We start from the raw sequence: 72,089 nt of genomic DNA on the forward strand, positions 1-72,089 counted from the left end.
GAGTGAGAGGGTAGATTAGATTGAGATTAGCTCCTTCCCCTTGTTCAGTAGACCTCCATCTCTTGGACCTTGGAGTGGAGATCAAAGTGCAGGATGATACGCTCTAATGAAATGAATGGGATGAAATTTTCTCAGTCACAACCCTTGAGAGCAATTCGCCATTGCCAGGAGGTTCTGAAACAACAAAGGATACAGAGAACACTGCGGACTGCTCTGTTCCTGGTTCCTTGGACAGCAAGCATCTGATGATGATCTCTTTTATATCTGACCTCGGTGAAATTTGGTAGTAATAAGATAAAAATGTTGTCTCTTGAAAACATTACTTCTAACAGCATAGAGTATAGCATTTGCTATCTTGATTCCATAATTTCAAATTCTATTTGTCAATTAGGATCTGCCAAAAATATCCCACATTTTTAGTCTCTCTTTGGGACTTGGATGAGCTTATTTTCTAGGATGGCATTTCCTGCAGATTGCTGAATGACTTTAGAATGCCTGTGTTGGCCCACTTTGTAAGGATATGGTGCTGATGAGACCCTGTTAGTGGGTTTGGCAAGTTTTTGCCTCCACGTGGGGCAGTAGAAGGTGATTTTTCCCCCCATAGCCACAGGCTGTGGACCCAGCTTGGTGATTACTTCCCAGATGCTTTGGCTCATGAAGGAATGAGGTAAGAAAGTTGGGGCTAACCCTGAAACCTCATCACCACTCTGGGGAAGCCAGTAAGAATTCCTAGTATGGGTCAACACATGTATATGACCAGCAGTGCATTTGAAATCCCCAACCTGGGGCTACTCCAAGTTCACTGGGTTCATTGTTGCTGATGGGGTCCAGAGTCTGTGAAAACGTAAAAAGCATGTGGTTTGTATTTTACAGACAGAAGACAATGTAGTTAGTGTGCTTATTGGAACATGTTCTCTTTTTTTTCTTAGAGATTTTCTCTGTTAAATGGGGCTTTTGCAATAGTCAGATAGCATGTGCAAGAAAGGTATGTATAGAGCTTCATTTTTCTGAATTAGCTGCAGCAAAGCATTGATTCTTTTTAGGCTTTCCATCATGATTCCTTCCAAGTTTTGGGTCCAGAAAAGGATATATTATGCCTGAAGGCTATCATCATCTTAGTTAATTGAGTTCAGTAAAAAACTTAGTAACTTTGGTGTTAAATAGACAGTAGGCTGTAGACACTGTGGAAAACAGAAAGGCAAGTAGGAACACTTTCATGGTTTCTAGAGGTTTTTATTATAGTGAGGGAGGTGGACATGGATGAATTAAAGAGGACAGAAAGCAGACCTTGAAGACAAAAGAAAGAGAGTACAAGGGAGGTGAGATCACAGGGAAGGTGTGATTGGTTCCAGATGGGGAAACCACGGAAGGCTTCCTGGAGAAGGTATACAGCTTTAAAGAATGGGTGAACTTAAATATGTTTAGTTTCTTTCCTTGTTTAAATTTTTACTTCTCTTTTTTTCATTTCTTTACTTCCTCCCTCCCTCCTTACTGCCTTTCCTTTTTTCTCCTTTCCTTTCCTTCCTTCCTTCCCTCCTTTCCTCCCTCCCTCATTTATTCAACAAGTATTTCAGACTTCCTACTATGTTATGGTGGTAGGTGTTATACTAATGGATAATGCAGTCATATGGTGGAGACAGATTTTTAAGCAAAGTACCATATTCATATAAATTGATGTATGTTCTGAGGAAAAGAATTCGTCATGTGAGCTGCACCTGAGGAAACAGATGTGGGAGTTGGGGGATGCCGGACCTGAAACTTGACCTGAGATCCAAAAGTGGGCAGAGCCTGATGAACCCTAAAGGACGAGAGGGAGGCACATTTCAGGTAGAGGCAATAGCTCAAATATGGATGAGAACATGATGCAGACTGTGGAGTATCACACTTTTTACAACCCCAGTCGTAACACATACTAGTTCTGTGACCTTAGGCACTTTGCTTACGGCTTCTAGACCGCATTCTTCCCTTTGTAAATGGGGGTAATCATAGCACTTACCTTCGAGACTTACATTAAGGAATATATATATGTGTGTGTATATGTATTAGTTTATATAAATATTAAATAAATACATTAATATATAATGCTACTATAAAAATATTAAGGATTAGTATACGCTAATTTATTAAACCCATAAAATTACTTTATATATATTATTATATATATTATAAATATATTAGAATATAGTAGATATTATAGATAGTAGAATATATATATTCTATATCTATATAGATATCTATATATATCAATATAGATATCTCTCTCTCTATATAGATAGATAGTAGAATATATATATATATATCCTATATATATATATATATAGGATATATATATTAGGACCTAATATATATATTGGAATAGCATGTGGTACATATCATTATTGTTTTTATACCCTTGAGTCCAAATTAAAAACCTGACTTGTCCAATTTAATAAATCTGCATTCAGCCCTAGATGCCTTTGCCTTATATGATACCTTTTCCATTCTTGAAATGATTTGAATCTCCAAGTTTACTTTCTATTTTTTTCTGAAAGAAATCATTTATAGGACAAAAATTGCTTCTCAAGTATTCAAGCTAAGTTGCTGGAATATATTCCTACTCGGCGGGAACAGTGGGAGTCTTTTCAGAAAAGTCACACATTTTCAGTGTGTTTTATGAGACAGGGTCACAGGATAATTAAAGTAATGTGTGCTTGTATAATTTTTCTTCTACAATAATCTTTTCACCTTAAAAGATCTCATCCCTTTTTCCAACTGATCTCAAGACCAGCAGCACATGATTTTCCTGCACTTACAACTTCATTCATACCTGTCGATATGTCAAGTTTATCCTGGTGGCGCATTCTTGATTTCTGGAGACTCTGTGCCATTTTCTTGGCTTTCGTTGGTTTGGTTTTGATCTCATCTGTTACAATTTTGAATGATAGAGCATCTTACTTGATGCTTTGTCGTTTCAATACTCATAACTCACCTTTCTCCTTCTATTACGAGTTCCCCCAGATTGAAATAAATTCCTGTCTCTTAAACTTCTGTTCAGGCACGCCATTACATTAATTTCTGTTACAGCCCCACACCTGGTACTCCACGCATAAACACGTATAAAACTGAATCATCCATATAAATGCTCCATCTTTCCAATTAGATAACAAACCTTCGAAGGTAGGACCATGCGTATAATTCCCTTGTATTTTCCTGACATATCCAACCCCGGGATCAGCACACAGCAGTCGTTCAGGAAATCCTCGTTGAATGGATTTGAAATACTTCTGTAGCAGGGCTTTGGGAACTTGTTTGGGGCAGCTTTCTGAGCTTATAAGTATAAATGAGAACTTAAGTGACTGTGGAAGAAATTATCCTAAATTTAGAAGTCAGTAGCTTTTTCATTTTGTGCAGTGGTTTTGAGGGAAAAATAGACTTGCCCACCCTCAGCTGCTAGGTTGTCATACAGAAATAAATCTGAATTAAATAATGAAATTTTGTGGTTAATATATATTTTGAATAAAATCTAGTAAGTTGGGTTCTAGACATGGTTTACATGGGATAGAAAGATGTAAAATGGGGAGGGACCACATTTCCATAGCGGCTGAGCTCAGTGCATGAATATGGTTATAAAACCATGTCAACCTGCCATATCGTTTTCCTGACACAATTCGTGCCATATTCTCCGTTTCTGAAGCCATTACCTGAAGATAAAAGCCTGAGATCAAAAGCTGTCAGCTCACTCATTTGGTCTCCTAATACCTCAGTCTAACAGTTTACTAGAAATCCCTACAGGAAAATCCAGTCCTCTCCTCTGAGTGGCATCATTTATGCTGAACGTGGCCAACTTATTTAGTGACGGCATGCTGTGAACATTGCATCGTGCACCCAGATTTCCAGCTGGTAAAAAGACTAAAGGTTTGCACGTGAAAAAAATCACTTGCAGTGTATACAACCTTACGTACATTCTATGATTGTTTGGTTTACTAGGGGCCAAAGCCTTCTGATTAATTAAATTCACATGAAATAAAATGTGCTCAAATCAAGCTAAACTCCTTTGGGTTCTCCTGTTTGGTCTCTAACTTAAGCACATGCTAATTCTTCCACCACCTGGGTTTCTGCTTCCTAATTTCTTGCACTTCCATCCCAGCTCTTTTCCTCCTTGGGAAACACCTCTTCTGCTTAATGGAAATAACTCCAATTTTGAGCGGGGCAGTAGAAGGCAGCGCCGTCGTGAAAGGGGCGGGACACGTATGAGGGGATTGAGTGTTTTGTGCCCCTGGAGGAGGGAACACCTGGAGAAATGTTGGTCAGAAGAAAGAAAGGCAGATATGCCATGATGAGGAGGGCAGATGTCATCGTATATGCAACTGGGAGCCAAAGAAGTGGAAATAACTCTGCATGAACTTTAAAAGCGTTTGCTAACACAGGCATTGTTTAAATGGCCACATTTTGGCCACATGTTGGATATTTTCAGTTTGAGTCTCGTAAAACTGTGTAATTTTTTTTTTCAACGTTTATTTATTTTTGGGACAGAGAGAGACAGAGCATGAACGGGGGAGGGGCAGAGAGAGAGGGAGACACAGAATTGGAAACAGGCTCCAGGCTCCGAGCCATCAGCCCAGAGCCCGACGCGGGGCTCGAACTCACGGACCGCGAGATCGTGACCTGGCTGAAGTCGGACGCTTAACCGACTGCGCCACCCAGGCGCCCCAGTGTGTAATATTTTAATTATTCTTCCATCTACATTTCTCCCTTTTTCTATTTTTTGAAAAACTAAGAGAGTAAGTCTTTTTCTCCTGTAATTTATAGGTAAGCGTTTTCAAAACAACGTGGTTTCTGGTGCATGCCACAATGTAAAAGAAATTGCTCTCTATCTAAATAACATAAACAACCCAAAACTCTGGTCTTCCTCGAACGTCACACAGCACACAACATGGGTGTAGAATGAAGCTTAATGAGTAAAAACTGTAATACATTCTATCTTGTTGCACTAATTGTTTTGTCATGGGAGGTAAATGAATATACCTTTCCTTCATCGCGCCTGCAAAACAAATGATATGACTGTTTCTCGCCAGGTTTGATCTCAAAATGAGATAATAGATCGCTGAATCCAAGCCAGAAAGTCAATCAGGCTAATCTCAACACCAGACCTGAAATAATTAAATCTCTCCATTGTATAGGAGCTCATATTTGGCTGATGAATTGATTTTAATCTTTTTCATACTTTATTTGTATTATGCCTTTGATTATGGCTATCTGGGCAGTAATAAATGGCTTCATTAAATACGTAGCTAATTAAATAACTACCTAGATACCAATAAACAGCCAAACATAGAAACCAAAGATGTTGAACAGAATTTAAATAAAGGTACAGCTGAGCATCATTGTTTCCAGTTTCTTGCCAAACATTAATTGCCTCTTTTATATAAACAACTGAGATTATAATTCAGCCACTTTAAAATTGGGGGAAAAATGAACAGAAATGTTGAATGGTTAACATATTGGCATAGCTATCAGAGGTGACCAACATTTATACAGAGTCTATCCTGAAACCACATTCTAGTTTCTTGTTTAACTTGAATGCCAACTTACTTTTTGAAATCACCCATAAATTTTCAATTCCATTCACTGGGCTACTGGTTACTAACATTTTACTATGTTTTTAGGAACTGAGATGCCTTGATAAGTAAGTTTCTTCCTACAATTATTTCCCACCTCCCACTCCCACCCCTGGTCCCCTGCAGACTCCTTCTCACCTGGAACAACGGAGTGTGTATTTCTGACTGAAGTCTCAAGGTGAAACCCTTAGCTTGGTTTCTGCCTCAAGTAGGATGCACATTGATTCCTTATTTTCTCATTTACTTAGTAGTTAAGTTCATGTTCAAATATATGAAGTAGGAGTGGGAGAGGAGGGATTACAGATAAGTGACTATGTCCCCAAAGACCTTCTGATTTGTGGGAAGCCATTAATAGTGAAAAGGCATTATAGTGCAGTGCTAGCGACAAGTGTTCAAACTCATATCTTATGTCTAAACTCAGTCCACTGGAGCGTGATTGCAGGTCTAGGTCTCAGAAAAAGTAGCACCCTAAGATGGACTTCAAAAGGAGGTAATACTCAGCCCAGGGAGGGTGTGTAGGGGGGTGGAAGTTGTTTCTGCCACTGGAGAAGTAAGGAGAGACCAATTAATGGAAGAACTTTCATGCCGACCTCCTGTGGGTGAATTTTATACTGAAAACTAGTTCAGAGATTGGGAGGCATAGTCTAAAGGATTTTCAATAACAGCACGATCAGGTTGGAATTTTAGAATGATTTGAAAACCTGTTAAATGAATATAAGTTGATGAATTCTAAGAGTAATTGGTTCGTGGATTTGCCCGCTTACTGATTGCTTTGACTGGACCCTCGTGCTGGCATTCTGGTTAGCTACCTCTTGCCTCCCGTCAAGATCGCCTCTCTCCCTGTCCCACCTCACACGTTTCCAGGTCACCTCCAAAGACCTGAACCCTAGTGAGTCTTTGATTCATCAGCTCTCTACTCTGTTGATTCTACCAGCTTTTCATCGTCCCTTCCTCACCTTGCTGATCTTCTCTCGTTGCCCAGTTTATGTTATATTCTAGAGCCATTCCCTCCCCCTCCTCATCTGAAATCATTCCAAACCTGCCAAAACCCACCTCTCTTTTGTATTTGCATCCAGGCCATTAAAGAGAAACGTGCAGTTCTGCTGGCTGGTCTCGCTTTATATTGATGATCTTAGTGCTGCCTGGTAATTCTACTCCGTTTCCTTTCTATTTTACTGAAAGATCGAAACAATCAGAAAAGAACCTCTTTGGTCCCATCCTCACGTACCAACTTACTTGCTCTGCAGCCCTGTGCTGTCACTCCTATTTTGAAGGCCAGGTCGTCTCCTGTATCTAAGGACAACCCCTTCTTTGTGCCCTGCATGGCATCCCTTTGTTCAATATCCACATCATGCTCCAGACATCCCCAGCGTAATAGGATTTCCCTCTGCAGGATCGTTTCCACAAGCACACACATCCCATACCGTCCTCCATGTTAAGAAGTAATTCTTCATTGATCTTCCCTTCAACTGCAGCTCAGCTCCCTTTTATTGAAAGGTTCCCCCCAAAAGTTGTCTGTATTTGTTGTCTGCTTTTTCTTTCCTCCTTTTGTCTTTAGAACCCACTCCAATTACTGTTTGTATTTTTTCATTTGTTAAAAAGATTTTTTAACATTTATTTTTGGGAGAGAGACAGAGCATGAGCGGGGAAGGGGCAGACAGAGACGGAGACACAGATCCGGAAGCAGGCTCTAGGCTCTGAGCCGTCAGCACAGAGCCTGATGCGAGGCTTGAACTCATGAGCTGTGAGATCGTGACCTGAGCTGAACACAGTGCTTAAGCAACTAAGCCACAAGGTGCCCTGCCAACTACCATCTTTAATTGCCATTAAGTTACCATTTACCGTGTCATTATCCTTTGCACCTGCTCTGTATTCCTTCTTATATTTCCTTGTTTGCGAGTGTGGACTTACTCTTCTGATCAAGTCCCTTGAATATTTCTTTAGTACTTCTGCTGGTGGTAAATTGTTTTTATTTATATGAACGTGTCTTTCTTTCATGCTCATTCTTGAAGAACATCTTCACTGGCAAAATTATAGGTTGGCATAATTTTATTTTAGCACTACCTTTTCCTTGGCTTCCATTGTATCTTCTGAGAGGTCAGCTTTTCCTTCAGTTTTTGCTCCTTTGAAGAAAAGTTGCATTTCCCCCCCCCCCCCCCCCCGCCCCTCTGGCTGCTTTTCATGTTTTATCTTTGTCTTGTTTTGAAAAATGTTAGCATGATTCTCCCATGTGTACCTTCAAAAACATTTGTCCTACCTGTGGATCCTGCTTCAATTTATGTTTATGCTTCAAAGGTTTTAGAATTTTTAGCCTGGTTTCAAATTTGATTCTGCCTGATTTTCTCACTCTGTTTATTAGACTTGCTCTCTGTGTTTTCGGAGCCCGCCACCTTCTCGTCTACGTTTCAACCTCACATGTCTTTGTCCTTCTGGATACTGCTTCTGACCTGTCTTTCAGTTCACTGATTCTCGCTGTAATTAATCTGCCATTAAACCCACCTATTTGTTTTGCTATAATTGGTCTTTTTTCTTTTTTTTTTTTTTTTTTTTAATTTTTTTTTTTTCAACGTTTATTTATTTTTGGGACAGAGAGAGACAGAGCATGAACGGGGGAGGGGCAGAGAGAGAAGAAGACACAGAATCTGAAACAGGCTCCAGGCTCTGAGCCATCAGCCCAGAGCCTGACGCGGGGCTCGAACTCACGGACCGCGAGATCGTGACCTGGCTGAAGTCGGACGCTTAACCGACTGCGCCACCCAGGCGCCCCTGGTCTTTTTTTCAACTTTGCTTTTTTATTTTATTATTTTTATTTTAAAAACTTTTTTTAATGCTTACTTTTGAGAAAGAGAGAGAGAGAGAGTGAGCAGGGGAGGGGCAGAGAGAGAGAACAGAGGATCCAAAGCTGACTCCGGGCTCTGAGCTGTCAGTGATGAGCCCGATGTGGGGCTTGAACTCAGGGACTGCAAAATCATGACCTGAGCCAAAGTCACATGCTTAACTGAGCCACCCAGGCACCCCTCAACTCTGCCTTATCTTCCTTTATGTTTTCCACTCATATGCCCTGTTTCTCTATCCTGTCCTTTATTTAATGGAATGTCAGAAGCATAATTATTTTATATTCACTCTCACAGCCCCTGTGGATCTATTTCTACTGTCACTTAATCCTGCTGTTAAAAAGAAATGTTGTCTTCTTGTGCACGAGGCTATTTTTTATTGTGTGCCAAATATGGTGTTAATGATTATAGCAACAAATTGACTACAGCCCTAGAAATTGAGAGGATTCCTTGTGGGAATCATAACTTGGTACCTAGCTCATTAGTGCTCCGAGCTACGCACACAGAGTTCGCCTGTACTCGGCTTCCTCTTGGAGGGCCTTGGGCTTTGGTTTGGGCTTCGGATACTATTCTGCCTCCCAACCTCTCAGCTACCTTCTCCGGAGTCAGGCCTTGCCCATGGTAAAAGGGGTCGTAGATTCTGGGCTCATCATTTGGAGTTTATTCTCTTTCCAGATCGTGGCTTAGTAATTAAAAAAAAAAAAAAAAAATCAAACGTTCATAAGTAGAAGAGAAAAGTGTCTCTGCAGATTAAACAATTTCCACTTTCTTTTTAGCTCTCTAATGCTTGTAAGAAGATAGTTTTTATCTTTGGCCTAGCTTTCAGAGTTTCTCTCAAAGGTAGGGTTGGCCTAATGTAAGACATTTCATCTTCCCTTACTGGAGCTGGAGATCCTTGCGCCTTGGGCCTCTCCTTCGACTGGATTCCAGAGTAGCACTTGCCCCTTTGAAGGCCTCTTCCTCACACCTTCCTCTCCCTCCTCTCTGCTGCTTCTCCTTATCTTGCCAGTTTGCAAATAACTAAGTGCCCTGAGCTCATCCCTTGGTGCTCTCCTTTTCTCTTTTCTTTCTTTCTTTCTTTCTTTCTTTCTTTCTTTCTTTCTTTCTTTTCTTTCTTTTCTTTCTTTTCTTTCTTTCTTTCTTTCTTTCTTTCTTTCTTTCTTTCTTTTCCTCTTTCTCTTCTTTATTTCTTTTTTCTTTCTCTTCTTTCTTTTTTCTTTCTCTTCTTTCTTTTTTCTCTCTTCTTTCTCTCTTCTTTCTTTCTTTCTTTCTTTCGACAGTGACAGTGTGAATGTGAGTGGCGGAGGGAGGCAGAGAGAGAGAATCCCAAGCAGGCTCTGTGCCCAGTGCAGAGCCAGATGTGGGGTTCAATCCCAAGACCCTGGGATCATGACCTGAGCTGAAACAAGAGTCAGACACTTAACCCACTGAGCCACCCATGCACTCCTCCCCCCCACCCTTGTGTATCCACACCACTACTTAGAGGTGTTGGCATCCAGCCTCACAGCTTCCAAGAGCTCCCATATGCTGACAGCTTCTACATGTACGCGTCCAGCTTGGGTTTCTCTCCTGGCCTCCCAGTTTATGAACCATATCAACTATTCAGCATATTTACTTGGATGTCAAACAAACATTTCATACTTAAGATGCCCCCAAACTCTCTGTCTAAATTCTCTGTCCCAAATGTGTCTCTTTTGACATCTTTCCTTTCTGAGGAACTGATAGCTCTATTCCTTTAGCTGACTGAGTTAACCTGCTATCACCCTTGACTTCTCATTGTCTCTTAGACTCTACATCATCAGTAATTTTACGGGTATTATCTTCAAACTATACTCTGAATACTCAGGCCGTTTCTTCAAACATCTTTTATAATACTCTGGATTGTTGTAACAAACCCCTCACTCTTCCTTGATTTCACATTGCACCACCCCTGCACCCCTAATTGGTTCCATACTCAGCAGCCAGAAGGATCATTTAAACAGTCAATAATAGAACTGGTAACTTCTTTTCAGTACTTATAGGCACTATTCTAAGTACTTTAAATATGTTAGCTTTTAAAACTTCGCACAACCCTATCAAGTAATATCGTCAAATCTCCTCACATTACAGGGTGAGAGAATTTAAGTACAGAGATTAAGTAACTTCCCAAGGTCATAAGCTGGAGGTAGCAGAGCTGGGATTTGAACTTGACAATCACCTTTCCATCTTAGAGTAAATCAACGTCACCCCCTGTCTCTCTGGTCTAGATTATCTGCCTCTGGCTGCTGTCCAGTCCATCTCCTACCACTCCCTTCTCTCTGTTCCAGACATGCTGGTCTCCTTACCAGTTCTTGACTATGCTGAGCACATGACTGTCTCAGAGCCTGTGTGGACTTGCTTTTCCTATTCCTGGAATGTTCGCCTCTCAGATATGCTGATGGATGGCATAGAATAGAATGGAATGGAATGGAATGGAATGGAATGGAATAGAATAGAATAGAATAGAATAGAATAGAATAGAATAGAATAGAATAGAATAGAATAGAGTAGAATAGAAAGCCCTTCATGGTTCCCAATCTCTCTTTATAGATTTTTTTTCTTTTTTTCTTTTTAGAGAGAGAGCGTGGATGAGTGGCAGAAAGGGACAGAGGGACAGAGAGAGAATCTTAAGTAGGCTCCATGCCCAGTGCAAAGCCTGAAATGGGGCTCGATCCCACAACCCTGGGACCATGACCTGAGCTGAAATCAAAAGTCGGGCACTCAGCCGACTGAGCCACCCAGGCACCCCTCTCGCAATTGACTTCTATTTCTCTCCACCTGCCCCACTTGATGGAGGGCAGAGACAGACTTCTATTTCTCTCCACCTGCCCTATTTTATGGAGGACAGAGACAGACTGGTTGCTCATTACTATATCTCCTGAACCTCCAACAGTATCTGGTTCAAAGAAGCCATTCAAATATTTGTTGAATGCATGAGTGAATGGATAACTAATTAGCTACTTAATGATGGTTGCTTGAACAGCACAGAGCAGAAGATGTAGTACCTCTTTGCTGACAGCTCTCTGTGATAGAGTCAATGGGAGCAGGGCCAGGTTAGAAGAAGCACTGTAATAAAAGAAGGCCTGACCCTGGCCTTGTCATCAGTGAGCTGTGTCATCCTGGTTAATCGAATTCATTACCTTGGACCACCATTTCCTTATCTTTAAAATGATGTATTGAAAGGAATGCTCACTTAGGAACAAACTACATTAGAAAATAGGGCAGGATTTATGTGATCATGGCGACCACTGTAGTAAAATCAACTTACTATTTAGTGTTAAGTTCCCAATCAGGGGTAATTTTGCACCCTTCACCCCCCACCCCCACCAGGGGAACTTTGGCAATATGTGTAGTCACTTTTTTTTTTTAAACTTTTTAATGTTTGTTTATTTTTGGGAGAGAGACAGAGACAGAATATGAGATGGGGAGGGGCAGAGAGAAAGGGAGACTCAGAGTCTGAAGCAGTCTCCAGGCTGTGAGCTGTCAGCACAGAGCCTGATGCAGGGCTTGAACTCATGAACCCTAAGATGGGGATCCGAGCTGAAGTTGGACATTCAACCAACTGAGCCACCCAGGCGCCCCTGTGTCGTCACTTTTGATTGTCACAACTGGCAGATTGGGGATGGGCTAGGCATTTAGCGGTTAGAGGCCAGGGGTGCTGATAAACGTTCTACAATGCATGGGATAACCACCGCTCCTCCTAGCAGAATTATCCAGCTCAAAATGTCAAAAATGATGCAGTTGAGAAACTCTCACTTGGAGCAAATAGAGCTAGTTAGATGTTGGGGTGAAGCCAGGAAAGCAAAGCAGAGCTGACACAGAACGTGAAGGCAGGGGCCACCAGTAGAAAGTAGAAATACGTTCTGTTCACATACTGAAACAGAGATTACTATCTTCAGGAGCACTGGTAACGGGAGTAGCAACACAGCACGGGGTGGAGGGGGGTGCACCGGTGGTGGGGGGTGGGGCGCGGGGCGGCATCATGTGTGAACTTGGAAGATAATGACCACAGATGGGCGAGAGCTTATCTGAGTGTGCCTCGGACCAGTTTCCCGAGGGCATTTAGTGATTACGCACATCCCGGTGCATTTGTTTCTAATTTCAGTAAAGACCGTGCTCTGTTAGATCACTAAGGTGAATATCATCAAGTTTTAGAGGAAATAAATTCACAAGATGCTCCATAAAAGTAATCTCTAGTTTTTGGCACCTAGGTCTATCAAGCATTGATGAGGCAAGCAGGAAACCTAATGAAAATAATACAAGGAAATCTTTTCATCAACACCCACCCCTTAATGTCTCAGCTATCAGGTCATTGTGTTTGCTTCTCTCCATGGAATACTCATCTGCAGCCAACGTCGGAAGCTCTGATTTTAAACAAGGGTGAGTAGTGGTTTTTACATGACCCGAGACAGTCAAGTGGTGCCAATCCAGACGCAATTCAGATGTAATGATTTGTACGTGTGTTTACATTATAGCTTCTCTCACAAACGCGCGCGCGCGCACACACACACACACACACACACACACACACACGGAGACACTGGGGCAGGGGCCTTCAGTGTTTGTGATGTGACCATCTACATTTCCCCCCACAAAGGAACATGCACAGAAGATGTATATTGGTTTAAATATCCTTGCTTTATTGGCAGAGATAGGAATGGAATTAATTTATTTTGCCATGGCTCCCCCTTTCTCTTGAGTAAAAATGACCATTTTATAGCATCATGATAATGTTATTTTATCTATAAAAAGAGTTAAAGGTGAGATTGACTTTTTACTCTTTCCTCTACACTATCCTGGTGAAGAGGTTTATAAAACCAAGATAAAAGATGAACCTTGGGGACCTAAGTCCCATCAGGGTGTATTTATTGAGGTAAGCAGAATTGCGTGATAGGCATGTAGAGGCGGGGATGGGGATAGGGCAGGGACAGGATATCCTTTTCATCAAACAGACATCGCTTTCCTCGTCATTAACGTAGCAGAGTTATACAAATTGTCCTGGCTCGCTTAGAGGGCCAGAAACTGAACCCACCCTTCCATTAGGTTCAAAGTGAAATGATCATCAAGGAAACTTGTAATGTCCTGTCTAGGGAATGTGGCCAGATAATGAGGATTCAAAAAATGGCTATGAAGAGCTTAAGCTACTTCTGCAAGGTGCAAAGGAAACATAAATGACCCAAATGCTGGAACAAAATAAAGCTTAGCAGCAGGGTTGTTTATATTAGAATAGGCTCATTATTTCTTAACTCTTCAGGTGGCCTTTCCATCTTGCCTCGTTGAGTAAAAAAGCACGAGTAGGCAGCGATTACCTCAGGATATGCGTTTTATTGGTGCTGTGGTGCTTGGTAGGAGTTCAATAAATAATTATTTTTTTAAGAAGACCACCAAGTAAGCACTTATTTTATGCCAGGCACTGGGTAGAGATATAAAAATACAAACAAAATAAGGACACAGTTTCTCAACTCCAGGAATTTAAAATGGAGTTGGAGGTGACAGACCGACTGAACTATAGTTTACAAATTACGGTTGGCAAATTACAGCCTATGGCCAAGCCTGGCCCGCTGCTGATTTTTGTAAAGAACATTTTATTAGAAAACAGCCACGCCCATTCACTTATATATTACTGAGGACTGCTTTCACAATGCAGTAGCAGAAACAAATAATTGCAACTGAGACCATCTGGTTGTCGAAGGTTAAGATATTTATTCTCCGTTCCTTTATATTAAAAACTTATAATACCTAATTATCAGGAATATGAAAAGAAGAGAGAAAATCCATCCCAGAAAGATGAGAGACAGTTTCAAATGGAAAAACTCAAAATGCCAAAAAAAATATGGATACGTTCAAGAACTAATATTTGCCCCTCAATACACCCCCTATGAAGTAAGTAGGTAATACGATTATCACAGTATCACAGATGCGAAAAGAAGGCATGGAGATGCTAAATAACCTTAGAAAACACTATATATGTAGACACTCATTTAATCCTAAGAACAACCCTTTGAAGTGGGTACTATGATTACCCAAAGTTAATAGTGGGACACTAGGGAAGAGAAAAATTAAAAAACTTACCCAAGGTCATAAGCGTCACAAATGAGTCTTCAACTAAGGTGCTCTGTCTCAGAAGGGATGTGCTCACTGATGCCGTAGCTGCCGTAGATAGCTGACTAGTTGAAGATTCACAACCAAACACCGGTGGAACTTTCAAATCTTGTGGTAACACAGAAAAAAAAGGTAGTCATGAAGCAGTATCTTCAAATTTCAGGCTGTACAGTATTATGCTGGACTACTAGATTGGTTTTACTTAGCCAGAACGTAACTCAATCATGCACTTAAGACTTTGGCCTCCGACCTTTCCAGTGGAGCTACTGCTACAGGACTTGCCCTCTCACCATAAACAAGTAGAAAAATGGAAAAAAATGCAGAAAAAAATCAAAACCCTGTTTTTAGATAGTGGACAGTGGGCAACACAGGGCTGTGAGCCCTGAGAAAAGAGGAACACGCGAGGCGAGCCCCACTACCGTGGCTTTCCGCTGAAGAGCATTTGTCTGCTCGTAAAACAGAGGCAACACACATTAAAGGAAGACAAAAATATTCCAGTCATCCGTATCATTTTATTAAGAATATCTACCACCCAATCACATTCTTTTTGACGTGGAAAGCAGGAGGACAATATGAACCATAAGCAGGAGAAAAATCAATCAATAGAAATAGGTCCAGAGACGACAGATAGTAGATGTAGAGGTCAAGGGATTTAAAGTAGTTATTGTACACATGCTCCAGGATTTAGAGAAAATCATGATCAAATAATAAGAGAAATGGAAGATGGGTTTTTTAAAAAATAAGTGGAATTACTAGAGAAGAAAAATATAATGTCCGACATGAAAAATCAACTGGATGGACTGACTAGACGATTAGACATTGCAGAGGAAAACAAGTCCAGTGAGACCGAAGATATGAAAAGAGAAAAAGTTCCAAAAGGAAGCACAGGGAGAACGAGACTAAAAAATTTTAGCTGAGCCAAAATTACTTGTGTCTAAATATAAAGTGATATAATATAGAGATCTAGAAGAGGGGAAATGAAAAAAAAAATTGAAGAAATAATGATCAAAAGTTTCCACATGCAAGAAGCTAAATAATCCCAAATATGATAAACAACGTCAAGTCATATCATAATCAAATAACTGGAAACTCAGGAGAAGGGAAACTCATATAGAAGCCAGAAAGAGACATGCTACTTATAGGGAAGCAAAGATAAAAATGTTTAGGAGAAACAGTGGAAGCCAGAATCTGATGAATTAATCATTTTAGGTTTTGAAATAAAAAGAGTCCATGTAGAATTCTATATCTGATGAAAATGTCTCTCACAAATTAAGGAGAAAGAAATAAATTATTTTTTAGACCAAAAAAGCTGACAGAGGGTGTTGTTCATAAATGTGTGCTATAAGAAATAGTAAAGGATTTCTCTCAGGAGAAAGAAGGATGATAAACAGAAATTTGGAAAACCAACACAAGAAGTTAATATGTAGGTAAGTATTTAAATGTCTTCAGGGGCACTTGGGTGTCTCAGTCGGTTAAGAGTTTGACTCTTGGTTTCAGCTCAGTTCATGATCTCATGGTTCGTGAGTTTGAGCCCCTCATCAGGCTCTGTGCTGACAGCATGGAGCCTGCTTGTGATTCTTTCTCTCCCTTTCTCTTTGGTCCCCACCCCCTGCTCATGTTCTCTCTCTGTCTCTCTCAAAATAAATAAACTTAAACATTTTTTTAAATAAATAGGTAAATAAATACATATCTTCAAAACTGATTGTTTAAATCAAACAAAGTATGTTGAATTTTATCGTGGAGGTAGAAGTGAGCCATGACAACTCTAGCAAAAGGATGGAATATGGACAATGGATGCGTATTGCTATAAAGCTTTTTTTATTAGATATAAAATAGTGTGATGTTATTTGGATATAGACAGTTGTAAGTTAAAGCTGGTTACTATAGACTTTGGAACAACTATTACAAAATTTAGAGTAAGTAACAATTCAACAGAGAAGAAAAAGTGTGATATCCAGAAACAATCCCCCCCAAAAAAATAAGAGGCAGGAAAAAAAAAAAAGAAACAAACAAAAAACATGACAAACAGAATATAAGTAAATAGCAAGATGGTAGACTTCATTCCAACCACAATGAAAATTAATTAAACTTAAATGTAACATTCATGTTATACTTAAAAAGCTGACAGGGAGTTGCCTCAGGCAGTTTACTTTCCTCAGTCTCCCCTCATGTTCCCGAGATGCTGTGGTTTCGTCTCCTGTGAACGCGTTTGGCTGAGGCAGCACTGGGAGAAACAGCAGTCAGTAGCCTAACTTGAGAGAATTGCAGGAACAGACAGCAGCGTCGTGCCCACCTTGAGGGAGGCGTTGGGGGGCCGCCGCCCCGCACCCGGACCCGCGGCAGCACAGTGGCAGGGGACAAAAGCACGGTGAGGACAAAGAGAACGGCAGGGGGGGACCTGGAGGCTGTTGCGTGTCTGCAGGGTACGGATGGGGCAGATAACTCCAGCGAGTCTCTCTATGATGGAGAAGAGATGAAATGGGCATGAAAAGCCAGAACTCGGACCCGGACCATGGAATATTCTAGGGCAGGGATCAGCAAACTCGGTTCGATGGGCCAAATCCAGCCCCTAGACTCTAAAATCCTTACTGTGTGACCCTTTACAGAAAATGGTGCGGCATCCTGGATTAGGGCGATCAGGCAGAAGTTGCGTCAAGGAGACCCCTGGCAGGCTCCACACTTCCGCAAGCCCCTGCAGAATGGCTGGTGGCCCAGCATCTGAAATCACAGTCTGAGCCCCCCCCCGCCACCCCCCCCCCCCCCGAGCTGTTGCAAGGTCCTGACCTCCTTGACTCCTCTCAGCAGACCATCAGCTGCCCTCACATCCCTCGGGCCTGATCTACCTTTTCGGTTGGTAATTTGCCCCTTGTTTGCCAAGTCTGGCCCAGGTATCCCTCTTTAACGAAGACATGCTACTAATAGAAGCAAAATGCAGAAGGCAGACTGGAGGAAAAGAACCTATTTTTCTGTCTGAAGAAACCTACTTAAATATGAAGAAATACAAGGGTTACAATATAAAAAGGTATAAAAAAATACAGCAGGCTAATACTATTCACGAAGAAGGAGTGGGGAGTGGCTGTATTAGTAGGAGAAAAGTAAGTATTACAGGCAAGCAGTATTACAGGATATAAAGAAGGACACTTCCTAATGATCAGGGGGCGCCTGGATGCCTCAGTTGATTAAGCATCTGACTCTTGATTTTGGCTCAGGTCATGATCTCACGGTCATGAGATAGAACCCTGCATCGGGCTCTGTGCTGAGTGTGGAGCCTCCTTGGGATTGTCTCCTTCCCTCCCTACCCTCCGCCCCATACTTGCTTGCTCTCTCAAAAAATAAAAATTAAAAAAAAAATAAATAAGAAATAACAAACCCAAATGGTCATGCACCTAAAAACAGAGTTTCAAACAAAACACATAATCTAAAGAAAGAAGAAAAAAAATCGTAACTAGAGATTTCGATAATTCTTTCAGTAAATCACAGAACAGTAGACAAAAAAAAAAATCATTAAGAATATAGAACACTTAACCAACCAACGTAACATAATTGATATTTCTAGAGCAACTCATTCAATGGTAGCAGAACACGTTCTTTTCAGGTGCACGTGGTAAATTATCCGTAAACCAAGACACCATAAAGTTAAAAAGTTTAAGTACTACAGAATATATTCACTGAGCATGATGAAATTAATTAGAAATTAATAGCAGAAGGATATTAGTAAAATCCCCAAATACTTGAAGATTAAGCAACACGTTTTAACATAGTGAATGGCTTGAAGAAGTACTCACAAGAGAAGTCAGAAAATATTTTAAAGTGAATGAAAATAAAGACATCAGATGACAAAACTTGGAGGCTATGGCTAAAATAGTGCTTAAAAGGAAATTTAGTTTTAAATGTGTGTATTTGAAGAGGATTGTAAAATCAGTGGTGGAAGCGTTCACCTCAAAAAGTGAGATGAAGGACATAAACTCAAAGAAAGTAAAAGGAAGAAAATAAACAGAAATCGGTGAAATGGAAAGCAGATGAATAATCAAGAGACTTAAAGCCAAAAAGTGGTTCTTTGAAAATATCAATAAAATTAAAGAAACCTTTAGCTAACCCAATTAAGAGAAAAATAATAAAAAGAATTAGAGGGCAGAAATTACAAATACCAGGGTTGACACATCTTGAATGATAGATCTCAGCCAGCCTCAAAGATGACTGCAACCACCCCCACATCCTGGTATTCATACTTTTGGGTATTTCCATTTTACATTAATAGAGACAACAAGCATGACCAAAAAATACTGTGGAACTTACCAAGTGGGACTCCCAAGGCCAAGTCTTGAAGACGTGTCTTCTGCCTTGTTTGCCATTGGCTCGCTCACCCTGGGAGCAGCCAGCTGTCATGTCGTGACCACAAATAAGAGGCGTGGTGACAAGGTTCATGTGACAAGGAACTCCTGCCAACAACCAGTCCTAATCTGTCAGAATCAGGGTGTGTGAGCCTCCCTGAAGGCCAATCGTGCATGTCCAGTCCGCCTTTCCAACAGCCGCGCCTTGGCTGGCATCTTGACTGCCAATTCGTGAGAGTTCCTGAGCCACAAGCACCCAGCTAACACACTTCCAAATTCCTGACCCAGAATCCAGGGACCCGTGAGATCTCAAAGATTTCTTTTAAACTTCTAAGCGTTTGTCTATGCGGCAAGTAGATCATGCCGATTCTATACAAGGTAATTATCGTAAGCAACTTCACATCAACAAATTTGACAACTTCGAAGAAATGGACAAATTCTTTGAAACGCAAAGGTTGCCAAAATTGTGGCAGGAAGAAATGGGAAGTCAAAAGCATCCTATCCCATTAGGTAAATTGAATTCATTAATAAAGACATTTCCACAATGAAACTTCAAGCCATGATGGCTTCACTGGTGAATTCTGTCAAACATGTTAGGGGGAAACAGTACCCATCCTACACAGACTCTTAGAGGAAATGGAGGGAAAGGGAATATTTACTAATCCATTTCATGAAGCCAGCATACTTATGATATCAAAACCTGATTAAGAGGGCCCCTGGGTGGCTCAGTCGGCTAAGCATCTGACTTCGGCTCAGATCACCATCCTGTAGTCATGGGTTTGAGCCCCGCATCAGGCTCTGGGCTGACAGCTCAGAGCCTGGAGCCTGCTTCAGATTCTATGTCTCTTTCTCTTTCTCTGCCCCTTCTCTACTCATGCTCTGTCTCTCTCTCAAAAATAAATTAACATTAAAAAAATTATTTTAAAAACCTAATTAAGTCATTACAAGAAAAAAAAATCCAGTATTCTTCATTAACGTAGATGCAAGAATCCATAACAAAAAATACATTGAATCCTAGCTTGATATGATTTTATATAGAGGTATCTATCTATCTATCTATCTATCTCCACCCATCCCCAAGTAAGAGAAAATAATGAACAGAAGTCAGTGAAGTAGAAAGCAGATGAATAATCTGATTATATAAACATGAATCCAAATTATAACAGATATCTGACACTCAGAAACTTTTTCCATAGAGCCTTGGGATACCATCTCACCATTGGGATTAATTTAACTAGTGAGGTTGTGTCAGGACAGCAGGTAAACATCAGATCAGCTCTTCAGTATTTTCCATCACACTTTGGATCAATTCTGATCTGCCACTGTTAAAGTATATGGCTTTAGAATTCCTCTCTCTCTGTCTCTCTCTCATGCTGAAGTTTAAAAATTTGTCTTTGTATGATGATATATTACATCTATATACATATTTCTAGAGTTTCAATCACAGTATTTAATATGATACAATCAAAACAACTTCCCTAAAGAAACTTTTGAGAACAAAAAGTCTAAACGTAAATTCAATTGAAATGAAATAAATAAGCAAAATTGCATGTTAATAATAAGACTTGGCTTTATGCGGGATTAAATTTGCGTGAGTTGATTATTAAGTTGATTCAAAGGATACATTACTGAGCTAGGAGCTGGGACATCTTACCTCTGGGTTCTGATCATGATGGAGGTTAAAGTTATTCCTTTGTTAGCATGAGAGTGATAACAGGGGGCTGCCTTCTGTGTCCCAAGAGAAATAGTCACCCTCATTTAATATTCATGCCTATTACAGTTTAAAATGCAATGTTCCAACAAGACATTTTTTTAAATCTATGAGAAAGGAATTGAGATAACTCCATTAATTTTTCAAAGGATGGTATGTTAATATTCACTTTAAATATTTTAACTATTTGATTTTCAACAAAAACACGTTGTGTTAATTGCCTGAGCCCTACACATTCATAAGCTAAGGGGTTGACCAGACGCAGGCAAGATGTGAAATGTGCGATGTACTTTATCCCGCCAGCCTGCAGCCTGCCCCTCACACAGGGCCTCCAGTCCTTCCAGTAGATTGGCCTTAATGGACGAAGGCACCATCTTCAGAAGGCCAGATAAAAAGCAAATGTAGAACTTGAGAGATGGAACATATTAATAATCGTCTACAATTCTCTGAGTACAGAGTCCTAATGTTCCCAGAGGAGGAAAGAGGAAAGTGATCGCAGCTTCCTCATCCTCTCCCAATAGCCAGGCGGTGGAGTGCACGTGCCCACGGGCGCTTGGCGGTGGGGGGGGGGGGGGTGTCTGCAGGACAGAAAGAGATGATGCAAGTCAAGAGTTTTCTGCACCCACAAACTCCCCACCACCTGAAACTGTGTCCAGTGCACGTTCGCCATTGTTTACAGGAGCCATGTGAAGTTTTCCTTTTCTGGGAAGTTTTCCTTGATTTAATATTTCTGACCCGCTTTTGTTTTCAGCAGTGCTTATGGACTTGACTTTTTTGTGAGCTGAGTGTATGTATCAGAACTGCTCCTATCTAAAACTTGCCTCAGCTAGATTCAGAATTCCGAGTGCATTAATCATTACCTTTTTAACTAAATTCCCCCAGAGCATCAACCGTGAAATCTATATTTAAGAATAAAATGCTCCATATAATACCTAGATCCATCACTAGCAAATTCTTTTTTGCCATTAACACATTTCTCTGCTTCCCTCATTAATACTCCATATGTTTTCCTTTACCGTCCTCCTTTATTCTTTATTTATATTTATATTATTTATATCTTTATTCTTCAGAAGGGAATATGCGAGGAATTCTGTCCAGGATCCTGCTTCTCCTTTCTTCCCGGCGTCTGTCCAAGCTTGAGGCCTGAGGCCACGCTGACACCTTCCCAGCTGTCTTCCTAAAAGCAAGACACAGTGAAAAGAGTCAGAAAGCAAAGTTATCTGGGGCTGAGTATGGACAACAAGAAGGCCATGAGGTGAACAAAGTAAACGCTCTTCTGTTACTGAGGACAGGAGCTGCTGATGGAGGGCATCAGAAAGAAGCAGCACTTTTCACTGGGGTAGTGTTAAGTCACACAAGGCCCTCCAGCCGTGCTTGTGCGCGTGTGCGCGTGTCCTTCTGCGTGCTACAAAGCAGCCTCAGACCGTTAGCCAACTGTTAATTCCAGGGAGCTTTGTGTAAATTCCAGGGATAAAATTTCTCCTTCACATCCAGAGAGAACTGGCTTAGTATCACCCACAAGCCTCCTTACGGGTGTAGATTAAAAGCTGGCACCATTAGGGGCGCCTGGGTGGCCTAGTAAGTTAAACGTTAGACTTCAGCTCAGGTCATGATCTCACGGTTCATGGGTTTGAGCCCCGTATCGGGCTCTGTGCTGACAGCTCAGAGCCTGGAGCCTGCTTCGGATTCTGTGTCTCCCTCTCTCTGCCCCTCCCCCCACTCATGCTCTGTCTCTCTTTCTCTCACAAACGAATAAACATTTAAAAAAAAAAAAGGCTAGCACCGCAAAACCTATGTGGACTCCACTTTTTACCTCCTTGCTGCCTTGGGTAGCATAAGGACCTAAAATGAAGACAGAGTAATGACTCTTAACTGTGGATAGTTCCTTCCTTTTTAGTCTTTGGAAAAAGGGATGGAAAGCCAAGATGAGGTAAAATTAGAAACCTCTTGCCTGGTTGTCGGTGGATACCTTTTACTATCCTCTCTTCTCCTGGCCCCCTAGGGCCCAGGGCCCTCTTTTCGTCCCGTGGCTATCCTCTTGACCTGCTCTGTGCATCAATATTATCCTTCCTTGAAGGTTTGTGTCTCAGTTGTTAAGGAAGGGAGGCACATCTGACACTTAAAAAATTTGACTAGGACAGTTGCTTGTTGTTTCTTCAACTCTTACAGAACTGGACTTTCAAATGATTTGGGGGAAACTCTTGGTAGAAAGGGACCCTTTTACATTACCTTGAAAACGAAAGTACGCCTTAATTTCCTGTTTTCCCATATCTCCTCTTGGAAGCCGAGACACCTGCCAGCCTGCGGCCGCTCTGAAGACAGAGCTCCTGCCACTCAGGGAAATCAGCATCCTTCCCAACATCCTCAGTGCCTGCTTCATCCTGATCCTGATAGTTAGGATTAAATACTTCTGACTGCCTGGCTTTGGGCTCCTTCACAGGGACAGCTCCCCCTGGAAGGAAAGAGAGAAAAGACCTCAGTAACCTTCGCGCCTGGAGCCGCACAAGCCACGCTTGCAGGTTTCCTCACTGGTTTCTGCAGCTCAGCCAGTGTGCCCCCCGGAGGGCAGGGGATGTGTCCTCCCCTGTGGCAGCAGCTCGGCTCTCCATGGAGGGTTCTGCTAAAGCCCCCCTCACACGGAGAAGGGAGGCCAACAGGAGCATTTGCACCACTCATCTGGTCATTGTCCTCCTCACTTCGGGTCCATATCTTGTGTAGGCAATGGCACCCAACGCTAGAGATAGGGCACAGATTATGTAGCTTGGTTCTCTTTTGAAGAAAACCCGACAGAAATGTCTAGCACTCTGTGTGAGATTATTTATGGACTGATTGTGTTTTCTTCAGCTGCAATTCTAAGGCAGGAAAAGTCTCATTTAATACCTATTATGTTACTTCTACATGGGGCTTGTTGTCTCCTATTTAATATCTTGTGATTTAATATCTTGGTCGACAAGAGGTATTCACTTAGTGAGATGATAACACACTGATGTAACAAATTCTGATTCCTCCATTTTATGAAATGATGTTATTAGAAGCTTTGCTCAGATTTCCTGCGGGTTTGTTCTTGGCACAGAGAACTGGCAATTAGTTATGCTGCCCATGATTCTGATGGTATGATTTTATCAGCACGAGCCCAGATAGATCACGAGATAAAACTGGTTCTAGTTTTTAGATATTGTCAAAGAAGAATATTTGGATATTAATTATTTTGTAACTGTAACACCTTCTATTTCAAACATTCTCCAAAGTTGACTTGTGTATAACAAGTCACGTTTTTAACAATTTTCCTCAGTAATACAAACGAAGAAAACACTGGTGAACAGAATAAATGTTTTTGCCCTCATGGATCTTTAAATTCAAAAAAGAACAATAAGAAAAATAGAGCGTCTCTAAAGCATTGATATAAAGAGAATAAACATCATATATGCATTGATAGTGAAATATGTAGTAGAAAAACCAAAATTAGGTTTGTAGAAGGGAGGGGCAATGAGATAAGAGAATGGATTTTACTAAAGGGTATTGAATCTTGAGGTTTTTAAACTAATTTGTTATAGCATTTTCATTTTAATTCTCTGTGAGTCAACACCACTACCTTACAATTTGGTCGTTCAAAATGATTGTGGCCATCTTGTGTGCTGGAGAATTTAGGAGATTCTAGAATACCTTTTTTTTTTTTTCCCCATGCATCCTTATGTTCTCTTCCTATTTCCTGGGGAAATTTCTGGCTTTGTCTTTAGACTCCCTTATGCCTACATTACTCTGGAAGATTGTTGTTCCCATGGTTAAAGCTGGTAAGCTATACGCTTTATGGGGGGGGGGGGTCCACCAATTTTCCTTCCTAGGTGGGTCGAAGCAGAATAATTAATTTAGAATTCACGAAAGCTAAATTGGGAGCACTTAATCTGTTCCAAGAGCAAATGGTTTAAATGTTAGCTCACTTAATTGTCGGAACAATAATATAAGAAAGGCACTACTATTATAAGGATAATAGTTAAAGAAACTGAGGTACCAAGGGGCTAAGTCACTCTCCGAAGGAAAGGCACTGAAACTGTGATTGGAATCACCACCTCGTGACTTCACGCTCTAAGGGTTCAAAGCCCACGCTCTAACTGACTTTTCCAGTGCACTGATGCACAGAAATTGTGGGGCAGGTCGGCTCATCCATGAACTGAATACAATCATCTCGCTTATTTTTCGTAGATCTTCAGCTGGCATGTTGTCTTGGGTGACAAGCATGTGACGGTAAAGGAAGCAGGGAAGTGGCGTGGAGAGCACATCTCAGAGTTTCCCACCACTTTGCAAAGTAAGTGATTAGATGTAGTTCAACATTTACAAATCTCACTCCCCTGTGTACATCTGTGGCCTCCAATTAAATTGAAAGTTTCATTCTTAGAGAACTCCAAACGTGGACCCATCAGCAGCGTTTGGGTTCGTGTTCTTGTATTTGAAATACCATTTTATGTGGTAGTGAGTAAAAATGAGATAGAATGATGAGATGGACTACTAAAAGTCTGTCCTAAAAATCACCAGAACTTTCTCTAAATACAGTCCCTCAGTCTTGTTTTTATTACATTGGAGAAACCACAGTTTGAGTTCCCAATTATTGCTGCAAGGTGGATGATAAAGGATCACAGTACAATACAATTTTTAAACATTTGGGTTGTCATAGTCCTTACTTAATGCCTACCGGATCTGCAGACTGTTCAGCCTGCTGAACATAGGGTTTGTTTTCCCATAGGGAGATGCATAAAGTCTTGGTTGCTTTTTTTGTACCCGCTTCACTTTCCGTGCTTTTATCACATGGGACGGGCTCTCCGAAGCTTGATGTGAAATCTCTGTCTCGAATTCTGAAATGGTTCCACTAGGTTTATGTAGATCATCTGCTGAGTAAATTGCAAATCACATAGATTATATGTGTAAGTTGGTTGGAAGTGGCAGAAAATTAACAAAAAACTGATGCAGGCCCAGGGTATTGCAGCATTATTAGCAACAGCAAGATAGAAGAAACGACCCCAGTATCCATAATCACGAGACTGGTTGAATAAAAGACGGTACATTCACATGGTGATATGTGCCTGCCTGTAGAGTGGGACACAGAGTATCTTTATATATTGCTCTGTGTAATCCCAGGACGTATTATTAAATGAAAAAGCAAGGCTCAGAAGAGTGTTTCTGATACAATCAGTGTGCGTGTGCACATGTGTGTGTTTACTTGCTTATGTTTTCCAAAAGAAACTATGGAAGGTTAATCCAAAAACTAATGAGCATATTCACCCATATGAAGAGAGAGGATGTAGGGAAGAAGAGACAGTAGTGAGAGCTGCTTTCTCCGAACGTTTGTATGTTACTTGGACATTGGAGCTATGCAATGTCTTACAAAATAATAAAACCAAAAAGTGAATTAACCAACCCGTCTCCTACCCTGATCAAAACCTAAAGCTAATTTTAAAAATATTGGTTGGAAAAAAATTCTTTTCTTTTTAAATGTTTCTATTTTATTTTTGAGAGAGTGAGAGAGACAGAGCATAACAGGGGAGGGGCAGAGAGGGAGAGGGAGACACAGAAACCAAAGCAGGCCCTAGGCTCTGAGCTGTCAGCACAGAGCCTGACGTGGGGCTGGAACCCATGAACCGTGAGATCATGACCTGAGCCGAAGTCTGACACTTAACCGACTGAGCCACCCAGGCGCCCCTGGAAAAAAAAATCTTAATAACAATGTGGCAATAAACTGCTAAAGAATGCATGTAGATGAGTCATTTTATTGTCATGGAGAAGAATTATGAAGAGGAAAAGGTAGTCTTTTCTCTACATGTCATTAGATTCTAAATCGGTTACTAAGGTTTTGATATTTGCCATCAACAAGATCTAAAGTTACAAAATGCCCTGTGTCCTCTGGGTCGAGAAAGAAGTTAAACAGCGTGTGAAGATTAGACAAAACTGTGTACAGGATGATCACAGTGGACAAGGGGGAGAGTCCTGCTCTTGCCTTCATTCAGCTGACGTCTCAAGTTCTTGGCTTGTCAGGGTCATAAAACATGAACAGAGTTCACAGGTTTGTAACAAGGTTGACCCCAGAGGGGCTCCCCTTTGTCCGAGGGCTCCCGGCTGTCACGCACTTGTAGGTGGAGGTCCTTGTTCACTTCCAGATGTAGTGACAAATACTCCCTGACCTGCTGATCTTCTTGGGATTTGGAGGGTCATTCCTGACTGCCCAGAATCTTCTTCCAGGCTTTGCCTGACTTATGGAAACAACAATCAGTGCAAACATTTTAAAAATGGTTTTGTCATTTTTCAGTTGTTCAGCTGAGGGGCAAGATAAAAAGTGAAAAATGAAAACCACTGGACACATATACTAGAAATAGAACAGAGGACAATTCTGATATCGTAAATTATGTGGATCGCCTCGTTGGTGAATCGCTGAACAATCAATGGTAATTGAAAGGATAGGAACTAAATTGGAGAAATTGATGTCGGAAACAACCTACCTTGATATGCTGGTAGGTCACAATTTGGAGAACCCATCACGTTAGTGTATAAACCCAGCTGTCTTTCACTGGTTACATCAAAGTGGGATGAAGGGCCAGAAAGTTTCTTGGAAGATTTCTGAATGAAATTGATGAGCAACTGCACTGTTCATTATGAAAATATAGCTGCTGCCATACTTTTGGATTTTTTACTTGATTTTTTTCCCAAACTTAACAGTAACTGTTTTCTGACACATCATCTTCTCTGTAATGAGGAGACTTTGATTCCTGTTATACTTAGAAAATGGCCACAAAAGGTAGAATACTGTACTGCTGCCCTTTTCCATAACCATGGAAACTTTTAAAAATTTGTTTAAAAAAGTCCAAAGTAAAAGGATTGCCAGGTTTTGATAAGTTCCTTTGGTCTGAAAGTGGGAATAAATCAAAAACATTTGGAACCAACAGGATGCTGATGGTATTTGTTATTTTAAAAATGCTTCAAGGCATCCCTGCAAAAAGGTTTGAAATTTGAAAACCGCTGGGGCCACCCAAAATGTTTACACATTCTGTTATCAGGATGTAGAAATAGGTTAGTGAGGGGGATCACATACACTTCAGATTTAACTGCATTTCTCAAGAGCCCAGCATCCAACTCTGTTTTTTAGTATAGTGTAAGTAATGTGATCAAGGTAAAAATGAATAAATGTTATGAAACATAATGGGCATCTGACTCCTGAAATACACTATCGGTGATACTGTATTTTTATATTTTTATATGCAATACTTCAAAACCTTTTTATTTCCTGCCATTATTCTAGTGCCGATTATCTTCCTTTGAATGTGGGGATTCGGAGCCCTTATCGTTTCCCATAAATCTCTTAATCCAATTCTAATCCCAGAGATTCATCCGTAAGAACTAAATAGCAGTTTGATAAATATTCTATCCCTATTATCATCAAAATGGAATAGCCCAAGATAGCAGCACTGGGCCTCCTAAGAGCACTTATTATAGTGAGAGAAGCTTCTCTGATCCTTCTGGTAATCTTGTCTTATCACAGAACAGGAAGACCTAATACATAACGTGTTAAAAGAAACAAACAAAAAAGCCGACCGAAAGAGATTAGATGTTGTTGACCTTGGCAAATATAAACAGAACATAGATCATAAGGACCAAGGGGAAAGTCCCTTACTATACATCAGGCTGCACAAATACAACAGGGCTGACTTTTCAGTCACAAGGATGCCCGTCTGTGGTCGTGACTCGCAGAAACTGCACTGGAGCTCAAGAAAGTATAAGAATCATACTGTGACATTTCATATAAAGAACAGAACTCAGAATCAGCGGCACTACCCTTGTACCTGTGAAACAGGCCAGAGATGATGATCGCAGGAGGCATTGAAGCCAGCCTGCCTGCTGGATTCTTCTTTCCTGCTCTAAGAACTAGCCCCTCATTTCCTTATTTTCCTCATCTGTGGATGAAGGCCCCTCCTTCCCTGGTTTATTGTGAGGATTTAGTGATTTAAATCACGCCTGCCCTTGAAGACGGTGCCTGGGATGTCGTAAGTGTTCAAAAAAATATTACCCAACGTTCCTTTTTGTCAGGAGAGGGGATAGAAGAAATGCTGCATATCACCAAATGTTATAAAAAAATAATACAGGTTCGTGGCAAAGACGGTCTTTATTAGTATTTTATAAATATGTTTCATAACGGATGAGAAGAGGCATGATAATCTCCAGGGACTGTACATAAAGAAATGTCATTCTATTGATGAAGATTGAAAAATATAACTATTGTTTTATAGTCTTCTAAAGACTTTAGAAAGGATTTCACTCAGATTTTAGGGAGCTGATCTGGTTAAGATTGTTCCTCCAAGAGGACTTTCCCAGGGGTAGTTTATATATTGTAGTAGGAGCTGCCGATGCTCCCGTCCACATTCCCGGCCTCACCTTCCTTCGGAGGGGCGAGCCTTCCTTCCAGAGTCTCAGGGAAATCTCCGCGCAAGGGCTTTCCCTGGAAAGCTCAGGCTTGAGAAGTTGAGGCCCCTGGAAGCAGCCTGTGGGCCCTGATGGAAAGGAATTGGGGGGCAAATAGCCCGACTTCCTCACTCCTTAGGAAGAAGTAATTCCGTCTGGAACTGCAGCATCTCTGCGAAGGTCCTCGGTAATAACCTGGTCACTAACACGCCCCGTGTGTGGCACCATCTTCCCTTTGCTGCCTCTCTTCTCCGTGCGCTGCGGTTCCCTCCTGAGGTCACGTCCCACATCAACAACTTGCCCTTGAGTCCCTCTCTCAGCATCTCTTTCTAGCACAACCCCAGACTCCCCTTGACTCCAGAGCCCGAGGGAAATTATACATAACGAGGTTTTCAGCAGGACTCAGGGCAGGAGCGGGAGCACAGGCCGGACATGGCACTTCAAAACTACCTTGCATCACGTCCTTCCATTTCCAAACACACAGCAACGTGGTTTTGCGCACATTTTAATGGGAATTGATCTCTCCTATGAGATGTGACTCCAAGGAGAGGTGCGGCTGGAATCCTGAGCCCGCGGATTCTCCATCAGCTGCCTTTTGTCATCCGTCCGGGTGCACGAAGGCGACGGCGAGAAGGGAAACTGCAAACCAAGTATGCTGTTTACTATTTTAAGTTTTTGGCTTCCAGTCCTCAGCGTGGAGGGCTCAGCTTTTGCGAGCTGGCCTGTGCTGGCTCCTGGGGGAAGGAAACCCTATCCTTCTCTCCAGTCTCGTCTTTGCCCTAAGGAGGAAAGGCAAAGAGTTGGGTTGGTGAGATTGCAGGGGTGCTCACTGACGCCACCTGCCTAGGGGCAGAGACTTATCTGCAAAGGAAACATGGTCTCCATTTCTCATTTGGGCAAGGGCTTTGCCTTTCGTTGTTATGGTAAATTCTGAGACTCTGGTTCCAGCTTAGGGAGAAAAACAGGAGGCATAGGGCCTCCTTGATTCGGGAATATTTACACCTAACTAGTATAGGAAAAATAAAATACTGCCACATGATTCAACTTTACTCACTGGGGTTCTACTCTGGCACAAAATCCTAGTTAATGGGACTCTCCCATTAACTTTCCTACGTTGCCACAATTGTACGTCCAGGGTCTTTTGAGGAGGAAGCATGGCTAGCCAAGGCAGGAATCAGGGGATTTCAGTGTTCTTGGAGTCTCAGCTTAATGCAACTCCTGCATGAGATCAATCTCTCATTTGCTGGAAACCTAAGAGCCTGGGTGACTTCATTTGTATAAACTAGACAGATTAAGAGAGTCTAGGCTAAAAATAGGCTTTATTTACTTCTTTTTATCCACATCCAAACCCTGGCCACTGGTAGGCCACTCAGATCACAAGAGGCAAAGGAAAATAAAGCTAACAGCAATGACACGGAGGGAAAGATTATTTTATACTCCAAAATCCAGAGCACCGCCGATATCGGCTAGGATTGTCTATCCGTAGGCATCTCCGGCTGCCACAGGGAAGATTTCTCAAAGGGAGTCTTTCTCACCCATTGCACATATGCTTATTGAGTGCTTCCCGAACACGAGAAACATCACAGTGAAAAAAAATTATAAAATTAAGAGCCTGTCTTCATAGAGTTTACCCTAACCTGGCCTTATTGTAGTACCAGAGTAAAACATCCGGAGAGGAAAGAGAGTTGTTTCAAGTGCAAAAGATTACCTTTAAGCAGAATCCATAATTGTGAATGCACACTAAAGAATTTAACTCATCCACATGGCAAAAAACCTGAGGAAATTCTGCTGGATCGAGGCTTTGGCTTCGCTTCTTAGTTCATGACACAGGGCCAAGGAAAGCCACTCTTTCTCCCACATGACCTGCATTGATTCCTATTGGCATACTTCCTGGAGGCTTGAGGTGAAACAGCCTTAAGATGAATCCAGCACTGTGCAAAGCAGAGAGGAGAAGCAAACAGTCTGAGACCTGGTTGCCACCCCTGTTCTGTGGGATTAAATGACTCTGAAGCCCACACTCCTTATAGATTTCCTTTTATGGGAGATCCTATGATAGTGGCACTAGCAGTGTAGGGGTCTCTGCTTTTCCCAGATGCAACTATGTTAATGGTCTTAGAAGTGGATATTACAGTTGTAGTCAGAAGTCCCCGGAAAACTGGGAGTTACTTGACCTGGGTTTGTTGGTTCACAAAATGCTTCCACATGATTCAGCTTTACTCCCTGGGGTTCTACTCTGGCACAAGATGGCGTCTACATCGTATCCAGGGGCGGAGGTGTGACTGTCCGTGGTACACAGTGGTAAACAGCTTAATCAACTATCATCTGAGGTATCCATCAAAGGTAGGATGTGAGGGGCTGGGCTGCCCTGCCAAGAGACAGCATTTGTTGTGCTTTTAGTGACAGTGAAAAGATTAAAGATTAAAGAAAGAAAACGATGAGCTGAATTTCTCAAGTTCTTGACTCAATGTGCAGACTAAATCTCGGGGGCTTCTTACAACTGCTAAATGAATCTCTCATTTTTTCCCGAGCACTGAAATAGCTAAAAAGCACACGTACCGTATGTTTCTGTAGCCGTGGATCTCCACACCAGCATGCTTTACAACCTCTGCAGAAATCTGATGGGACAGCCAGGGCAAAGGGTGGTGGTAATGGAACTCCTGACAGTGGAATGGACTTATCCAGGATGGATTTAGAGGAGTAAAGGAATCGAGGCATCTAACTCCAAACAAACTTTCCATACCAGGTGAAATAACCCCTTGCTCCTTTCTAAGAGCCTGTTCCTGCCTCGTTTAAAGACTTAGAATCTCACCGGCTGGAGGGAATTATATTGCAGTGGGAAACCAGGTAACCTCATCATCACACGGTATTACATCTAAATATACGACTAAATTAGATCCCATAACTAGGGGGCAGGGGATGGGAGGAGGGATAACAAAGTCAAGGCTGGTAGGATGTGACTTACCCACTGAAAGAATTGGAGCAGTACTCTGACTCACATCAGGAAGGATCTGGGGAACGTGTCTGGGCCTGCTTGAGCAAAGAGGGGAAACAGAGTTTCAGATTGGGCTGAATCGATCCACATGAGTGCCAGAATTCTGGGTGCAGGGTGGCTTTAACAGCTGGCAGTAATGATAATGGTTTGGTTGAGTAACTAAAATAAAGTCTCAGGTGGCTCTTGCCAAATCAAACTGGGAAGGCAGAAAATGCTTGGGATGGAATCAGTGAAGAAATCCCAAGGTTTGGGAGATAAAATACGTTGGAGTGAATTTAACATATGCATCTCACTTCTCCCCACTCGCTTTGGCCAGAGAGGGCTCTGAAGACACAGCCTTTGTGAGCGCCTTCAGAGGTGCTCTGCTCCCAGCTGTCTGTCGGCTCGAGGCGCCGGAGGAAGACACTACAATTGAAGTGACTCCCTGATTGTAATGGATAAGGTACATTGCTAAAGTGACAGAAACCAAGTTGTCGCAATGAATCCCCAAAGCAAGATAGATGTGCTTACTATAATAGGCATCAGGCATGGTGTGTTTGGTCATCACGGTGCTCTGGTCTGGTCTGCAAGGTCCATCCATGGTGGTGGCTGCGTCACCTGAGATTCTGAGGGTGAAAACAGACGGTGAGCCCATTAAGGTCCTACTTGATTTGTATATCTGAGCAAGGACAGGTCAGGTGAGCAGAGCTCTGGCATGGAAATAATCATAATGGCGACCCTTCCTTTGATTCCACACTCGGGGTCCTTTGTTTGAAGGAGAAGCCAGGAGTGCATACAAAAAGCTGTCCAATAGCAATCCAATAATATTTTTTGAATCTCCTGATTAGCATTCCTCAGAGGACTCTATGGTTATCTCAAGAATACCCAGAAAAAGGAAAAGAGAAATACCTCGATCTTTATGGTCAAAATATCTTTAAGTTTTAACCTGTGTAACCCTTATTCCTTGTAGACTAGCCTCCTGCAGATCTCTCTGGATATTGCTCTAGTCACGTTTTCCCAGAAATTAAGGCTTGTAAGTACTGAGAAAGTAGACTTAGGCTACAGCTTCTAGTCTCCAGGCCCCTGATCATACCAGGGTGGGAACTTGGACGCCAATACTCTGCTTTGTTACATTACCATAACTATAAGGCTTGAACATCAGCCTTTGATTATGCCAGGGTTGAGGCTGGTACTTCTCTAATCATGGAGCTTAAGAGTCTCAGAGTCGGAAATCATTTCTTAATATTGTTTGTTGGGTCCTGTAAGATCTATCTGTGCTGTTCCAGAATTCAGAGGGCCACAGAAGATCATACATTTGCTGTTGCTTTTACCCTGGGGTTTGTCCAGTGAATGCTGTCTCTGAAGCCTTACTGTACATAGTCTTAGATCCTTCACCCTTCATATATAGTTGGGTACTTAACCCACTGAGCCACCCAGGCACCCCAAGGGCAACTTTATAAACTACCATGAATAACAAGAATTGACTGAAGGTGTTTCCATTGACGGATAGAATCCACATTGTTTCCTTGACCTGTTATAATTCCTCATGTGAAATTGGTTGATAATACCACGTACCTCTCAGGTTGTTTTGAGGTTAGATGAATTAATATAGGTAAATTTCTTAGTTTATGTATAGTAGTATGGATAGTGTACGGATAGTACCAAAAATCATGGAAGTTTTGCTATTATTATTGTTAAGAACAGCCAAATGGAAGCTTCTCGGGTTTCCCCCACCCACAATGGGAATAAATCAAAGACATTACTGCAGACCTGGAGAAATTACAAATATTTGCAATATCATTTAAGGCTTGAAAGATGTAGGGGTGGAGATTCTCTGAGCTGTCCAGTTCAGCTAGTGAAAAAGACAGATTGATCACAGAGAACGACAGTAGATTATCAGAAGTTTAATCAAGTGGGGATTCAATATTGCAATTTTGTACAAGATGTGGTCTCTTCATTGGAACGAATCAATATGGCCCTTCCTTAGCACCCGCTGATTTGACAAATGTTGTTTTTTCTCTATCACCAAAAGCAGTAAATCACAGAAAGTTTATTTTCATGTGACAGAGACAGCTGCACATCTTCACTGCCTTGTCACACGGTGATATCACTTGTCCAGTTCTGTGTCCCAAGTCATTCTGCAGGGATAAGTAATTACTTCATCAATGCTCAGGACATCATCCTGGCCATCACCCTACTGACACATAGAATGGAAACATAGCAGGGTCCCTATTACCTTGGTAAGATACATGTGTACCCAACCTGCAAAATAAATGTCACAGAAGTGCAAGGATATTTCGTTTCCATAACGCTTGTGAGAGTCCTATGATCTAAGGTGGCTCCTCTCCAAAATGGAAAACAAACAAACAAAAAACCTCTTTGATTTTGAAAGAAAAATGAAGCATAAAAACGAAGCTGACCTATATACAGTGGCCCCAAACGACTGCCAGTTTGACCTGAAAACAGGAATGTTCCCCAATTGGTGCAGATGCTATGCGAGCAACCCTTACATCTGGCCCTTCTGGCTCAGTGGGTCCTACACATGTTGCATAGGCCCTATGCTAAGAGAGATAGAGGGAGCTCTGATGATTTTGGAAGCATGTCATGGCTTTGCTACAAGTAAATAGCTCTTGACTTGCCTCTGAGCCCGACTACATAGTCAAGACCTGACAGTAATGTCTCGTGTGACCGTTAGATCTTGGCTGTCCAGTATCAGCGGAATGTTATCTGACTCACTGTGTCATAAATTTTGGTATTCGTAGTGGTTGAGTTTTACACTTAGTAAGTATGTGAGCTTGGGCAAGATTCCTTGTTGTGCTTTGGTTTCCACATTAACCAGAGGTTGACGATAGTAAATACTGCTCAATGTTTTGATGGGATTAAATGGTTTGGCACCTGTAGACCACAAACAATAGTTTCTGGCATATAATAAGGGTTTATTAAATGGTAACAGTTAGAATTTCTGTTCTCCTTGGAGGAACAGGACCTGTAACCCTGTAGAGCCCAGATTTGTAAGGGTGAGTACTGGGGATGATGATGGTTCACTCCTGCACCCAAGCCCATGTACTCTTCATATGGGGGTCCACAGCGCCATATAAAAGTTTCTAATTCAGTGTAAGTAGCCTGTCCTGGAAGAAGGGGGCCCATCCTCACAGAGTATTGCTCTTGAGCTGGTGCTGCAGTGCCTGTGGGTGTTAATTCCAGGGCTTGTGGGGCGCCTTCCTCATCAATGTCTGCCTTGCCCCACGAATGGGCAGAGCCGTGTTCCCAGTTATTGGCCATGTTGCCTCCAAAATGAGGACACCTACCTAGAGCTGTCCTTTGTTCCGAGTGGTAGGTGTTCAAAATGCAACAGTTTGCCTTTTACTTTGAAGGGAATGTCCTGGCACATGCTTGATCACTGGAGCCCCCAAATCTTTCCTGAAGGGACATGTCTCTGAATGTTCACGGAATCGCCACCCTGTCCCCTGGAGCGATTCTGTGTCTTCACGAAACCTCCTTCCTCATCTTGTCAAATTAGCATGATGTCACTGATGCAGTGGATCCATGTAATGTTTTGTGGACTATCCACAAAATCTAGATCTCTTCGGACTATATTATGACAGAGTGGGATTATCAAAAAAGCCTTGGGGAAAACTGAATGTTGTAACTTATTTTTTTCCAAGAGAAAGCTAATGGTTTCTGATCTTCATTGTTGATTGGGAAAGAAAGCATGTATTAATTAAGTCACTAGCTGCATGATACATAGTTGAGGCCATATTTGCTCTTGCAATGATGCTAACCCTGTCATGGCAGCTGGTCAGCCTATGGCTTGAAGTCTGTAATCATTCTCCAGGATCCATCCATTACTTGAAGGATCCAGCCTGACAAATAAAATGGATCTGTAATAGTCACCAGGACCTTGCTGTCTTCTAGATCTCTGAAGATGGCATGAATCTGTTGTCTTTTCTGGCATATATCTTCTGTTGACTCTCTTGACTGGGTGGGAGTGATGTCGGAGATTTCCCCGATGTCATAGCTCTTACCACACAGCCCACGAACCCACTGTGAAGGTTACTCTGATTTTCAAGCAAGTCAAATATCTACTTGGGAACTTCAGAAAAGAACTTCGGGTAGATTTATAGACCCATAGTCTCACTATAGGTTGGATTTATTCGGGTAGATTTACAGACCCATAGTCTCACTATAAATTGGATTTATTCCGGGAGTCCATTTATTACCTAGACCCCCTATGTTCCCCTTATAATGGGGGGGGGGGGCGAGCAGATAGTTTAGTTATCTGGGTATCCATATCAATTCAGACCTTGTCTACTAGTCCTTGAAATGCCTGCGTATTGCCCTCTCCTCAGTGAAGAGTTACCTGAGCAAATTGCTTTAGGTTCTTCTGGGGAACAAGTGGAGGCATGGTTACAATATGCATTTGCCATGTTTTTGTCGGGTTTTGCCTCCTATGGACTCAGCTCTCTCTTCAGTTAATGGCCCCCAGCTTTGAAAACTGCCTCAGGATTGTGGCTCTTTACAGGCAGTGACCATCCTCTACTCCTCCATTCTTGCTTTCTTTTGATTATATGTGGAAGAGTACCCTCATTGGTTGCACATCTGTCTTTCTGCTAAGGAAGCCTTGTCGTGTTCATCACCTCCATACCTCCCCATGAAGCAAACCCCATCAGCTGCCACTGTGGCCTGGATGGTTATTATGATCATTGTGAACCCCTGCCTCCTAGATTCTGGTGGTTAAAAGCCTCTAGCAGGGTGGCTGCGTGGCTCAGTCGGTTAAGTGGTTAAGCTCTTAGTTTTGGCTTAGGTCATGATCTCACGGTTCATAAATTCTAGCCGTGCATCAGGCTCTGAGCTGACAGCTGGAGCCTGCTTGAGATTCTCTCCCCCGCCCCTCTCTCTGCCCCTCCCATGCTCGCTTGCTCTCTCTCTCAAAAATAAATAAACTTTAAAAAAATAAATGTAATACACATTTAAAAGCCCCTGGCTTCGTTGCTTCTGGCCTCAGCATCTCTGTTGCTTTTGGTGAGGCCAGTTCTCTTACCACTTCTCCTCTCTCAGACCTGGCTCGCATGGGGCAGTCACTGCTGACTCTTAGCGAAGCTGTTGCCTTTGTTATCAGCTAATTCTTGAGCCTCTCAGTCTCCTGTGTCTCTGAACATTCCTCGGTTGGGGGAGGAGGAGACAACACCAAATGATTTGCTGGCCTCACCAGAATATTACCGCTCTAGCATGGTCACGTTTCTGAGCCTTTTAATCAGTTCCCCACAATCTACCATAGCCGTTCAGGAATTTCAGTTGTGTTCACCACCCACCATTCACCACCTAGGATGGCTCCTAACCCCTAGTTTGCATCTTCCCCGGGGGGCCCTGGCAGGGTGTTAAGGCCCATATCACAAGAGAATGCTCTAAGGAAACTCTCCCTTATCTTATTTTCCAGTCCCCTTGATCAAGAGACCTCTGAAAGCAATCTGGAGAGATTCTGTGTCTTCACCAAGCCTCCTTGCTCATCTTGTCAAATTAGCATAATGTCACTCATACGGTGGATCCATGTGATGTTTGGTGGACGGACTATCCACAAAATCCCTGACTCCCACCATACCAGTGTGCTGCTGGGATGTGCTGGCTAAGTCTTGAGTTCCTTCGTGACAGAGGCCCTTCATACCTTTGGGACAGCTAGCATGGCCCTGGTTGGGTTATGCTGTGACTTACCTGTTGGGATGGTCAACATCCTGAGAGAACCCCTGAGGCTCTGCAGAGGACCAGCACTGTGCTTTCTTCCCCCCTGGGAGTGGGGCTAGGTTTTGCTAGAAAGGGGTGGTTCCCCTGGGTAGGCTCTGAGAGCTCAGAAGGGTCTGGATGTTGATGGGGGAGGCTGTGTATGCATGGGGACATTGTGTACTTTCCCCTCGAGTTTGCTGTGAATCTAAAAGTGCTCTAAAAAATTAAGCTTATTAATGTAAAGAGTCTTTGGAACCCAAACCTCAAGGGACATCTACCCAGATATTCTCATTTCAGTTGCCAGGGTTCCAGGTGTACCCAGCCTGGGTTCCAAGCTCGGCAGGACAGACCTGCTTCAGCCGAGGCTTCGACTGTCTTTGAAGACAAGTGACTATAATGTAAATCCTCAGTTTTGTCTTAGGCCTTTTATGTTCTTGCAAGAGAGAAAATCGATCTCTTTTAGGCTCCCAACAAGGACCCTGGTCTTTACACTCGATTCTCAATTATTTGTTAAATAGTATCAGCTTTTCATTAGGAAGGACACTGCCATGACTTGATGGCAACCAACTGATTCCACTGTTCTTTTGCAGGCCGTTTCCAGTTCTCGGTAGATTCCCCAGTCATGGCGTTTCCTGCCACAAGAATAGTCTCTCGAGTCACGTCAGTGACTCTTTAGTAATTGGGCTATCTCTTTGTGTGGGGGTCCGTGCGTGGCTCACACACAGCTTGGGATGGGGTCCTCATCATCCGACCTGTGGTTGGCGGTCCAGTCTGGGAACCACGTCTCTCCTGCCATCTTTCTTGGACTATTCTTGGAGTCAGTCGGGTTCTGGGAGGCAGATGCTGGGATGGAGACAGGACTACTGGAGGCTTTTGTGAGAGGGGAGAGGAAGCGAGGTCGAAATGCAGGAGCCGTCAGGCCTTGAGTCTGACAGAATCCCTGGCAGCCAGTGGGGAGCTCCAGAGCAAGGTCTCCCTGGTGGACAGTTTGCCAGTCGGCAGGAAGTGGCGAGGACTTGGTACTTGAGCATCGCTCCAACATCCGTCATCATGCGGGAGCATCCTGACACTAGGGGCCTTGGTGGCCACCCCGTCTGCTGACCACTCCGTGAGGGCCATCTGCAGTTTGTATAATGGAGCCAGGACGTTGCCTCTGCAGCATCAGAGCTTCCCAAACCAAGCCTGTGTTGGAGGCTGGCCTCAACATAATAAGTCATCTTATTTACTTATTTATTTTTATTTAAAAAATTTTTAATGTTTTATTTTTGAGAGAGAGAGAGAGGGAGGGAGAATGAATGTGAGTGGGGGAGGGGCGGAGAGCAAGGGAGACACAGAATCCGAAGCAGGCTCCAGGCTCTGAGCTGTCGGCACAGAGCCCGACGCGGGGCTCGAACTCACGGACCGCGAGATCATGACCTGAGCCGAAGTCTGATGCTCAACCAACTGAGCCACCCAGGTTTCCCTCAAAATAATAAGTCATTTTAGCATCTGTTTCTTCTTAAGGGACAAAGAACAGTGTGAGTCTGTGTTACAATGGCTCTTCAGAGACTTGTTTCATAGTTGTTTCATTTCATCTTATTTCTTCCTTATACAATTGAGATCAAATTACAGATCTAATCTGGAAAATATTTGGGGTAATGCTGAAAATTACTCTGCTGCTTTTCGTGTGTACTTTTCAAAGTGCTTGGATAAACATCATCTCATCTGGTCCACAGAAAACCCTATCAGGTAGACAGAGCAGTGGCAAAAATTCTCTTGGGCAACTTTTATGGGTATCCTATAACTTCTAAAGTTATTTTCATGACACCGGGAAAAAAAAAAAAAAAAAAAAGATTAACACATGACCAGAGATGCCCTTAGTTGCTCTAGAAGTGATCCAGGGAGCACTAATTTTTTTTAAATTACTGACGTACCAGCACATTCTTTTTTTGTTTCATTGAAGTATAGTTGACCCACAATGTTACATTAGTTTCAGGTAGCAACATAGTGATTTGACAAGTCTATACATTAAGCTCTGCTTACCACCATATTCTTAGTGACATTTCTCTCACTTGTGTCAGTTTTTTTTTTAATTTTTGTTTTTTACATTTATTTATTTTTGAGAGACAGAGAGAGACAGAGCACAAGTGGGGGGAGGTCAGAGAGAGAGGAAGACACAGAATCTAAAGTAGGCTCTAGGCTCTTAGCTGTCAGCACAGAGCCCGATGTGGGGCTCGAACTCACGAACTGTGAGATCATGACCTGAGCCGAAGTCGGACGCTTAACCGACTGAGCCACCCAAGCACCCCACATTTCTTTCAGTTTTTGTCATGACTTTAACTTCACATGAATTTGATGAATTTAAGGGGAATGATATTATTTGTTGGCATTTTAATTTTAATACATAAAATCCAAAACATTAGGAAATTCGATAACACATAAAATTCACTAAGTGTTTAACACAAAATTTAAATTTCTATTAACACCCAATCTTTACTTAGGTACATTTTTTATGTTACTGCAAATATTTGTATATACCATTTTCTACTTTGCTTTTTAAAAACTCTACACCATTCTAAAGAATTTCCAAGCTCCATAATTCTATAGTTGTCATTAGTATAATGTTTAATGACTGTCTTCTATGATATCTACTCTTTTCAAATGTTTTAAGCATGGTTTAAATGGGCATTTTAAAAATGAATCTCATAGCAGATAGACATTTAGGAACATATAAAGTAAAAAAGACATTTTTAAATAATATATTCCCATTTTTTTTGAAAACTGGACCAAAAACATATGGTTAAAAATCATTTGTAATGTAGTTGTTCCTGTGAGACTTTAATGTTCTCATTGACCTTTCAGCCTGATTCTAAAAATAGAAGACTTTATCATAGACCTATTTTTAGACATACAGCGTCATGACCTAAACTTAATAAAAATCAAACACAAAGAGTTGAAAGTGGGAAGCTACTTTGCAGAAATTCCTTTGGGGCTATATCCTGCCTAAATTCTACAAGAAGAATTCCCACAGAAATCAGTAGGAGATTAAAATAAATATCAATGGCAGGATACAGTCCAAATTATGAACAAAAACTTTAAACTTGACAGGTTAATTGTTTTTCAGAACGATTGGAATTCAGGGGCAGTGTTTTCATGAGGGAAAACCAACATTTTGGCTGTAGATAAATTTGTACACGGCATTTTGTATAGTAGGGCCTTATCTATGGGAATAACACCCACTCATTGTTTTATGACATTGGTTTCTGCCATTTTGAAGGGAAGTTTCCAGAGGGGGCATTCTGATTTTGCCTTGGTGGGTCAAATTTCCAGTGTGCTTTCGTTTGAAGTAGGACAAACCACAGATAAAGTGAAAGAAATGTATTTCTTTTTTTTTTTTAATATATGAAATTTATTGTCAAATTGGTTTCCGTACAACACCCAGTGCTCATCCCAAAAGGTGCCGTCCTCAATACCCATCACCCACCCTCCCCTCCCTCCCACCCCCCATCAACCCTCAGTTCTCAGTTTTTAAGAGTCTCTTATGCTTTGGCTCTCTCCCATTCTAACCTCTTTTTTTTTTTTTTCCTTCCCCTCCCCCATGGGTTTCTGTTAAGTTTCTCAGGATCCACATAAGAGTGAAAACATATGGTATCTGACTTTCTCTGTATGGCTTATTTCACTTAGCATCACACTCTCCAGTTCCATCCACGTTGCTACAAAGGGCCATATTTCGTTCTTTCTCATTGCCCTGTAGTACTCCATTGTGTATATAAACCACAATTTCTTTATCCATTCATCAGTTGATGGACATTTAGGCTCTTTCCATAATTTGGCTATTGTTGAGAGTGCTGCTATGAACATTGGGGTACAAGTGCCCCTATGCATCAGTACTCCTGTATCCCTTGGGTAAATTCCTAGCAGTGCTATTGCTGGGTCATAGGGTAGGTCTATTTTTAATTTTCTGAGGAACCTCTACACTGTTTTCCAGAGTGGCTGCACCAATTTGCATTCCCACCAACAGTGCAAGAGGGTTCCCGTTTCTCCACATCCTCTCCAGCATCTGTAGTCTCCTGATTTGTTCATTTTGGCCACTCTGACTGGCGTGAGGTGATATCTGAGTGTGGTTTTGATGTGTATTTCCCTGATGAGGAGCGACGTTGAGCATCTTTTCATGTGCCTGTTGGACATCCGGATGTCTTCTTTAGAGAAGTGTCTATTCATGTTTTCTGCCCATTTCTGGGTTATTTGTTTTTCGGGTGTGGAGTTTGGTGAGCTCTTTATAGATTTTGGATACTAGCCCTTTGTCCGATATGTCATTTGCAAATATCTTTTCCCATTCCGTTGGTTGCCTTTTAGTTTTGTTGGTTGTTTCCTTTGCTGTGCAGAAGCTTTTTATCTTCATAAGGCCCCAGTAATTCATTTTTGCTTTTAATTCCCTTGCCTTTGGGGATGTGTCGAGTAAAAGATTGCTACAGCTGAGGTCAGAGAGGTCTTTTCCTGCTTTCTCCTCTAGGGTTTTGATGGTTTCCTGTCTCACATTCAGGTCCTTTATCCATTTTGAGTTTATTTTTGTGAATGGTGTGAGAAAGTGGTCTAGTTTCAACCTTCTGCATGTTGCTGTCCAAAGAAATGTATTTCTAACACTCCTTGCTTGGCCACATTATTTGAACATGGTTAAGAAACAAATTATACCCCAAGGGAAAGATTCAAAGGTAAGATTGGGCAGTGAGTGGCTTGAAATGTTGCAACTCCTATAAAATGTTACAACATATACGAAAGTATACATAGTGTTCAGATTGCCCAACTTCTCATCTGGAACCCTTGAATAGTGGTTTGTATAAAAGTCAAGTTCTGCATTCCTTGTTAAACTTTGCCCCACCGTACCGCACAACAAATGCACAGACTTAGACATTTAGATGCTCCACTTAGCCTCTCTGAGTCACTCTTTCCTTTTTTGAGAAAACAGGGTAACAATGCCTTTCTGTGAATGAGGATGAGATTCAGGAAAGAGCAACGCAAGCATATGAGGGTTTCATTTTCTAGCAACTGCAAGTCAGGAGTTGGGCAATCACGGGCAGTGACTCCAGGGATGAGGGTGTCCTTTCCTCACCATTATAAGGTGGCTACCACAGCTCCAGACATCGTGTCCGTGTTCAAGGCTGGTTATGGGGTAAAGGAATGATGTCACTGATGCCTGTCCCTTTTAGCAGAAAATTAAATAAATAAATGGGGGATTTCCCAGAAGCTCCCTTGCGTCTATCAACATGGGTCCTGTCTGGAACTGTACAGTGTGACCAATCCCAGCTACAGATGAGAGTGAGAATTAGAGTGAAATATTTTTGGCACAAAAAATTGGAATGTATAAGCCCTCCTTTGCTTTCCTTTAATTACCTCGAAGGTACTTAGAAACATTGCAATAATATTTTGGATAAAGTTGGACACAGAGGAGATGCCCGTGAACCCCCAGGAGATCGATAACCATGCTTGTTGAGCTTATTCCCATAACTCCGCTGTTAGAGCATTAGCTATGTTAGAGCACTGTTCCCTAGTAAGGTGGTTGGCACATAATATGTGGCCAGGAAACATAAGCGGCTGATTCAGTAATATTCATGTCAACGAGGATATTCAATTCAAATAACGTGGAGCGAGTGTCTATTATTTCAAATCATGTGCTAGGGGCTGTAGGAGGTATAGTGATTCTAACGCTATACTGAACAGGGCTATCATCTGATGGGCAGGTAAACTTGAGTCCAACCAACTGTAATACCAAGCCATACGTGTTAGGAGCATAATTAGAGATTTAAATGAAGTACTCTAGAAATATAAAGCAATAGCGATTATTTTCCACTAGAAATTAATTAGTCAGCTTGAAGATTGAAGAAGAACACGGTCAGAGGAGAATCTAAGAGGAAAGGACCAACTTCTGGAAGTAAAGATAAAAATGATGGTTACAAGGGGTTCCCAGGTGGCTCAGTCAGTTGAGCAGCAGACCTTGGCTCAGGTCATGATCTTGTGGACTGTGGGTTCGAGCCCCACATTTAGCTCTGTGCTGACAGGGTGGAGCCTACTTCAGATTTTCTGTCTGCCTCTCTATCTGCCCTTCTCCCACTTGTGCATATTCTCTCTCTCTCTCTCTCTTTCTCTCTCTCTCTCTCTCTCTTCCCCCCTCACCTCTCAAAAATAAACATTAAAAACTGACAGTGGGGGCGCCTGGGTGGCGCAGTCGGTTAAGCGTCCGACTTTGGCTCGGGTCATGAACTCGCAGTTTGTGAGTTCAGGCCCCATGTCAGGTTCTGTGCTGACAGCTCAGAGCCTGGAGCCTGCTTCGGATTCTGGGTCTCCCTCTCTCTCTGCCCCTCCCCTGCTTGCTCTGTCTCTCTCTCTCAAAAATAAACATTAAAAATATTTTTAAAAAAGAGAGAACATAAACAGGGCTTGTTTTACGAAGTTAAAAGATTCTAGGATGAAGATAACACAGAAGGAAAACATGGAAATTAAATGAGGTATCTAGGCCACTGGGATTAAAGAGTATTTGGTTGAAATGGAAGCAATTTGTTTTTTTCTGTGAGACCCGAGATCTCGAACAGTAAAAACTAAGAAAGAAAACTTAAGCAGCAGTGGAAAGATGATACTGCCTCTGATTAACTTTAGAAGCCGGGCAGGGATTGAATTTGTTATCAAGGAAGCTGTTACGAGAGCCCCCAAATAAATCTGTTTGGTTCCATATGTACCTTAGGTTGAAAATGGTCTGATCAAAAATTGTTTCCCACACTGTGTGGGATGAAAATCTCTATCTAAAGCATGTTAGTGTTGCTATATTAGTTTCTTTTAATACTACTTTCAGCAAATGTTTTAAGATGATTGAGGCAGGAAAATCTGTTTGAGATTAAAAACCTGCTGTTAGCCCAAGGAATGTCATAGTAAATGAAATGTCAGGAGGAATTCAGTGTACACGTTTGAGCTTGTAGAACAACTGTGTTCAAAGGAAATTAAACTGAAAAAAAAAAATTTGTTTCAATCTGGCCAATACAGGACTAAATTAGATAGTTTATAAGCCCTCTTGTTCAGTGTCTACAGCATAACCTGTTACTAAACATTCCCTTTTTCTGATGATAAGAGCTCATGTGTATTGAGCACTTACTATATTCCAGCTACTGTGCCAATTACGTTACATATTTTCCCATTTAATTTTCACAGCAACCTAATGAGGTAGAAACTTTATTTTAATTCTTGTTTAGCAATGAGAGAGTGAGGAGTAGTGGTCACAAAGTTCTTAAGCACAGAAGTAAGACTGGACCCAGGATTCTTTCTGACTGGTAACCACGCTCTCGTGTACTGTTTCTGTTGTTCGGATTCATCAGGTATGTTTAAAATGAAATGGGGGAGGGGAACTTGCAGGATTGGCATACGCTTCGTAGCCATATCCGTGATTCCACCTCGATCAAGTTATTGAATTTAAACTAGCGTGCCAGCGTTCTCAGCTCTGTAAGGAAAGTCTGCCACTAACAATTTACCGTAATTCGGGGCTCCTGGGTGGCTCAGTCAGTTAAGGGTCCAACTCTTGATTTCGGCTCAGGTCATGATTTCATGGTCATGAAATGGAGCCCCACACCGGGCTGTGCATTGACAGTGTGGAGCCTGCTTGGGGTTCTCTCTCTCCCTCTCTCTTTGCCCCTCCCCTGCTCTCTCCTCTGTGTCTCTCAAAAATAAATAAATTAAAAAAAAAGAAAGCATCTGATATCCTTTTTTTTTTTTTTTTTTTTAGAGAGAGAGAAAGAGAACACAAGTGGAGGAGAGAGGCAGAGAGAGAGAGAGAGAGGACACAAGTGGGGGCCTGGGGGAGAGAGAGAGAGAGAGAGAGAGAGGGAGAGAGAGAGAGAGAGAGAGAGAGAGAGAGAGAATATCCCAAGCAGGCTCTGTGCTCAGTGTGGAGCCCGATGTGGGGCTTGAACCCATGACCCTGGGATCATGACCTGAACCAAAATCAACAGTTGGACCCTCAACCTGCTGCACCACTCAGGTGCCCCTGCCATAATTCTACAGCTCCTTTCCACCATTGAGTACGTTTACCTCTGGCAAGGACTTGTTTTCAATATCTGAAAAGATTTTGTGTATTCTGCGAGGGAAATATAAAATATGTTCTCTGTTATAGTAACTCAGAGTTTAAGGAATACGTTACAGTTCCAATATCAGGTACGTTTCCTTTTATATATTCTCTTTAATGTTTAATGAGGAAATCTTTTGTTTGATTTTCCTTCTTTGAAAGGGAACATTCATTTCCTAAAGCCCTTAATCTAAATATTATTACATTCCGTATAGCAAAAGGTTTGAAATGAAAAAAAAAAAAAAATACAGATAAGATGCTCTGGTATGATGGAGTCCAGGTTTGAGTACTGTTGTTTCTCATTTTTAATGGCGTTATGCCGGAAATTTGTTGGTAGAAATGTAGCCTTCCCGCATTCAATAACCACTTCCTCCCTCACACTGAGTGTGGTCCCAGGGAACTCTGTAAAAGGGACCGGTCTGGAGAGTGGTTTGTGTTGCCCGAGGATTTAAGGCACGGAACAAAGAGAAATGGAGAGCTGCTGGAAGAAGAGAAAAAGCTGGAAGCTGGGAAATGTCTGAGCATTTAAGTCTATACAGTCAGTGCAAACACAGGGGCCCAAGTGAAGTATGTTACAGGGTACCTATGAGCGACTTTGGAAAGTTGAGCCCAGAAGATTCCCTTGGGCACAAGATGCGAGGTAAGGATTCTTTTATAGCTTGGCATCTATATGCGGGGACAGAGATCAATTTTAGACACTTAGAGTTATTAAAGTCTCATTTTCACAGCAGTGTCTCTCAACAGCGGACAGTTCAGCTAATGGGATAATTTAACCAAAAAAGGGAATCTATCCAAAGAAGTCCTGAAGGACTGATATAAGACAGTTTTTACTGAGGCAACAAACCCAGAATTTATTAAATTGGACCATGGACATTCTACAAGCAAATCTAATATTAAAAGTATTAAAAGATTTTTTTACAGAAATATCCACAGGGACTTTTATTCCTTGACCTTACTTTGCTCCTGGATCTCACATTCATACAAATTAAGTGGTGGAAGCTGACAAAATGTTTGACTTACCTTCAGACGACACATTATGAGCATAAAGCAGAAGGAGAGAAGGTGAATTCGCACTTGCCTCAAGTTACGGACTCACTAATTGCAAGCTTAATGGAGAAAGTGTTGGTGGGAATAAAGCTATCTTAAGGAAATCACAATTTCAGGACATTTCTTTACGATGTAACAGTCCTCTGGGTAAAAAAATGGTGTGAGGTTTTGCCCCTGGTGAATTATTATGCAGCGAAAGCAAATAGCCCTTAGGACACAATTGTCACGGCTCTTAGACCCTGGGCACAGGCTGCATGTCACATACCGTGCTCCTGCTTGACATGGCGTGGGCACTGTGTCTCCTCCGGCCTTCGCATCCACCCTGGAGAGCAGCCGCTGATCCTTCCTGAACACAGGAAGGTGGGGATGCAGGGAAGAAACAGGCTTCAGTGAGGTTTTGTGATTTGCCAGACCTGGGGTCAGAAGTCATCCAGACTGTGGGGCGCCTGGGTGGCTCAGTCGGTTAAGCGGCCGACTTCGGCTCAGGTCACGATCTCGCGGTCCGTGAGTTCGAGCCCCGCGTCGGGCTCTGTGCTGACAGCTCGGAGCCTGGAGCCTGTTTCAGATTCTGTGTCTCCCTCTCTCTCTGCCCTTTTCCTGCTCATGCTCTGTGTCTCTCTGTCTCAAAAATAAACGTTAAAAAAAAAAAAAAAGAAGTCATCCAGATCGGCCACATTTACCCCACTTTCCCCATGTTCTTTGTTGCTCTGTACACGAGGAAAATATATACGCCAAGGGGACATCCTGTGAACACTTGAATCATCTATTATTAGATGGTGATGGAAACGTACCATTGAAAGGGAATTTTGTATCATTACCTTTAGATGTTGCAGGGTAAATCCTTTCAGTGATTTGAATTTTGATGGACATGTTGGTTTTCCTTGTCTAACAAATTGAGAACTGAGATGAAGAGTAATGTTTACGGAAAACGAAAATGTTGCTTAACCTCCCACCCCCGCCAAAAACAAAACAAAACAAAACAAAAAAACACAACAACAACCACAACCAGAAACACCCAACAAGTGATAAAGGCTAAGTTGTAAGGGCTAAATAAGCCTGGTAAATGAGTCCAGAATTAATCAGACTTACCCACCCAGTCAAAGCATTAGGGACCACCGATTTTAGGGGAAAGCCTGACCCCCGGAGCAATAGAGAGTCTACAGCTGGGAGCCAGTAGCTCTCAGGAGGGAAACTTGGGCCGGCTTTGCCCACCCAGTGCTTGCTTTTGAAGTGTATCAGTCAGATAAAGCAGTCCATCCGCTCTGGGCAGAGTACAGGGGCAGACTCAAGATAGGTTTTACGGTAATGGAACTACCTTCAGAGGAGGGAAACGTAGCATTCCTTTTAACACCCTCCAGGTTTGTCTTGTTTTAGTTCCCCTACCAAACTGGCTTAGTTTCTCAGCCTGTGTGTGGTTATGGGGGTTTCTCTGTCCAGGAGATGAGCTGCTAACCACGTTCACAAGGCCGTCCCTTACCTTCTGTCAAAGACGAATCACTGTTCCTTTACTATTCTCTTGTCACCACTCATAGGAAAGATACGTTTTGCCCCGAGAAGGCTCTGAAATGAGTCTTCTACTTGGCTAATTAATCTACTCCAGGGCTGTTCTTGAAGTTGAACATTTTTACTCACTGTTTCTATTTTCCATCCCAAGTTACGTCCAGCCGTGCCGTCCAACTTAACAGATCACTGGTTCTACACCGAGATTTACTGACATTATTAAAAATAAAATATACAAACACTACAATAATATGCCGGAAAACCGATAGAAGCCCTCTTTTGCTGATGTTTTTTTTTTTTGAGAGAGAGAGAGAAAGAGAGAGTGAGTGGGGGGAGGGGCAGAGAGAGGGAGACACAGAATCCAAAGCAGGCTCCAGGCTCTGAGCTGTCAGCACAGAGCTCTACACGGGGCTTGAACCCATGAACTGTGAGATCATGACCTGAGCCGAAGTCAGATGCTTAACCGACTGAGCCACCCAGATGCCCCTAAAATTTAATTCTCTTAATAATATGAGTTACAAGTTAGAATTTAAAGTAATGTCCAATATTCTGCTAGATGTTTTTCTTAATTTATCTGGATACATGAGAATGGGGGTTATTTCCTCAGGATCTCATGTGTTTTATTAATTTAACACAGGGTATCTGCTCTGTCTCTCTAGAGTCCAGAGAGTTACTAGAACCTGTGGGTCTATAATTACATTACCCACTAGCACATTTTTCCCAGGTAAGAATCCCTCGAACTCATTGTTTAATATTACCTAAAACTGCAGTGAAAGCTCCGTTCTTTCTAAACGAAAGAAGACACAATAATTTATCGCCATATGACAGATCACCCCAAAACTTAGCAGCTTAAAACAACCAATGTGTCATCTCACAGTGTGTGTGGTCCAGGAATCCAGGAGCACTTTTTTCGTTGGTTCGGACTCAGAGGCTCTCACGAGGCTGTGTCCGGCTGCCATTCGGGGCTGTAGTCATCATTTCCGAACTCACTCATGTGGCAGCAGGCAGGCGACAGCTTCTCACCGGCCATTGGCCACACACCTCACGTTGAGCCTCTCCATAGGCTGCCAGAGTGTCCTCAGGACATGGCACTTGGCCTCCCTCAGTGGTCTGGGAGAAAGGAAGAGGAAGAGTGATATTGTACGTCATTTATGTCCTAACTTCTGAATCATGCACTCTGTCTTCTGTCTTAATCGGTTTCTCAGAAATCGGTCACTCGGGGGTGCCTGTGTGGCTCAGTCACTTAAGCATCCGGCTCTTGATTTTGGCTCAGGTCATGGTCTCATGGTCATGAGATTGAACTCCCAGTAGGGCACCATGCTAAGGAGGGGGGCCTGCTTAAGATTCTCTCTCCTTCTCTCTGCCCATCTCCTGCTTACACACTCTCTCTCTAAAAATAAAAAGAAAGAAATGAGTGACTCAGTACAGTAATACCCTCAACAGAGGGTATTATACAAGGTTTTTCATACTAGGAGGCAGGGAACACTGGGGGCCGTCTTGGGTACTGGTTCCCCCCAAAAGGGAAATCTTAATTAAAAATCTTAATTTTTATTCTCACCAAGATGCCGCTGGTCAGTGGGTATAAAATAAGTAGACTCTATGACTTGTTAATTTAAATTTAATAGGAGTAAATCTCCAGCAAAAAGATTTAGTACAATGCACCCACCATTTCTGGTAGAGAGATCTGCCCAGGCATAGCTTCTTAATCTCCATTTGCTCTTTGCTGTGTTCTTGGCACTTAGGTGCTGTGTAGACAATGAACTCTGGTCGTATAGCTACCATGAATCTTGTAGAAACACATTTTCAGTGCTGTGCCACAGTGGCTGATGGAGCTGCCTCTTGTGATAGAGTTGCTTAAGCCCAAGAAATTTGCTTCTTAGTGATGGCTTTACATCTTGTCCCTGTATTTACTTCAACCAGAAAAAAATATTTGCAACATTTTCCTGAGATAAAACTCACGTGCGTGCTTCTGAAGTCTGTGCCACTTGGGCTGTGCCATATGCTCCTCAGGACATCGTCTTTCTTCTGCTTGTGGATTCTGGAAGTTTCTCAGCCTGGTTCCCCCATAATATAGCAAGACCATTGAAAGTCCCATACAGTAACTCTATCACCTTGGAACCTATCCTCTGTTTCTCTGAGCAGTTTCCATTTGAGCCTGTGGACATCCTCATCAATCCACAGTCCTTTTCTTGACCCTGGCTAGGGAGAATAATTCAGGGCAATTGATCATTGATCCCCTGGGGCTTAGTAAAGCCTCACACCAAGAAGGTAAAGACAGAACTTCACAAGTACTCCATTCACCTGTGAAATTCAGCCGCCCGGTAGTTTAAAAGCAACTTTATATCAGGGTCCACAAATTTATAGAAAAACTCCAGTTGTGTCTATGATTTCAGTCTTGCCTCAGCCGTCCTCTGCAGAGGCTGGCATGTGCTGTGGGCTGTGCATGCATGTATTGTATACACGTGTATTTCAAGGTCAAGAAGCAAGAACTTTGTTTCGAAACTGCCGGTGCCTGCTGACGCCTTTCCCTGCCTCATGGATCTCTTTCAAGGCCTCTCTAGACTTACCTCCATAGACAGGTGCTTTCCCAAACAGAAATATAGCACAGTCTGCCTTTATTGACCCAGATGTGCCCTGAATCTAAGGGGGCGGGCCCATCCACAATTAAAATAGGCCCAATAGAAGCCATTACAGACCTCAAAGCTTTCACTGCAGGACTTACGGTGAGGATTCCAAACCGTGTGTCTCAGCCCCAGTTAAAAGGCTTCCTCCTCCTCAGCTGTGCCTCCTTGCATGTCACATGTCATTTCTGAGTTTCCAGCCAATACACCACATGTTGGTGTCCTTACGGCTCTGCCCCAAAACAGCAGCCCCCCCCCCCCCCGCCGCCAACGACAGGAGGCCCCCACTCTGCCCAGGAAGAGCCTCTGTGATTGGGCCCTTTCTGCTCAGATGTGGTTCCCAAAGACGTGGGGCTGGGCAGGCCCAGATGCTTCGCGAAGCTTGTGTTTGAGTCGTCAAGGGACAGAAACAAGCCAGCAGTGGCTTTGGCCAGTTGAATACCCTCCAGAGGAAGAAAACACCACCGTTTTCTCTTTAACAAAACCATTCAGAGCCTCTGTTAGGCTGAAAGGAGAGAAACATCTCTCTGAGACTAGGAGTGTGTTGAATGTCCCTGTAAAAGTGTAGCTCTTGCTTTGTAGTATTTCCACTGTGGGGTTTGAGGAAGAGAGGAGCTCACTCATCAGAAAAGAATCAGTTTTGTCAAAGAAAGGTGACCCTCTTCCTCACCTGCCCTTGTCGGCACCCCCGGCCCTCCCTGCGGGACGCCTGGCTTCTTTCAACCACCTTCTCAGCTGTCAGAGGGGATCTTCCCAAGGCCAAATCCAACACACATGCCTCACCTTCCCCTCCAACGTGCTCTCGCTTTGATATTTGAGACCCAGCTTTTTGAAATGGTGTGTCTTATTTTTCTGTATCTCATTGTCAGCACTCTTGTCTGTCTTGGCTTGTCTGCGTTCTCCAGAGTCTCCATCTGTTTCTCTGACAGATCCTTCCCTCTCCTCAGAGTCATCGTCCTTTGTGCATCCTTCAAGAAGGGATCCCCAAGTGCCAGCTCTCAGTGCTGGTGTCCCCTCACCATGTGCTGTGCCTTGGCTTTGCCCTCGGCTCTGGCTTCTGTGACAGTCTCCATGAGAGCCCCTCACTAGTCCTAAACTAAACTTGGAGCTTCCTACTGAATAAACATTCTTTTCTTTTTTTTTTTTTTTAAATGTTTTATTTATTTTTGAGACAGAGAGAGACAGAGCATGAGCAGGGGAGGGGAAGACAGAGAGGGAGACATAGAATCTGAAGCAGGCTCCAGGCTCTGAGCTGTCAGCACACAGCCCAACGTGGAGCTCGAACTCACAAGCAGTGAGATCATGACCTGAACCGAAGTTGGACGCTTAACCGACTGAGCCGCCCAGGCGCCCCTACATTATTTTCAATATTCAAGGTAAATGTATCCAACACATTATACATTATAGAAGATGTAAACACACTATAAATGATAGATAATTCATCTATGTAATTTATCTGTATAATTTATATGTAATTATATAAATTATAATTATAAATTATATAATTATATAATATAATATATATTATATATATAAAAGTTTTACATATATCTGTATATATGTGTATATATGTGTGTATGTATATGTGTGTGTGTGTATATATATATTTATGTGTATATATATATATAAACCTTTTTTTTACCAGAACCTGCTCTCCTTCATATATTCCTTACCTCTGTCAAGGAGATCTCCATTCTTGAAGTCACTGATGCCAGAACCAATATGGTCATCTTTTGTGACCACTTCCTCGCTGACCATGGTCACCAGATGACGGTGTGTATTACAGGGATTTGTCGTACTCTGGACTCAGTCAGACCTGGGTTCAGTCCTTGATCTACCATTTCCTGGCTATGTGACCTTGAACAAGCTACTTAACCTCTCCGAGCCTCAATTCTGACATCTGGAAAGCAGGCATAATAAGCAGAGCGTAGCCCCCAGGGCCGTTGGGAAGATTGAATGAGATGATTGTGCATGGAGTCCTCAATCCAGTAACGGGCGCAGAGAAGTCCGTGTGTGTGTATTTCACTACCACGAATGCGTTGGTTGTAGCTCTGGACTGTCTTTTGATCGTGTGCCCTTCCTTTCTTTCTGCTGCCACTGCCTTAGTTTATTTCCTTTTGTTGTCTCATGTGGATTATTGCGTCTGACCGGCCTCCTTGTTTATAGTTTCTCACCCTTTAGATCCATCATTCATACTGTCACACACTTTCTCTTGCTAAAGCCCAGAGCTAGTCATGCCACACTGTGTTGCTGTAATGCTCCAGCGACTCCTCATCCTCTACAAGAAAATGTTCGGTCCCTAGCACGGCATCCAGGCTCTCAGTCATCTGCTTACAACCTGCTTTCCTCATCACAAGCGTAGGCTGCAGTCACACTGGGCTCTTGACTGTTCCTGAGTGTACTTTCCTAACCCCGTGACTTTTCTGCAAACAAAACTAAACAAACAAAAACCTCCCTCAACCTGAAGTTCTCTACCCGGTTGCAGATATAAGCTAAAATTCCTTTCCCTTATGCTTAATTAGCAGATTCTCCTCTTACTGTCCTTGCCGCTTTTTAACCTCATCATAGTGGTTCATATGTTCATTTCTGCAACAGCCTTGTAAGGTCTTTGAGAGCAGAGACCTTGTCCAGTTCTTTGGACACAGGCATAACAGCTAGCTAGAACATAGCAGATGACGAGGAAGCACCTATGTACGTGAATTTGTAGCTGTAGTACACATTGTAGGTTAGGATCTTTAAATCGCAGATTCTTCTCCTTTGCCAAATTAATATGTTTATGTTTTCATAATTATTTGCCTCTTTTCTACTTGGACGGTACTGTGCAGGAAAATGCATGGCCTGTTACTGGCAGTGTGCCAAGCTCGCTTGCCTACAAAGAACAGAGGGGAAAGTGGGGGGCATCCGTTCGCAGTAGAGTAATTAAGGTGTTAACAATTACATCTGAAATATATTTGCTACTTGTAATAAGTAAACAGATCAATATAAAATTTTTTAATTAAAATAGCGAGAATGGTAACAGCAAGAATCCAGATGGAAGGTGTTTTCTGAAATTAGTCTCTCACACCCTAAGAATCATGGGTTCTAACTTCACTTAGAAACAGGTACAGTTAAAAGAAATTCTACTTTATTTAGTGCCGCATCATGGACAGATACCTTTCCAGTGGTCATGCAGTTTTATTTCAGAGTCTCATTTATTTCTTGATTTTATTGAAGTTCTAGGCCAAATGTGAGCCCCGTGGAGTTAATGAACGGAGGCATCCTTCTCTACATCTATTAAAACGTGACCATAGGCTGTATAACAGTGAACACACCTCAGCTTCTTAAACAAGGTGCCAATATAGCCTGGGCTACTTACAGAGAAAGTTAAGAAAGGCGTCTTGGTGTCATGTGTTGAAAGCATTCCAAATCCCCGAATGCCTAATACAGTCTTTCCATTTTACAGAAGAAATGAAAACTCCATTCACTTGCTTGAAATACATTTGGTTTAAACCTCTACTTTCAAACATTTATCACACCGCGTAATTCCCCCTGTGATACGGGAATCCTAATTTCAAGACACATCTTCAAATATAAATGCTGGTAAACATACAACTTTCTTTTGTGTCTCTACTTAATTTAAAATTTTGATTATCTTTGAAATATAAAATCTATGCATTTTAGAAAAATAGAGAAATACAAACAAAAGGAGAGGAAGAATTTGTTTTACACCCAGACGTATCTACTCTTTCTACTGTAACATTTCTAGACATTTTCCTATGTGTTTTACAACCTTTTGCTCTGCTAGAGTCTTTTGAGTTGTATCCTTATTTTGTCATTTAACATTAACACATTTCTCCACATTAATAAAACTCTTTGTATGCAAAATTTGATGGTCATATGAATACAGTTGTCCTTTTAACGTTATGGGTTTGAATTGCGTGGGTCCATTTATATATGGTGTTTTTATTATATATATACAGCACAGTACTGTAAACGTACTTCCTCTTACAATTTTCTTTTTTTTTTTTTTAAATGTTTATTTTTGAGAGAAAGAGACAGAGTACAAGTGAGGCAGGGGGGTGGGAGACACAAAATCTAAAGCAGACTCCAAACTCAGAGCTGTCAGCACAGAGCCCGACGTGGGGCTTGAACTCATGAACTGCCGTAAGTTGGACGCTGAACCGACAGAGCCACCCACGTGTTCCTCTCTTATAATTTTCTTAATAACATTTTCTTTTCTTTTGCTTACTTTATTGTAAGAATATAATATATAATACATATAGTATGCAAAATAGAGGTTAATCGACTGTTTACGTTACTGGTAAGGCTTTCATTCAACAGTAGGCTATTCCTAGTTAATTTGGGGGGGGAGTCAAAAGTTACATGCGAATTTTTGACCGCATGGGGGTCAGTGCTCCTAACCTCTACATAGTTCAGGGGTTAGGTTTGTGTCACCATGCAGTAGCCATCCCCAATACTGGGTATTTTAGTGTATTTTAAGGTTTTAGACATTATGGATAACGATGCCTTACTAAGCAGTTTTGTGTCGTAATGCTCGTCTTCACAAGCGGGATAGACAGAAAATATGTTGTTTTTGCAGCTTCTGGGTCTTCCCACTTCGTGGAAACGGAAGCCCATTTTCTCCAGGGAATCCATTTCATTACGTCATTGGAATCACTGCCGGCCTTGCAGTGAGCGCACGGTGGTGTGGGTTTCAGACTGCTGGCACCTTGTTTTCCTGGAAACTATGACTGGTCCAGGGAAAGACATAAGGTGCAGGCATGGCGGTCAGAGAAATTTCCAGGCGGAGCTTTTCATTCAGGCTGCTAAACTGACAGGCAACTTTGCTCAGTGTTAGGAGCGAAACTGCCTGAATGTGGAGAAAAAGATAGAGCCCTGAGCTCTATTATTTAAACCTCACCTTCGTTAAAAAGCTCATTGCCACTAGTTTTTGGTTGTTTGCACCTGTTACTTTAGTGTAAGCTAGCTTCAGCTTGAAAACCGCTGCAAACCTGAAATAATCCCGACTAATAAAAATTGGGTCTTTGCAGGAAACTGGCAGGATGGCTGATAAGCAGTCCCAGAGTCACTCTTCCACAGACAGCAATTCAGCACCTTTCCCTTTGTGAGAAATCCAGAAACCAGCAACCAGACAGGCAGGAAGCAACCAAGAAATGACAATAGTAAGCCCTTCCTTATCAATAATTCCTTTAAATGTAAATGGATTAAACTCAATCAAAATACATAGAGTGGCTGAAAGAATAAAAAAAAAACAAAACACAACAAGATCCAACTGTCCTCATGACACTTCCTTTAGATTTAAGGCAGACATAGGCTGAAAGTGAAAGGGTGGAAAAAGATATTCTATGCAAATGGTGACTAAAAGAGAGCAGGGGTGGCCAGGGTCATATGAGGCTAAATAGACTTTAAGTAAAAACTGTCACAAGAGACAAAAATAGGACATTAAATAATGACAAAAGGGCCAATTTACCAGGGAGGTATAAACATTATAAATATATATGCAGCCAACATCCCAGCACCTAGATATATGAAACAAATATTGGCAGAACTGAAGGAAGAAATAATAGCATCATCTATTATATATTAATATATATCTATTATTATAGTACTACATTACTATATATTAGTATATATAGTTATTAATATATCTCTTATTACAGTAAGAGTAGGCAATTTCAATACTCCACTGTCAATATGGATAGAACATTCAGCCAGAAGATCAAAGAAAAAGAAGATCAAGACTATAGGGGCGTCTGGGTGGCTCAGTCGATTAAGCATCTGACTTCGGCTCAGATCATGATTCCTTGGTCCGTGAGTACAAGCCCCACATCAGGCTCTGTGCTGACAGCTCCAAGTCTGGAACCTGCTTCAGATTCTGTGTCTCCATCTCTCTCTGCCCTTCCCCCATTCATGCTCTCAAAAATAAACATTAAAAAAAAAAAAAAAGAAACAAAACTATACACAAGCAGACCTCACAGACATATACAGAACATTCCATCCAATAGCAACAGAATGCACGTTCTTCTCAAGTGCATGCAGGACATTCTCCAGGACAGAGCGCATGTTGTATCACAAAACAAGTCTTCACAAATTTAAGAATATTGCAATCACATAGAGTATCTTTTCTGACCACAATGGAATGAATCTGGAAATCAACAGAAAAGGAAAGCTGGAAAAGTCACAAATATGTGGAAATTATACATCGCTCTTGAACAACCAATGGCTCAAAGAAGAAATGAAAAGGGACGTTAGAATATATCTTGAGACAAGCAAACGAAAACGTAACACACCAAAACTTATGGGATATAACAGAAGTAATACGGAAAGGAAAGTTTAGAGCACTAAACACTTACATTAAAAAAGAAGAAATATCTCAAATGAACCATGTAACTCTCAACCTCAAGGACGTAGAAGAAGAGAGACCAAATGCTCCCGTGATTCCCCAACTCTTTCCTATGTGGCAATGAGCTCAAGACTGAGGAGAGAATGATGGTCCTCCAATGAAAAGAGGAGGCAGAGATCAGAGGTCAGGGAGTCTCTAGCAGCTTAAATCTATGGAGTGGGGCACTGGGAGATGTGCAGAGAGGCGACTCTAAAGGGTTTTGTGGAGCACTGGAAGAAAGAATGAAAGAAAGGAAAGAGAGGAGGGAGGGAGGGAGGGAGGGAGGGAGGGAGGAAGAAAGGAAGGAGGGAGGAAGAAGAGGTAAAATTCACCACCAATAGACCCGGACCACGAGATATGTTAAAAGCTGTCCTGTAGGTCAAAGGAAATGTAACAGCTGGAAATCCAAATCTACAAAGAACAGTAAGGAAGAACTGAAAATGACAATTTAGTGGGGGAATAGAGATGGCTGTGTTGTCTCTCTTCACATAACATACTTTAAGTAATACTCAATAATACTCTAGATTCAGATTTATAACACATGTAGAAAAGAAAGACAGTTGAAAATGGGCAAACCAATAGAATGATCCTGTTGCAAGGGAAGTACATTTGCGAAGCGGGAAGTCAGAGCAGAGGCAGAAAGGGGTAAGTTTGTGTTGAGTGTTATGAGGGATGATAGAGAAGAAGGAATTGTGAAGTTTAAAGTGTGAAATATAAAGGGGTGTAATACTGACCTTAAGTAAGATTGATAAGATGTATACTGTTAGTTATGGGGTGGTGATTAAAATGATGCATGCTGTTAGCCCTAGAATACCAAGTAAAAAATAAAAGGTAACTAAGAAGCCAGTAGAGGAAAGAAAACAGTCACTAAAAGTATTTGGCCAACTCTAAAGAAGGGTAGAAAGGAACCCAAAACATAAGGGACAGGTGGAAAATAAATAAGCTTATAAGGTTAAAATCAACCACAGCAATTATCAAAAAGATTTGTGCAGGACCAGTCATGATAGCTTTATTCATAAAAGCCCCAAATTGGAAATTATCTACCAACTGATGAATAGATTAAAAATTGTATTGTATATACATATAATAGAATGCTTCTGAAGAGTAACAAGGAAGAAAAGCAACAACATGGTTATTCTCAAAAAGATTATGCTGAGCAAGAGCCAGACTAAAAAGTATACACACTTTATGATTCCATTTATAGGGTATTCTATTGTTTTATTATTTTATTTTTTATGAGAGAGAGAGAGTGAGAATCTTAAATAGGCCCCATGATGGGGGGCTCAATCCTATAATTCTGGGATCACGACCTGACCCAAAATCAAGAATTGGATGGTCAACCGACTGAGTCACCCAGGTGCCTCTATAGGGTGTTCCAGAACAGGCAGAACGAATCCATCCAGACTAATCAGAAAGTGGTTGCCTGGGGCAGAAAATGGAGTGGATTGACTGCAAAGCAGCATGAGGGAAAGTCTAGCAACGATGGAAATCTTGAATGGGGTAGTGATTATAGGGTTATTTGCCAAAAGTTGTCAACAGCTAGGCAGTTATAATGTGTCCATCATATTGTGTATAATTTATGCCTCAGGTTATTTTAAAAATTAAAAAAATATTAAAATGATACGTGTTTTGGATTTGTGTTGAATTTATAGACTGTGATATACTTTGGAGTTTTGAATGACATCAAAGAAAGGTGTGGAATTTTTGTGTTTGTTGAGAGTCATAGATCAAAAGATTGAAAAGCCATACTTTAGATGAAGAAAATTTGAGAGAAGCCTGTTTTCTTCATTTCGGTATACTCCTAATTCTGGCCAACCGAAAGTTATTGCTCAGTTTTTATTGAATTCATTTCATGTTAATTTTCAGAAAATCAATTACCTTAAAATGTCAAATGACTGCCTTTCATATTTTAATATGTTCTCGTTCATCTTGAAATTAAAGGCATAATTTTCTAAGTGAAAGATGTTTATTTTTAATAAATAATGAATCTGTTCTTGTCAAGTGCCGTGCTGTTTTACACGGGTTGGCGTTCCCGATACCTCAAGCATGTTGGCTTTTGATCCAGCCTTTCCTTTAAGCCATGTTCTTTTAGGAAATTGGTTCACAATTGTACCATGTGAGATATGGATGAAAATAAATCTTTGTCAGAGAGGTATGTTATACATTGTGATTGATTTCTGTACTTTTCCACGTGTGAATTTCTTTTCCCCACCAACTTTATTGAGATAGAGTTAACATATAACATTGTTTAAATTTAAGGTGTACAATGTGATCAATACACCTATAGATAGTTACATGGTTACCACAATAAGGTTAGTTAAGACATCCATCACCTCAAATAATTATATATATATATTTTTGGTAAGAACACTGAAAATCTACCCCCTTAGCAACTTTCAAGTATACAATACAGTGAATGTCTTTTAAAAAGTGGATATACTACTTCTTGTCAAAGATAATTGTTCTATAAAAATGAGATCAGGGCAAAGAACAGAAGCTTAAGTTTATGTGGGAAATTTTGAGTTTGGATTAGTGCACAATGTACCATTATAATACAGTGCACTCTGGAAATTGTCAGGCTTGTGAATTGCCAAAAACCCTTTGGAATGAGGGGCTACAGGCAGATTTTTAATCCGAGCCATTTACTGTCATTATGAATACAAAGACCTATTTCTTTAAAGGGTATACATTCTTTTAAACTCTGGAGTGTCACAAGATCACTAATGATTTTAAGTGTTATACTTAATGTCTATTTCAAAGTTTAGCTCTTCTGTTTTCTTTCTTTCTTTTTTCTTTCTTTCTTTTTTTTTTCTGGAATGTATTCTCGGAACTCATTATGTCCCTACATATAATTTATCCTGGATAAAAAAAAAAATGAGATCTCATTTGCTTCTTATTATAAAGCTCTTTGGGGTTATTGTGCTCCAATCTAATTTGATTAATTTGATGATTTTCATACTTACTGAGAGATATTGGTATTTGTATTTGAAAAATAAATGAATATGGAAGTGATTTGAGGAGAATGTTTAGTGATAGTGGACCATTTCACAGCAAAAACTATTTAACAAGCTTGGAAAAATATTTCTAAGTATTTTATTAATTATTGTAATCTGATCCTATACAAATAATTCTCCACAAAGATCAAATTACTTACCAGGCAGTCTTCAGTGAAACCTATCCTGTATGGATGACAGATTAAGAACTGACGTATAACTATGGATATAAAATAACAATAGTGAAGCAATAAGTCATAGTCTGATTAGGCCCTTCACTTAGCAAATGCAAATGTGAGAGCCCAGTTACATAGCATCACTGATTTTCCTGTCCTCGGTTCCTATCTCTCTTTCCCTTGATGTCCCTTCCCCTTCATATTTAAAATGAAATGAGGGGCACCTAGGTAGCTCAGTTGGTTGAGTGTCCAACTTCGGCTCAGGTCATGATCTCACCGCTGGTGGGTTCGAGCCCCGCGTCGGGTTCTGTGCTGACAGCTCAGAGCCTGGAGCGTGCTTCACATTCTGTGTCTCCATCTCTCTGTCCCTTCCCACTCACGTTCTGTCTCTGTCTCTCTCAAAAATAAACAAGCATTAAAAATTTTGTTAAGTGAAATAAAAATAACAGCTTACAACGGGCAGAAGCTGCTTTGTCTGAATGTAGCCTGAAGCCAGGGCTCTTGTGAATTCCGTGTCAAATCTTTGGGAAACTTCCAAACAAGAGCGATACATACATACATATACATTTGTATTTGTATGTTTATATTTATATTTTTCAAACAAGGGGCTGTATTTTTAAGATCATTCAGAGTGACTAAAAGAATACGCCCACTGGAATTCAGTTGCCTGTCAAGGTACAGCACGGAGTGGGAAGGGGGCATTCTCTGAATCCACACTTCTATAGACAATGGGCAGCGTGTTTTTGTCCAGCCCTGACCTGGACACTTAGCTTACTAGCGGATAACATTGACACATCCAGGCCACTGGGATCACATAAGTAAATAAATATGGTATGACCCTGCATACGAGCAGAACCCGAAGTGTTGTGCTTTATGAAAAGGCAACTGAAGGAATCGAGAAGACACAGGGTGTGTGTGGTGAGGCCAAAGGAAGGCACGTGGTCTTCTGTATATGAGGAGATATAGATGTTTTATAGGTATCTCTAACATCTATTATATATACTATACAGAGGGCAAACTGAAACATTATATATTATTATATATATTATATGTTTATTTATAATATGTATAATAATTTATAATGTATAGTGTATATAATATATATAATGGATAAATATATATTTATAGATTTATATTTATATATATAATTATAATATATATAATAAGTATTATGTAATATATAATTGATAAATATATGTAATATGTATTTATAGACTTATATTTATCATATATAATTATATATAATAAATATGTAATATATAATTGATAAATATATATAATACGTATATAGATTTATATATGATATATATTTATATATGATGATTTATAATATATATTATATATATAAATATATAATTGATAAATATATATAATAGGTACAATAGAGATATAATTGGAGGGTTATCTATAAAACTGTTAATCATTGGTCTTGCTACTCTATAGTTGCTTTCCAGCATTGAATTATGATTCTCGTTTTCTAAAATAACTATCATTGATACACTTTGTGTTCAAGAAACTAACCTTTTAAAATATTTCTTTCTTTTGTAAGTAGAGTGTATTCCCAATATGCTCGCAATCAAGAAACATGAAAAATAGATTTAAAAACCTTCACCCCAACTACTTTTATAGGACACATATCCTAAGCAGTGATATTTTCCCCACGAGTTTTCTGCAATGACATCAGAGGGATGATAATACGAATGTGAAAATGCTAAACTTACTCATCATAAAATCACTAACTTTTATCTTTTCTTGCTTCAAGTCGATTAGTATTGATAAATTTAAGCTTCACCGTGACTGGCATAGACGCTTGTGAATTCTGCTGGTGATTATAGCGTATTTCTGGGCCCCAAAAAACAATTGCAAGGGAAACGTCTCTTCATTTCAGATGTGTTTCTATTGGCAGTTACAGGGTATAAGTGATAAATAGATGGTGGAGTGCACATGTTCCTGCTGCAGCAAGTCCGTTTCTGAGGCCAAGAAGTGGTGATAGTCTCATCCTTGGCAAAATGTACGGTACAGACAGCTCTTCTTTTCTTACCTGCTGATGGGAACTCCCCATGGTAAAAGATGCAGCACGGCATACGTGTGTGCTTTTTAAAACGCTCTCTCAACCAGTGCTATTAGTGCCTCAAAACCAAAGGTCCCGTGTGGTTTCTGACAAATGTAAACAGACAGGGGATCTTTGCTGACTACCCCTTCTGGTTAGTCTTTATTACTCATTTACTGCGAAAAGCCCTCATGGTACTTTGCAATGGAAAATTTTCTACAGTATTTTACTTCGTGTTCATCTATAACATAGGTCTACCCTTTAAAAAATATCTTTACTTTTAGAAGTGTTTTAGGTTTATTTCAGCAAATATCTGGAGGACATATGACACGGTAGGCCCTCTGCTGCATTTGTCTGGCAGACTTTGGGGTCTACTCGTGCTCTTGAGAGATCTCTCCTCTCATTTCTGTACGTTTCTTGTTTTAAGAAGCAATGGAGAGGGGCGCCTGGGGGGGGCTCAGTCAGTTAAGTGTCCGATTCTTGGTTTCGGATCAGGTTATGGTCCCACAGTTGGTGAATTGGAGCCCCGTGCCTGGCTCTGTGCTGACAGTGCGGAGCCTGCTTGGGATTCTCTCTCTCCCTCTCCCTCTGCCCTTCCCCTGCTTCCTCTCTCTGGTTTTCAAATAATAAATAAATAAATATAAAAATTAAAAAAAAAAAGAAACAAGAATTCTGGAGGTTCCTATAACTGACTGGGAAATGGTGCATAGGGGGTGATAGATTTTCTTATCCCCCAAACAGCAACAGCTCTGTGCAACTTTGCTATCTAGACATGAAAGAAAACAAAACAAAGCATCTTAAGGAATCTCGATGAGTGTTGTTAGGGAATAAATTGAGAGATGCTGCTTCTACATTCTCTACCATTTCACACACATTTTTATTTACCTCAAATGTATATCCTTTTAAATTAGAAATAGATTAAGAAGCAAGGAACTGTTTTCAAGTAAATGATATTGAGGCCAAATGACTTTGGTTTTTTCACTATTGAAATACTTGGTGTTTTTCCATGATACTTGAAACTACTACATTAGAAAAAAAATTCACTTTGCTCCAGATTTCAAGATGACCAGGTGCTTAGAATTGGCTCTGCCTCTAATCTAGAAACACTTACTGATGGTTTACGAACACTTACTATCTTACGAACACTTACTATCTGCTGTGGGCTGGCTACTAGACGGTCAAATGACTAAGAAACCATCCTGATTGACTCAAAGGGCTTATCGCTTGGTTTGTAGAGAGACACGTGTAACAGATAGACGCAATTCAATGTTCTCTGTGTTCAGGGGCCCCGGGGAGGGGATGTGGTCGGAAGCGGTCCGTCCTATTTAATGGAACTCGTGAAAGGATTCACAAGAAAGGTGACATTTGATCTGTGTCTTTAGAGATTGTTGACGTTTGCTAGGCAGAGGGGTGTGAGGAGAGTAGAACCTTCTACTAGAGGCAGAAACGGGAAGAGAGACACAGAGGAATGAAGTGACCCTTGAGGGCAGTTGAATGCTAATTGTTCTTGGTGACTGGAGTGGAGTGAGGCCCTAGGAAGGGGAAAATCGCATATCTTGTGGAAGTCTATGGTGGGCCCCGGATAAAATACTTGATATCTTTGTTAACATCTTCCGTAGTTTTTAGTAAAAGAAATGCTTTCAGAGTTTCAAATGGACGATTTCAGATTTTGAACTTTGAACACTTGATTAGAGTAAACGTATGAGAAATTACAAGACAGTTGCTAACAATTATGCAATATTAATCTATCGATATATGTGACCTCTTGTTCAGAGAGCAAACAACGGTTGCATGAAGTAAACAGAAGAACCTTCTATTGGTCGAGAAAATAAAAAACCACGGGTTTCACATTGCTTTCATAAAAGCCTCTCTTTCCCTGAAAATCACCTGGTGTGCCTGTTGAAAATACCAAATCCCCGACCCTACCCAAGGAGATTCTGATTCAGTGGGTCTGAAAATGAGGCTCTGGGCTTTGCATTGCTAATAAACTCCCCAGGAGATTGGTGTGTCCCCTGAAGCGAAGCCTGGGGACTGGACCCCCTAGAGTGAAAATGTGTGCAGTACTAGTTTCTGTGACCTTTAAAGCATGTTTATGTGCTTCAAATGTATTTGATTGAGAAAGTGGAAATTTTCTCCCAGTTAATCCAACTGACAACAAGACATGGCCATGTGAGGCCGTAACCGAGGCAGCCATTGTCCACGTGGGTCACAGCAGCTTACTCTAACGAAGGGCATGTTCCTGTCCATTCAGTGATCCTGGAAGCATAGGTCTATACAGCCCTGGGGAATACAGCCTCCGTACCCTTGCTCTTTGTTAACATTCGGTCTCCACATTTGCCACGTGAGATATTCGGTCTCCATATTCGTCACCTTCAGGAAATGCTGGATTGGCTTTCACTGGAGCCAGTATCCGCCCTTCTCAGATGTGGCAACAAGCATAGTTGGGAGGGGCACCAAAGGACAGTCTGTTCTTTCCTTGAATGCTGTCTGGGTACATTGTACAGCAGCCAGCAGAAGGGTGGACGTTGTCTCTGTTGAGTATTATTTGCTTAGGCATATTCTTTTTGGCTGTTCTGTTATATTTTTAGTGATGATGAACAAATGAACTATTGACTTAGTTAAAAAAAAAAACAAAACCCAAAACTTTGTGGATGTGCAGGTCTCATGTTGAAATTTAGACTTCTGAAGGATGGGAAATGGGGAGACGAGAAGTGTGACTTTCTTTCCTTCCTTCCTGAATCCCTACTGTTCTTTTTCATTTTGCCTTTTGTGCTTCCTCCTCAGTCTGGGGCTTGGGTCCACTTCCCATCATTCTCTTGGTTTTCTTCTGGTACCGGGAGCAGCAAGACGCAATCAAGATTCTCCTGAGTGTCAGTTTTCCCGGTTCACGATCTGATTATTTTCCAGAGTTAGTTTATGATGGATGGCTCAAAGGTCATCTTCATATTCTGATTACTAAAATAAATAGTCCTTGTAGCTTTTATATTAAGTTTTACGTTCTGCAATTAAACGGCGATCATTGATATTTAATGTATGTGATACGCATTGTTTAATTTATATGCTTAAAATTATACGTAGACATAAAAGTGCCATTTGTTCTCCGCTAAAAATTAATGACTATTGTTCTTTATATTTTAGCTGCCAGATTGGACAAACCCCAAGATGATGAGAAATTACTTTTTCTACTTTTCTCATCTCAGATACTGATGACGCAGGGAAATTTTCTTTTAGGGGGATTCTTTAGAAACACTGTAAATTGCAACAAATCCCAATCTATTAACCTGCACGTTTGAAAGCCAGCAATGGACGGGAGGGCTTTTACAGTTCTTGTTTTGGTCCTTTTGTAATGATTCTGTCGAATAACATTAGAAACAGATCAGAAGTCCTTGAGCTTAACATAAGACTGGAACACACTAGATGGTGCTGTTATCCCAATTGCGATCGTGCCCTGGAAACCGTGCTAGAATAAAGTTAGAATAAAGGAAGGCATGCTCAGGGTGCATAGTGGATTTTGTCTTCCATCAGAGGAAACGCTAATATAAGATTATATAATTCGCTTTCACCGCATTTGCATTTCGCGCGGAAATGACTGGCTGAAGTTTTGCACTAACAGAGCCTTGTTTTAGTAAGCGTGTGGGTGTGTGCACGTGAACATATGGATGTGTTTGGGACTGGGCTGGTATTCTGGTTTTGTCTGATTTTGTTTCTGATTTTATTGCTCATGACTTCATTAAAGGAGCACTCAGTTCCAATTAGACTTCCCTGGGCATGGCTTACCTCCTGCTCCCTCCTCGTTCCTACTATTTTCCTCCATGTGGGGTATCTCTCCATCACCTGTTTCTGTCTACATTTTGCCCATCGTGCAGGACCAATTTCAAATGCTGTGCCTTCCACGAAACCCTTTCTAATTGCTTCAATCCTTCCTCCTCTACGTGCAGTTCCTGTAACAACTCCATACTCTATCATTCTCTGCCCTGCATTCTTCATATACTTTTTTTATTATCCTCTAAACTCCTTGGGAACATGCCATTTCTTATGCATTTCCTTCTCCTTCTTCTTCCTGTATCAAAGTTTACGTAAAATACTACATCTCAAATGTAATTGGTGCTCACAAATGTGCATGCGTTGAAAGAATCAAAGAATGAACAAGTCAGTTACTCTTAGAAAAGCACTTGTTTGGATACTCAGTGTGCTCTCCACCCTTCAGCACACTGCCCTGGACCCTGAGAAATCAATCTCTACTGATGACATCAGTCATTCTTTCCTCTGCCTTCCAGGTGGCATGGCCAATAGGAAGGACAACAAGAAATACAAAGGTAAGAGAAAAGTAGCGGTATTTATTCTCCCTCTAGGCCAAGTCATGGGTTGGCCACAGCTGTGTTTCTCCCGCTAAGGCACAGCTCTTGACAGGCATCTGGTAATCAGTTCCTTTCTTTGCCCCTTCAAGCCGATGGGTGAGAGTTTTGATGTTCACTGCCCCTCACTTACCTTAACTTTGTCTCTTTAAAATATGTTCTCCATGGGGCACCTGGATGGCTCCGTTGGTTAAAGTATGACTCTTGATTTCGGCTCAGGTCACGATCTCATGGTCTTGAAATGGAGCCCTGCACCAAGCTTTGCACAGGTCATGGAGCCTGGTTAAGATTCTCATTCTCCCTCACCCTCTGCCCCTACTTCGAAAAATAAAAAGTAAACAACAAATAAATAAATAATAATTTTTTCCAGTTTTATTGAGAAATAACTGACATACATCATTGTAAAAACTCTGTCTCTCTTAATCTCTGTGCAATCAACTGATTGAAATGTGACATCTGTGACTCATATACAAACTATGAGTCATAGAAGGCCTTTAGAAAATAAGTTGGCTCATGTAAGACATTATTCTTTCTGATAATGTGACCAGGGCATCGTATCTTAAAGGATTTATTATATAACTGAGATTTGATTTCCCCTTACTCTTAGGTCAGAATAAGGGATCTGAGAGTAAGGAAAACTGGTTTCCCACCCGGATGCTTATTCTCATTTGCTAAGGTATTCAACATAATCATATATAAACTATTGATATTATAAGTTATTAATTAACAGTAGCTTTTCTTATATACAGGCAAAGTGCTATTTATATTTCTTATTTGGAAACATTCCATTTATTATTTTTCTGCTAATACACAGAATCGCTGACTCAGAGAACTAAAACGGTGGTTTTCATACCATTATCCAAGAGATGTAGGGATTTCCAAGTTATGTGTTAACTTCAACATAAAAAGCGAAGTGCATTTGATTTTTAAGCTTTTAGCAAATATGTGTGCAAGATGGGCATCAAGGTACTAGAAATTATCTTAAAATGACAATACTAAACATGTCATGTGGTAGGGCCCAGATGAAAATCTTTTCTGCCTACCAAAAAAAATGACTTAAACAGGTTGAGAAATCTGTTCTTTGATTCTCTTCCAACACAGCCAATAACCATGTGGAACTTCTTTTCAGCTATAAAATAGCAGTAATTTATGTAACTCACAGAGGTTTTAAGATGATTAAATAGCATAACAATATATACAACATCCTGCTCAGGGCTTGGAGAATGTGCTCCAAATACACAAGTTTTCTTATTTTTCTCAGAATCGTAGTCACTCTCCAGAAGATCACACCCTGACTTCAAGTTCAAGGTTAGTTCTGCCTTACTGATGCTGTTCCAATTTGCCTTTAGGTACATTAATTTCTTTTTTCAGCTATAATTTTCTCTTTTGCAGATAATGTCGACTTTAGCATACCAGGAACATCTAGGTTACAATATGGAATTTACTCAGTGTTGGAAGTTCTACCGATGTTTTCTTGTCTGTCAGTGTATGTAGCCATTATCTTAGGCATTTATTTGTTTCTCTTCTGATACTTACAAGCTCTGAAATTAGAAAGCCATGGCATACATGATTAGAGCATTTGATTTTTCATCCATAATTTGCTGTCATTTTGAGGTTGTGAATTAAATGACTCCTTTAACTCTGTGTTTCTGATGCCTTGCAGACACTGCTGACCCATGAACTCCGGAAGAATGGCAAGAGTGCCTCTGTCTCCTGCAACTGTGGGACTGACAGCCAACAGGACTCCACTTCCTACCAAGATGACCCTTTCTTTGGCTGACTAGGTCATAGGTCTGACATTGGCAGATAAGGCAATTCTGGGGGATATGAGTTTTTTAATTTGTTTCAAATGCAGGAATTTGAGTCAAATTCTATTGCCGATTAAAAGGAAATTTGTAGTTCTTAGTAGTTTGATTTAGCAGTTTTGTAGTTCTTGAGTTAGAAATGTATGGTTCATGGGTATTTGTTCAATCTGCTTTAGTTGAAACCAGTTTGGTATTTTCACTCTTTGGCTATCTAGGAAAGGATGGCCACGTGGAATCAATGGATAAAAGCGAAAACACCACATATTTCAGAGAAAGAAAACGTCTGAATTCCGGTCCCTTGAATAATACAATATAGCCCTTAATTTTCTTTAAAAATTTCTGTTTCTCCTGAATTTTGCCTCTGTATATAAATCAGGCATCAAATACGTACAAACACACACCTGTGTGTGTTTGCAACTGTAAGAACGTATTTTACATGTGAGGATATGTCTAGAGAGAGATTAAAAAATAGTAGGCAGACAGATAATAGATACTCTCTCACACATGCTAATTTTCAGATCATTCTTGCATTTTCTGTACCCGATGTCTAGATCTTTGTGGAGAATCAAATAATTGGTCTTACTAATGAGGCTACCTTGGTTGACACTGGCATATGCCATGCATGAAGAACAGGGACTGTTTTCAATGTAGAAACCCACAAGAGAATATTCCGTCGATATGGAAATTCTCAGAAATGCTGTTATTTGCAAAGTGAGTCATAAGGCACAAGCCCTCTGCTCATGGTGTGCCAAATACGACTGAGGGTTATGTGTACTTGTGTGTACCTGAACACAAAAGGGCCAGGAGTGACATCCTGTAGTGCTACAGGTCCTCAGACCCCTGGTTGGGGCCCAAGAGTTACTTCAAACGAGAAAGAGATAAGAAAGGTGATGTCCTAATCATATTCCACTTTTATCAAACCAAGATCCCTGGAGGAAAACCAGGAAAACCCCACTCAACACAGAGGAGATGAATCCCATAATATGGGACACCAGGAAAAAAGGCAGGGATTGAAATAAAGAGGAAGCTATTGCCACATTTAATACAAATATGATTGTTTACTTATATACGATGGATCATTAGCCATACTAAGAAAAATTCTGGACATGGTGGGTTGTTGTTGTTGTTTTTTTTTCCTAAAAAAAGAGTGTTATTTTTCTTCAGTGATAAATCACCATATTTGGCAGAGATTTCTCTCAGAACATTCAAATTGTCATTTGAAAAATAATAATTGCCTACGTTTTAGGGAATCTACCATGGGCTAAGTATTTTATATTTTATATTTTAGCTTAGCGTTTTAGCGCTATCACCCCCTGCCATCTTTTATTTCTTCCATTTTGAGGAAAGGGTCTAAAGAAGTTAGGACAATAACTAGGTCAAACATGTTATTAATGGTGCCCAGACTATAAGTGGCTGTCCAGTAATTGTGCGTAATCCTAACAAGAAAGAATGAGGGGATGATCAGTAACCCAGATGCTTTTCATTTATAACTCGAGACACTAATGAGCCAGAAGAATCATTGTTGAAGAAACCAGAGATGATTATCAAAGTGATCTTTCCATACCTTTGGCAACAAGGATAACATAGGAAGGCACCCCTTGAGCATATTAAATAGCAATGGCTAATTTTGATTTTTGTCAATTAACACATTTTGTCCTTGCTGTAAAAAAATGACCTTGACTGTGGTCTACAGAGGACAATAGAAGCTTGAAGCTAGCAATTACTAAACGATGGTTCTTACCTGGTTTTGCACACTTGGGAGCCAAGATCCTGATCGTGATAATCACGGATAGTGGAGGGATCTTTGCAGCTGTGATTGAGAAGCAGCATTACAGGATGTCACTCCTGGCCCTTTTGTGTTCAAGTACACATAACCCTTAGCTGTATTTGGTGTAGTTTCCTGAGGAACTGGGAAACCGTTTCCAAAGAGGCTGTAGCATTTTTTTATGTTCCCACCAGTATTTATCACATAATTTATATAGTTGAATAAAGAAATCAGGGACAGATGACTTATGACCATATTTAGACCATGAATCTAAGAGATAGACAACCAATGTTAGCTTGTTGAGATATATTCCAAGAGCAGTGTGCAGACAGAGGAATGTATTCCTTTGCATATAATGGGAATTACATACATAAATATCTGAACTGTGTCTTGAAGTATCTGTCATACAACTGAACTTCTGCCCACAAGTGAGAATCAAAGTATTTAAAAACCAATACAGCATCGAAAACAACCAGTATTGTGCTGGTCTCCTTAAACTGGCTCTCGAGAGCCAATTATTAAATATTCAGGAATTTGATCATCCAGTTATTAAGTCTTTGGTACTTTGAAATCACCCATTGGTGAGTGTTTATACCACAGAAATCGGCAAATGCCGCAACAGAGGCATTAGGTCTGGAGACCTAGTTTGCCATACCTCTGGAACCAGCTAATCAGAATGGATGCTAATACAGTAGGAATAGAGACCGGTTATAAATAACAGTTTCTTCTGCATCAGTGTATTCTAGTTGAATATCAACTCTGTTTATTCCCTAAGTAGTACATTGAACATATCGTTAAATTCCAGCCTGATGGTAGTATAGAAATTGTAAGGTAAGTGCAAAATATTCATAATTTTGTGGTAAGTTTGGAAATTACCTCGGTTTATGTGACATTTAAGTATTATAGTAACAGAATTTGGCATTTTAGAGAATGTAGGAGATTTGACTTATGTTTCACTTTATAATAGGAGAATTGACTTAGCCTCGTGACTTTAAGTTAGAAAGTATGAGAAATTTCTATTGTTCTTGAACAGTGTTAAAAGTTTAGAATGACTTGGTGCTCACTGTATTTGTAAGTCAAATTTATTAGATTTATGAGGATGCTTAAGTACTTAAAAGGTTTTGTTTATGAGGCATTTGAAGTATTTCAAAAGAAAATCAAATACACAAACTGATAGATGCAATTAAACGTTGTTACTAAAATGCCTCTGTTGATGCTTCTTAAATTTACCAGAACACTGACTACAATAAAATGATTTACTAGCTGAACTTCAAGGATTTCAGAAACTTTAAATTTTTAATTTGATTTTAGTAAATCAAATATTAGTTTTTAAAATCAAATTAAAATCTGTCCTGGTTACAAAAGATCCTCTCAAGGACATAAAGGGTACTCAGGGACATGCAGAATCTATCTGCGCAGGCATTTCCAGGTTCCTGGTGCAAAGGACTACAGAAAAATATGTAAAAAGGTTCTCTGAGGAGGTCTATCCTTACACTCTAGAAAGAGAACCAAAAGACTACACCGTGTAATTCTGATAGGGTTTCCATTTCCTCTTCACTGGGACCTCGCGGTAATAAGTTTGTCATCATGA

Source organism: Leopardus geoffroyi, chromosome B1 (genome assembly GCF_018350155.1).
Source record: "Leopardus geoffroyi isolate Oge1 chromosome B1, O.geoffroyi_Oge1_pat1.0, whole genome shotgun sequence".
In the NCBI taxonomy this organism is placed as follows: Eukaryota; Metazoa; Chordata; class Mammalia; order Carnivora; family Felidae; genus Leopardus; species Leopardus geoffroyi.